Consider the following 72,089-nt stretch of genomic DNA (forward strand, 5'->3'; position numbering starts at 1 on the left):
AAAAAGAACAAAGACATTGTGCTGACCTCCCCTACTGAAATTAGCTCACTGGCAGCAGTTAGCTAGTGCCTATGGAATTTTTATTCTCATTGAGTTTTTATGTCATCACCACATTTTAATGGTTTGCTGCTAATCCTTTGGCATGAATCATGAATCCAAATTAAAATATCCACTTCTGCATTTATTTGCATTTACTGAACTATTCTTTCTTTAATGTCATGTACATTTCACAGCTCCTGCATTCATTTCTGAAACTTTATTAGCCAAAAATCAGCTTTCATATTCTCACCCACAGCTGTATCAAATCTATGGAAGTGGGGTTTGCTAGAAAGGAATCTTTCCAAGACGTCACAACTAGAGAAAGAGAGAAAACAGAGAACAAGGCCAGCAGCTCATTTTAAAGAGCAGGCATCTTTAGAGGAATAGCTGTGCCATCCTTAAGAAAGAAAAGGGAGTACAATTTAGACCATCAACTTCAGATCGTGGACGAGAAGCCAAGTCTGGGTCGTTCTGAAGAGGAGTAATTGTATTCTCTGGCTTCCTAATATCAACATTTGAGGCTGCCTTTAGCATCCCTGGCACAATTGAGGACACTGGCTGGGTTCTGATCATTTGTCAGACCAATACAAAACATTTCCCCTTTGCAATCAAACACCATTAAAAGCACTTCTCATGTGTCACAGCTCTGAACAAACGTGCCATGGATTGGCCTCACCAAGCAACATCTGCAGTAACCTACTTGACCACCACTTTTCATCATAAGATAGCCAGCAAAATAATCCCTAGCTTGCAGTCTGAAGCTATAAAATGAATCACACAATATTTACATGCCCTGGGGTCCTTTTGGCCCAGGCATTATGGCATACCAGGGTTTAAGGATCTTAATAACCCCATATGGCTTGCTGAGCAATTAGATTTTTCCCTTTGGTTGCAGAAGGCAATTTTCAATTCTAGCAGATGGCAAAACAGTGAAGGTCTGAGAATTCAAGAACTGACTAAGAAACCTCAGATTAGTACTCAGGCCTGATGTTGCTCAGCCTAATATTGTCAGAAGTTGAATGTTTGCCCCAAATGAAAACAATCTCGATTCAGAGCATAGAATTTCAGCAAAGCAGCCCCTCAATTATGCCTGTTATTCAGAGGGCCAGGCCCAACAGAGAAATCCATAAAGCTGCTGCAGCTGCATGTGGAAAAGCAACCCCCAGTGCATCACACACTCAGCTCACCAACTGTTAAGTTTCATTTTGTTTGAAATTGGAGTATTCAGTATGTATTTTTTTCCCCTTTTCACCAAAAATCACCTGAAACACAAAGTCAGCATTAAAAGATGAAGAGATAGTTTTGCAGTTTCAGGGCTCTCCTGGCACTAGATTAGCACTCTGCATAAAGGCTACTAACCTGGAGCTGCATCAGGACAGTAAAGGGCTACTTTGGGGTAGAGTAGGAACACAGCAGAAGTGATTTCTAGTGTATAGGCTACAAAGAGCCCAGCAACATCAAACCAAACTGCCAAGAGTCAAAGGCAGCTTTCTGATGTTTGCTCAAGCTATTAGGGTGTGCTATAATACTTTTCAGTACAGAATTTATAGATGGAGAGAGGCAGTCTATCATTTTGAGACCAGAAAAAAAGGAACCAAGATGGAAAATGGAGAGCTGAGATCCAATTCTGTGAAAATCTGCCACAGTTCTATATTCATTATAAGCCTATCACAGCACATCCTGCTCAAAGGCTTACAGAAAATGTGTTGCCAACTATCAGGGAATTACTGATTTTGTTAATTTTTTCACTTAAGAGTGCTATTGCTTGGCTGTGGTAGAACTGACAACCTGGAGGGGGTCAACAAGCAAGCAAGCATTAACAAACAGAATCACTATGACTTTTGACTGCAGTTTCCAGCAGCAATTGTCTCCTCTAAAATAGCTTGCACAAGTACCAGTTGTCATCTATCTAAGGTATTGCTGTTTCAGTCCAATCATTAAATGCTGACAGCATTTGATGTTTTGGTGAGTGCTATTTTGGTCAAAATAAGTTTTGGTAGCCACCAGTATTGTCTAAGCTTCAGCTAGGAACCACACTTGGCTGAGAACTGCAGTGTTTGCCGTTGGCATTGTCTTTTCATTACTGATAAAAGTAATTCATCCTCATTAAGTACAACTCATTTTTAACACCCTGTGCTCTTTTGTACATTGTGACTTAATCCAGCACTTGGATATGCCCCTAGTCACTAAGGCCTGCACTTACTCCAGTAATGCCTTAAGATACATAATGTATCACTGGATTTTCTCCCACACCTTCTTCCCCAAGAGGGGATTCCTGCTGGGTAATACTTTCTCTCAGTACAGTTTTCTGAGCATTGTTTTAAAGTGTTGGACTGTGAAAGCATGGTTCTGATAGGTTTCCTAGTTTCTATACCACCTCAAGATGATTTGCAGCAGAACTGCATTTTTCAGAGCACAGAGCAGTTCTGCTCACACAGAGTAAAGCTTCACTGTGCCAGAACAGAAATGTCACTTCTCAAATCTACCTCAGCATTTTGGTCTGGCACAAGAGTAGGATTGTGATATGCTTTACCCATTTTCTGTGCTTCCTGCACACCAGATTACTCACAAACCTATTTCAGCACTTACAAACTAGACACATTTCAGAGAAAACTACCTGCATCTTCTGCTTGATCTCTGCACAAAACACAAGCAGCACCTAATGAAGGCACTGTGGTCGACCTTCAAGATAGCTTTGAGCAAGATGTACAGGGACATTTTGTTTGAGGAAAGAAATGAAATCCAGTCTGAAATACAAGCTCCAACCACCTACAACACAGATGTAGGGGCCTCAGCATTAGCTTTTCTGGTCTACTGATGCTCTGCTTCTATCACAGTATCACAGTATCACAGTATAACTAAGGTTGGAAATGACCTCGAGGATCATCAAGTCCAACCTATCAACACAGACCCCATGACTAGACCATGGCACCAAGTGCCACGTCCAATCCCCTCTTGAACACTTCCAGGGACTCCACCACCTCCCTGGGCAGCACATCCAATGACGAATGACTCGCTCGGTGAAGAACTTCCTCCTCACCTCCAGCCTAAACCTCCCCTGGCGCAGCTTGAGACTGTGTCCCCTTGTTCTGGTGCTGGTTGCGTGGGAGAAGAGACCAACCCCTTCCTGGCTACAATCACCTTTCAGGTAGTTGTAGAGAGCAATGAGGTCTCCCCTGAGCCTCCTCTTCTCCAGGCTAAACAATCCCAGCTCCCTCAGCCTCTCCTTGTAGGGCTTGTGTTCAAGGCCTCTCCCCAGCCTTGTTGCCCTTCTCTGGACACATTCAAGTGTCTCGATGTCCTTCTTAAATTGAGGGGCCCAGAACTGGACACAGTACTCAAGGTGTGGCCTAACCAAAGCAGAGTACAGGGGCACAATGACTTCCCTGCTCCTGCTGGCCACACTATTCCTAATGCAGGCCAGGATGCCACTGGCCCTCTTGGCCACCTGGGCACACTGCTGGCTCATATTCAGGCAGCTGTCGGTCAGTACCCCCAGGTCCCTCTCTGTTTACCTCTGTCACTTTTCCCTGAGCCTCTCAAACTTCATTGATTCCAAGAAACTCTTCGTATCTGTCCCACCAGCTCTTGCATGTTGCAGACATTTTCTGAAGGGAGTTTTTTCCCAGAACAGTCCCAGCTTCTGTCAGATGATGAAAAAGAGCTGTGGCCACTTCTACTGCAGACTTGGCTTCAGGCCTCTTAGGTGCTGAGGGGCAGTAAGTCTGCACTATGTGTACATTCATTTTTGGACTCCACTTTATCAAGGAATGGTGATACTGCAGACCACAGAACACTGAGGACATGCTTGACATATTTCATTGGCCCCATATAAAAGTGCACTGAATAAAAGTGCTGCAAGGATGAACAAGAAAAAGAAGTTCTTGAACCATGGCTGACCAATACTTAAACCACCATGTGTACCAAAATGAGTACAATTCAAGAATGGTTAAACCATCACTAGTTTTTCACCATCACTTACCCAGACACCTTTCCACAATTTTCAACAGAGGGCAGTTCTGCCACAGATTCCTGCTTTCCTGTGGTTAGGAATTACTTCCACCATGCTTCTTGTTTACCAATTCACTCGCTGCATGAATAGTGAGCATGTGCAGATCCAGTACCAGCAAGAGTAGCTTCAGAGTAATTTAATGCTTCAGCACAGAAGCGATTGCCCTATGAAACTGTGCCTTGGGAATGCACAGTTGAGTTTGCTGTACCATGTCACAGGTACTAACAATTCTGCAAAAGAAAAGGAAAAAAGGCGGGGGGGGAGCAGAAAATATCTTGAAGTAAGAAGAAGCAGGGCTTGGTCATTCCTTTTATCATGCACTGAACAGGTATATGAAATGTTGATGAATGAAATGAGAAAAACATTAAGCACAAAGAGAAAACACAGCAGTGCTGAAACAGAGAAAGTATTCTCAAGAGCTTGCCTACAAAACTGAAGTTTAAGAGCTACAAAACCAGAAAAGTATCAGGTAGTGAACACACAGCTGGGGTGACATTTTAAAATGAGCTTCAAATTCCTGCTCACACTTTTGCAAAAGCAGACTGCTAGTTATGGTTCACTGATCTGTGAAGAAGATCTTAACTTTCTGCTGAGGGTATTGCTCTAAAAAACTCAAGGAAAAGTAGCTAATAGGGGTTTGTATGAAGTTTGAGTGTGACTGTATGGGGTTTTGACTAATGCAATATAAAACCACAGACTATTAAGAAAGCTTGGTAGTTGCTGCAGAGATTAAAAAAGATAAATTAAAAGTCTTCCATGTTAAATTTAGGCAGCTAATGACATCAAATATGTGCAAATAAAGGCATCTCCACAGGAAAGGATTTTTCTTACTGGAAGACAGTTTAGCTGGTTGCTGATTCTGAATGCCACAAGTTCATTCCCTTTTAAGTGTTTCTAACAAACAGTAAGAACACAAAACACCAATATGCAAATCTCAATAGTTGTTTTCTAGACACAATACTATGGTAGAGCAAAACCACAAGAACACATAAATGAAACGAGTTTACTCTCCTCACAGCATCATTCACATATTTACTGTTACAACACTCACTCTACATTGCAGTCCATGTACTGAAACCTCAGCTGAACTTTGTCTGCAGGATTTCTCTTTCAGTTGCACTACCACGTGAAGAGTGTTACCAAACATTCAGGCTACTGAGTCAGTAAGAGAAAAGTTGAGATTTTTGTATGAACAGACAGAATGCAAAGAAAGCAACCACAGTTTGAGCTCATAGGACCTAGGGCAGTTATCAAAGTTTCATCTAAGATAACAATCCTTGTCCACCTCTTACATCCTCTGGTATGAAGTAAGGTTTGTCTGCCTACAGTCGTTGACACAAATATTGTTTCAGAGTTTACACCCCTGTTGCTACCCGCACTGGGAACTGGTGGCAAGCCTTGCTTTTAAGGGTCCTGTCTTACTTCGCAGCCTTTTTGTCACTGCCAAAACGTAAAACCTGAGTTTGCGACACGCCACCACACTCCACAGCCACACTTCTCATGCCTCAGGGGGTCAAAGTCTGTCTGTCCCACACGACCAGCCCCTTCCCTCTCGCCACACGCAGGGCTACGAGCCCACGCTCCCAGCACCCTGTGGGCAGCACGACGAGAGCGCCATCGCCTCTGGCAGCCACGCTAAGGCGCGTGCGGCAGCAGCACGGTCTCGCCTCAGCCAGAGCAAGGGACGGGTGGGGAAGAGCGGCCTGCCGCGGGGGGCTCCCCGCTACAGCCCCCGCCTAGGCCGCGCCCGCCGCCGCCGCCAGCGTCATGTACAGCCCGGAGCTCTGTGCGCGGCGGAGACCGGGCAAGGGCGGCCCGAGCCGCTGTGCCCCACGGGGCGGCTGTGCCCCACGCGGCGGCTGTGCCCCACGGGGCGGCTGTGCCCCACGGGGCGGCTGTGCCCCACGGGGCGGCTGTGCCCCACGGGGCGGCTGTGCCCCACGGGGCGGCTGTGCCCGAGGAGCCCCCCGAGGCTACCAGTCTCCGCCACGGTCTCCCAGCCCGAGCAACACTTCCTACGTGCCCGGGGCCCGGCCCGGCGCCTGAGGCACACGCCACAGCGGAAGCACTGCTAATCACTTGCAAATGGAGATGTAACCATTTAGAGCTTTAGGCCTCCTCTGTGAGCCTGGGAGAGAGTGCCTGCAGAGTTAATTTAATTCACAAGTCTACAGCATCTCAGAGAGACTTTGAGCTTTACACTTATTTTGAAAGCTCCTTCTGAAGGCCACAGACAGACAGTCACTGGGTGCTGATGCACACAGCAAAGGGAGTCACTGGGCTTCTGAAATACACTGGGGGGTTCCACAAATGTGAATTTATAGCTGAATGTCTCTATAAATATGTCATAGACTCAAGGTTATCAATAAGCTAATTATTGGGTTATGAAATCAGTTTCGTGGTGATTAGTGGACTGAAATCACAAGGGCAGGAGTTTTAACGTGAACATGAGATTCAAAACTTTCAATGAGGAAACACAAGCCAGTTTGCAAGTTTCCTCTGTAACAGAATGTAGTGTTAACCTCTCTGCTACGGTTGGAACTAGCTTTAAATACTCTATGAAACATGCCACGATAAATGTTTATATAGCATAAAATGATAAACATTAAACTCTGCATCCTAGAAGACACTAGGTGTAACTTTTCTCCAGACAATGGAAGAAGTGCTGACCAGAGATGCCTGTCACTGGCTGCAGATCTCACAAGTGGAACTAACTAGATGCAGAAGGAGCTCTCACTCTTCCCCTCCCTCTGCTCTCATCAGAAGGCTGCCCTACCCTGACTGGCACTCTAACTACTTAGCTTATGCTAGTTTTAGCCTTCCATCTTTTTCTGATATTGACTTGAAGCCTGTCATTTGTTACAGCTGGAATTGCATCTGCTGAAGTTAAGGGGCTAAGAAACATGCCAAGGTCCACCCAAGTAGAACCTATCATTTCTACAGAAAGCATTTCAAAGTCTTCCAAGTTAATGTTAGAACACATTCTAGATGCACAGTTTGTCCAGGGAGATGAGTCGGACAACTCTCACTCAGGTGTGTGGAGCTAGGGGTTAAGAAGAAGTTGTACTGCAGCATTCTTCCTTAGGTTATCTACAACATAGAATATTACCACAGGAACTATTTTCTAGAACAACACACAAATCCCTAATGAAACTGCATTTATGACATAACCTCAATAAAACAATTTACTAATGCTTGTTCACATATCACAGCTGTCAAAAGAGAGAGAGTTCATATTACATTTGAGACATGCAGTGCTGAGTTGTACAGGAGTAGTGTACACAGCATGTGCCAAACCACAGCTTGATTATTAGCAGCTTGTAGTGAAGGATGCTTATGATTAGAATATATTTCTGTATGTGTTAACCCTCCTTTGTCCCCCCCCTCCTTTCTGGAGGCAGCAGGGGGGATCCTGGCGCCACTGAGTCCAGGTAAACAGCCTACCTGGGCGTGGTCTCACCCCTGCAGTACTAGAGGCAGGCTATATGTTTGTTTCCCCAAGTATAGCATATACTCAGGCCACATTTGGTAGCTGGTAGTTCATTGGTTAATGTTTGCGTTGGCAACAGATGCTTATTGGGCCAGTATTCACTGGGGCAAATGGTAAATAGGGGTCGTTTGGCAAATGAGCCCCCCCACCTCGGTGTTGGAGCCTGTGTGTGCGTGCGTGCCAGCCAGTGCTTCGGGAAGCCTCGTGGTCCTTTTGCCACCGTCCCAGCTGTGTGCGGTGCCGTGGACAGCACTCCGTGGGATCAACCGCTGCGTGATCCATCGTAGGAGAAAACCTGGTAGACCGTGTGAACCAGCGTTGCTGACCTGCCACTACCCCCCCTCTGAGCGAGGAATTTTGTATCCTGGGAGAGAACAGCAGAGCCACGCGGTGCGGCCACGCGGCCAGCACCATTTCCTGCCTCCTTATTACGGCACATCCGTGCCACGTTGTCTGGATTATAAATATTACTGAGGAAAGACTCCACGAAGTTCTCAGCTTGTGAGTAAGCCAAGCCCTTTGTAGAGCTTCGGTTAGGATAGCATTTATATTGCTCCGGGTGGAGGGTTGCCGGTCACTGACCAACCCCTCCCCCGCCACTCTCTGACTCAGTTTAGGTTCTAAGTTCTGTGAATCATTTTGGTTTAAATGCCCATACATAACATTCTGTAAAGATAGTTCCACTAACCGAATATTGATACCTGTGAAGGGCGATTGTAAATACCCCGTTACAGAGTTTGTATATATATAAATAAACTTATTATTTTCGTTGATGGATCTGCCGTGCATTTCTGAGGGCATATCCACGACATTAATGGCGCAGTGCAAGGGTTATCCGATAAGTGACTATCTCTACAGAATGGGATACGTAATAAAACGATCCGATATGCAATGGGCTATAGAAAACCTGACAAATCCGGATCAAATCACCACGAAATTATCCGAATACGTGGTCGAGCTATGCGCTGATCCAACCGCAATAACCGAGGAGAGAGTTACTGCGATCGGGGCTTGCATAATGCGAGCACAAGACGAATTTACAGCATTAGAGGAAAAGATTAAAAAACTTGAGGGAAAAAATAACTTCCTGGAAAGAGAGTTAGGAAAGTCTGAGGCACAAAATGATAAACTTCATAACTTGTTAACGTTGCAAATTAAAGAAAGCAACGCTACTATGAAGGTATTAGCGGGATCAGACAGAGACTCTGTTTCAAGCCTTCCTGGGATCTCCCAACCGCCTAGCCCCGAGCAGCCCCGCGACCACGACGTCGCGCCCAGAGCCAGCTCTCCCGTACAGTCCTTTTACGAATTACCCCCACCGCAGTCTCGCGGAAAGGACAGAAAGGTAGCGAATCCCACCGTAGCGCAAGACTTTAGACCCACGGTCCCCTTGGACCTGCCGAGACTCCGAACACTGCAAAGCCCGAGTCCCGATTCACTCGCTCAGCCCAGCACGTCAGCAGCAGCGCGTGAATTAAATTCGCCTGACAATAGTGCTTCGAGAAGCGAAGCCCGGAAAAAATCCCGTAGCTACCGAACGGAGAGAAACCCATCTGACCGGGACGATACGGATTACAGTTCGGAAGATGAACCCATACGGAGGAAAGCCGTGCATTTACGTCCCGTTCTTAAAGAACAATACACGGACGGCCGCCGTGGCCGAGGGACAACAACTACCTCTGTTCGCCCGTACAGCGGAGCAAAGCTTCGGGACCTGCAGGAGACGTTTGCACGAGAACCGGACGAGTCGGTAACAGACTTTTTGTATCGCGTTATGGAATTGGGTGGGGATACAATTATTTTGGACCGTAATGAAGCAAAAGGCTGTTCATGGGGTCATGAAGTATTTTTGGGCATGGGTCCAGAGGGATACCACTCGTTAACTTCCCGTGTCGCTCACTGGGCTGGAAGTTTAGATCCTATAGATAGAGACGAACCCACCGAAGTGAGGGTTACAAGTTCGGCCGAACTCACTGCCGCGATTAAAAAGTTGGCGTGCGTTCAAGCAATGTACGATCGCGGGGCATATCCTTCCCCACTAGATGCCCCAATTAACCCAGTGCGACTCAAAATCCTAATCCGTGGTCTGCCGCCGGGTCTGAAAAATGTATGTGATGCCAAAAAGGAGGAAATTGAACGAGTAGTCGAAAGGAATATGGCCTCTACTAATTCCCGGGAACACCAATTAACTTGGGAAGAGCTTCTGATGGCATTATCCCACAAGGGCCGAGACTTGGGCTACTCTGATCATACGCTCATGGCCAAGACTCCCAGCGACAGACACCATACTGGTTTCAAAGGCAACCACGCGGCGACACCGCGGGGGAAAAAGCAGGAAGTGCGCCACACTAAGACATCCCCTACTGCAACTTCTTCGGGTTCAAGCAGCAGCCCGGAGTCAGATCGCCGTCACTCGGGAAGTCCCAGAGGGAGAAATTCCGACCGCTGGAGAGATAAACGGCGTACTTCTAATAGATCATTTTCACCCAGAGAGAAATGGTATCGGCTAGCACTGTCTTTGAATGTACCTGAATCCTTAATAGCGACATTACCAACGAGACTGTTAAAAGGCGTAGTGCTGAGCATACAAAATAAATCTGGCAGCTGGGAAGAGGACGACTACCGAAGTGACCGCCACGGCAAGGGGAAGAATGAAGCTGGAAGCAGCAGTCCTAAAAGTGTTTCACCCAACAAAGATGCTAACCCCTTCATACCTCGCCGCCAGAGCCCAGATAAAAAGCCAAAAAACTAGACACAGCGGTGACTGTTCCAGGCCTCACTCATCGCTTTGTTAATACTTGTCAATGGTCTGAGGATCCAGAGCCTTTCATTTTGATTCCCACTGGACCTACTCGAACTGCTGTAAAATTCCTTATTGACACTGGGGCGCAAATCAGTGTTTTGAATGTGCAACAAGCTAAACGCTTGAAGATCCTGCCATCCCGGAAAAGGATTAAGATACAGGGTGTTACAGGAATGCCTCATACGTGCCATTTAGCCAAAACAAGGTTGTGGCTTCCTGGTGACAAGCGGAGTACCCTGGTAGAAGTTGCCCTGAGTCCGTACCCCGAGAACATCCTTGGATTTGATGTTTTAGCTGGCAAACGGTGGCATCTCCCTAACGGTACCCTGTGGTGCTTTGGCTCCTATGGAGTAGGAGCAAAAGGGACTGAAACCGCTCGGGTAGGCACTCTCCAAATTGCTCCACCCTTACCCAAATCAAGTATCACATGTGTTGCACAGTATTCCCTACCAGCAGCAGCCAGACAAGGCATCACTGAGGTGATTGCAGACCTGGAAAAGAGACAAATCATTACCAGGACACACTCACCCTATAACTCACCAGTGTGGCCAGTGCGTAAACCTGATGGACGATGGAGACTCACCATTGACTACAGGAGGCTCAATAGCAACACGCCCCCTCTCACCGCTGCAGTCCCAAGCCTGACATCCATCGTGACAGCAATCCAAGCTGCGTCACATACTTGGATGGCTTCACTGGACATTAAGGACATGTACTTTATGATCCCTCTACGTGAGGAGGATAAACCACAGTTTGCTTTCACATGGCAAGGTTCCCAATACACCTTCAATCGTCTTCCCCAGGGGTACAAGCACTCAGGAACCATTGCACACAACTCCTTAGCAGCACTGTTAGACACCATTGAAGTCCCAAAAGATGTAAGTGTCTACCAGTACATAGATGACATCTTTGTTGGGGGAAACGACGAAGGTAAGGTGGGTTCAGTAGCTGCAGCGATCTGGGACCTTTTGACCAAAAATGGGTTACAGGTTCCACAAGCTAAATGTCAAGGCCCGAGCCAAGAAATTAAATTTCTTGGATCCTGGTGGGTAGCAGGAGCAATATCAGTGCCAGAGGATGCTCTTGAGGCTATTGAAAAGGGCCAACTTCCCAATAACAAAAGGGAGCTTCAGCGGCTCCTGGGTACCTTGGGTTACTGGAGAAAACATATTCCAGGTTTCTCAGTAATTGCTCGTCCCCTCTATGACCTGCTTAAAAAGAGCAGAGTCTGGGACTGGACCCCAAGGCATACTGAAAGCCTAAAGGTTTTGAAGGACGAATTAAAGGCTTACCAGAAATTGGGCCCTTTGCACCCACATGACCCCTTAAGGGCAGAATGGGGCTTCTCTGAACATGCTTCCTACTGTGGGATTTTTCAAAGGGGACCTAAAGGCCCAAACAGAGCCCTTTTATTCTCTTCAACAGCATTCAAAGATGCTGAAAGGAGATACTCTGAATGGGAGAAGGGACTCTTGTCTCTGACCCGAGCTGTCAAAGAGGCAGAGAAGCTGCGCACTACGCAGGATATCGTAGTGCAAGGTCCATTCTCTCTGCTCAAAGCAATCCTCAATGGAACCCCACCACCAGAAGGAATTGCTCAGAAGGCTACCGTAAGAAAATGGTATGCCTATCTGGAAGGGATGGCTCAGCTTATGCCTCTAAGAGAAGGGCCCACAAAGGTATCCAAATTGCAGCAGCCCATCAACCCACATACTATCCCACTGTGCCAGCCCTACAAGCCATCTCCTATTCAGGTAGCACCTGAACTGACTGCCGATGCCAATACTGAGGGTGTGTGGTTCACAGATGCATCTGCCCAAAGGGTAGAGTCACAGTGGCATTACAAGGCCGCAGCACTGGAGATTGGCACAGACAGGACTGTCATTGAAGAGGGCGAAGGCAGTGCCCAAGTGGGAGAACTGCGTGCCCTTATGCTAGCTGTGGAAAATGGTGCAGAGACCATATACACTGATTCATATGCTACTTTCAAAGGTGCCACAGAATGGATTTGCCAGTGGGAAGCAAACCAGTGGATAGTTGGCAATACCCCAGTTTGGAGGGCAACCGACTGGCAAAGACTACTAGAGATAAGTCGAGCCAGGACCATCAAAGTAGGATGGGTAAAGGGACACTGCAGGAAGCAAACCCCTGCTGCTACTTGGAATCAACAAGTAGATCACTTAGCAAAAATCAGCGTAGTTGATTGTGAGGAAAAGGAGTGGGAGCGATTGGCTGAGTGGCTACATATTAAAAGAGGTCACTCAGGTAAGTCAGATCTTTACTACGAATGCAGATCCAGGGGGTGGCCAGTTTCTTTGACCACATGCGAAACCATTGTTTCAGCCTGCCCTCAGTGCCAGATCAGATTAAAAGCTAACCATCCCGGTCTGGCTCCAGCCCAGCATATCAAGAAAGACAAAGTGCTATGGAGCACATGGCAGATTGATTATGTTGGTCCCCTCCGACCCTCACATGGGAAAAAATACATACTGGTAGGGGTAGAAGTGGTTTCAGGCTTAGTCATGGCCACTGCTACTAGCACTGCTTCAGGAGCTCAAACCATTGAAACTCTAAAGGATTGGTTCAGCATTCTGCCTATGCCTGAACATATTCAGAGTGATAATGGTTCACATTTCACCTCAACCTCAGTCCAAGACTGGGCCCGAGGGGAAGGAGTCAAATGGACATTTCATACTCCATATTATCCCCAGGCAAATGGCATAGTGGAGAGGGCAAATGGCCTCATTAAGAAACATGCAAATGTTTCAAGGAGTAATTGGGATAAACGCCTGCCTTCTGCAGTTTTCATTGTAAACAACCGATGGGGGAATTATGGCAGCCCCAAAGTCAAGGCATTTTGCCCTGCTGACCCAGTTAGGGATGTCAGCCACATGCCAGGGGAGGCAAAGGATGAACACCCACATTCCGTAACACAGATGCAGGTGGGCCAACCAGTGTTAGTGAAACTGCCTTCTATCGGGATTGTACCCATGACACTGGCTAAGCCCAGGGGTCTATACGCTTGGGAGGCTACTGACATCAATGGAAAAACTCATCGCATAAGTGCTCGGTGGGTCGTTCCAAATTACTAACTGTCAAGCCCGGCTTTAAACACCGTGGCCAGTTTTGTTTCTCCACAGAATGACAACGGTTCCAGTGGACAGATTATCCTGGAAAGGAAGACCCGTCTCGGGAGTAACAGGGATCCACCGCCGGTCAGGGGGTGGAGACTAGAAAACACTAAGGTCACCAATACTGACCTTAGACTTAAGGAGTTCTATACTGTGTTGTAGCATGCTTTGTTTAGAGTACAGTTGTACACTTCTGAGATATATATATGTATGCATGATGTTCTTGTGATGTTTCTATATAATGTTTAATTCATCCTTGGTAGAGTTTAATTATAGAGTAATATTTGCCCACATATACTTGCCCATAAGCAGGGGGTGGAATGTAGTGAAGGATGCTTATGATTAGAATATATTTCTGTATGTGTTAACCCTCCTTTGTCCCCCCCCTCCTTTCTGGAGGCAGCAGGGGGGATCCTGGCGCCACTGAGTCCAGGTAAACAGCCTACCTGGGCGTGGTCTCACCCCTGCAGTACTAGAGGCAGGCTATATGTTTGTTTCCCCAAGTATAGCATATACTCAGGCCACATTTGGTAGCTGGTAGTTCATTGGTTAATGTTTGCGTTGGCAACAGATGCTTATTGGGCCAGTATTCACTGGGGCAAATGGTAAATAGGGGTCGTTTGGCAAATGAGCCCCCCCACCTCGGTGTTGGAGCCTGTGTGTGCGTGCGTGCCAGCCAGTGCTTCGGGAAGCCTCGTGGTCCTTTTGCCACCGTCCCAGCTGCGTGCGGTGCCGTGGACAGCACTCCGTGGGATCAACCGCTGCGTGATCCATCGTAGGAGAAAACCTGGTAGACCGTGTGAACCAGCGTTGCTGACCTGCCACTACCCCCCCTCTGAGCGAGGAATTTTGTATCCTGGGAGAGAACAGCAGAGCCACGCGGTGCGGCCACGCGGCCAGCACCATTTCCTGCCTCCTTATTACGGCACATCCGTGCCACGTTGTCTGGATTATAAATATTACTGAGGAAAGACTCCACGAAGTTCTCAGCTTGTGAGTAAGCCAAGCCCTTTGTAGAGCTTCGGTTAGGATAGCATTTATATTGCTCCGGGTGGAGGGTTGCCGGTCACTGACCAACCCCTCCCCCGCCACTCTCTGACTCAGTTTAGGTTCTAAGTTCTGTGAATCATTTTGGTTTAAATGCCCATACATAACATTCTGTAAAGATAGTTCCACTAACCGAATATTGATACCTGTGAAGGGCGATTGTAAATACCCCGTTACAGAGTTTGTATATATATAAATAAACTTATTATTTTCGTTGATGGATCTGCCGTGCATTTCTGAGGGCATATCCACGACACAGCTTTTAACAATGCAAGAGAGAGAAATCTCAACTTCTCCATCTCTCTTCTCTTTTAAAGGAGCATTAGCAAGAACCCGACTCACTTCCGGAGCCACATGCGCCAAGCTGCTGCATTTTGGCGCTTAGGGAGATACTCCGAAGCTGCAAGGTATGGTGGTGCTTGTGGATTTCTAATGGTTTCTCTACATCCCTTTCATTCCAGCTCTCAGTAGTAAAGACATCATCTTATATCCAGGCTTGTCCAAAATCAGTGGGAGCTCTGCGTTGGCTTTGTGTATACGATCTCACATGCAGCAGAGCTCCAATCCTCCCAGTTGGTGTAACAGGAATCATTCCAATGATGTCCCTAGTTGCAGTTTAGGCTAATGCCTGTAGGAGCATTTACTTGTTCTTGGGCACAGGGCTGAGCCCTGATCAGGTTCCAGGGTCTCAATAATACAGGGTTTGTTTTTTTACAATACATTGATATTTCCTAAGCAGCAATACATATAAATGCCTATACTTGAGAAGACAGTATGGAGCAAGGGGATGTTCATAAATATGAATCCCCCCCAAACAAACCAAAACACCAGTGGTTGGTGTTACTGCAGATAAGCAATCAGTGCATTTACTCCAGCAGCAGGCAAGAGGGAACTGCCTCAGCCTTCTTTTCCCCACACTGAGTAGCTCTCAGGAAACTAGATGATTTTAAATGAGATTATGTATTTTGTAGAGCAGAGGAACATTCTGACAGACTGAATCCAGAGTGGTTCCAAAAGCAGTGACTCTAGCAGTATGCAGAGTTTAGCCTAGTTTAACATAGTGTTATAGCAACTGTGCAGAGCTGCTTCTGCAGAGTGTGTTAAACTGAGCTTAGCGCTACTTCTGTCAGCTCACTGGAGTCACTGCTCTTAGTCAAAGCCCACTGATGGTGCAGAATGTACTCTGCTCAGTGCAGACAGACCATGGCACACAGATGTTCAGCTGCAGTTTATGGAAATACAAACTTGTCATTTGTTTACATTTTGTTAAAATGACTTCAAGCCATCATTTATTTCTGCTTGCTTTTTGCCCAAGAACAAGGTCACTCAACTCTCTTTTTCTGCTTTCAAGTATCCTGTGCCTTTCCACTCCCTAGTCCATTCAATACATCCAGAACCCTGTACTGGATACATGAACAGGAGTGGCATGAGCAGCATGGATAATCACATTTAACTCAGCCTACTTATCAAGCTGAGATTCCCCTCAGATTTTGTCTCTGAGGGCACACCAGACTGAAGTCTTGATTCAGAGAAAGTCACAGGTTAGAGTAGGGGCAGTTGTCATTTAGGTTCCCCTCTGTGTAATTTTCACTAGTACAGCCCAGTTTCAGGAGAAGAAGCATATGAAGCAGTCTGACTACAAGGACATCTGAATTAATTGAAGGAGTCTGACATGCCCATATCTACATGACTTCTGAATTTTGTCAGCTGCATAGTGATTCCTTTGGGATAGCACTGTGATAGGATGCCACTATGCAGAGTGCAGCCTAAGGCCATGTGGCATTGTAAAGCAATCCCAGAAACACCACTGTGGGGGTCATAGCATCTGCAAATGGGGAATTCCAAAGTGCTGCAACCACTGTCACTACAATGTCAGCTAGTAAATATTTTTCTCTCCAGTTGGTATCTCTGATGTCAGAAGATTGCTCTTGACAAATGAATATTTAAACCTCAGAAGGGAGAAAACCTATTTCAGTTGAGAGACCATCTTGCCCCTTCAACAAATGGACATAAATGCATTATATGTAAATTCAGTCAGGAAGTTATCAGGATGTATTAGAAGGTATTTAGGCTTAGGATCAGCCTCCAATAGCAGGTACTGGAAATACCCTCCAAAGGACACATGGTCACTGATGATTAAAAGATCATTTAATAATCAGAATGGAAAACTGAGGAAGGGGCCTTCAGCTCCCATCTGTCCCAAAACCAAGAAAATGCCTTTGGAGAAGGCCAAGAAAAACCTCAATCTTCCTGGCAGTATAAGGACTGCTACCTTAGGGAAAGAGGAAAGAAGAGATAGGGATGTGCAAGGGTAACCACAAGCTGCAGAAGCAGCTCAGAGGACCATACTAACTCTAGGGACAGAGCAGAAAACCCACCAGCTCTTTACTTTCAAGGACACAAGTGCTATGAAGGGAACACGCACCCAAGAGTGAGCCTCAAGGTTCCTAAAAGAAGAGTTAGCAGAGCCAATGTGTCCTTGAAGTCACCAAGCCCATGGGCTGTGACCCCACAGCTGCCTGTTACACATCTGCAGGAGAAGGTCTAACCAGATGAGCAATAAGGCATGAAAGCAATTTTTCTTCGTTCCTCATGTAGTGCAGGCTCTTGTGGACACTGAACAGCCCTGAGTCAGTAAGAAGGTGACAATTTTATGTAACTTACAAAAAAATAAGGCTACCCATTTGTTTGAAAACTAGAGTTTGAAGTACAGAGGGGATTTTGCTTCTTTTACTCATTAAGCTGTATAGCTCTCATCTTCCTGCTAATCAAAATGCTGTGCTGATTTAACAGTGTCACTGTGTTCTGTGAAAAGCTTAAGATAGCTCTTTTATCACCACTTAGAACACTAGTGACTTGAAATTAGTTGTATACATGTAAGGGAAAACAGACTGTCTGTCCCTCTGCCAGAACAAACAACTCCTACTCATCTGACTGCACAGAGGAAGGGTAAGCAATCCTCACAGAGAAAGAAGTTTAAGAATCTTAATAGCTGTGGTACAGCTGACTCAGCTTTTTTACATTCTTATTTATATATATATATAAAATACTCTAAATATTCCCATCAGCTGAAAGGCAAACTAAATCTGCCAGTAAACCTTAGCCCTGTACTTGGCACGGATCAGGCCACGTCTTGAACATTAGGTTCAGTTTGGGGCCCTTCACTGCAGGAAGGACATTGAGGTGCTGGATCATGTTCAGAGATGGTGAAGGGTTCAGAGAACAAGGCTTATGAGGAGCAGCTGAGGGTATTGGGGCTGTTCAGGCTGGAGGAGGCTGAGGGGAGACCACCTACTCTCTAGAACTACATGAAAGGAGATTGCAGTGAGGTAGGGGTTGGTCTCTTCTCCCAAGTTAAGTAGCAACAGAAAGAGAAGAAATGGCCTCAGGTTGTGCCAGCAGAGGTTTAGACCAGACAGAATAAAAAACTTCTTGACTGAAAGAGTGGTCAGGCATTGGAACAGGCTGTCCAGGGAGGTGGCTGAATCCCCATGCCTGGCAATATTCCACAGCACATGTAGCCATGGCTTTTCAGGACACGGTTTATCAGGCATGTGAGTGTTGGGCTGATGGTTGGGCTCAATGATCTTAGAGGTTCTTCCCAATCTCAGTGAGTCTGTGATTCTGAGAGGTCAGCTCTGTGTTCCCTTCGAGTCACACTTGAAAATGTAGGGAGAGCTAGGCTATTGATTTGTGTTAGCACGTGTGTCCAGTTTTGTTCTACAAAGCACACAGCTGTACCAAGGTAAGAGTTATGCAGAACTGGGGTGGGAAATACAAGCTCAGGGAGCCTGCCTCTTGCACCCATTGTCATGTCTGCCACCTGCCCTGGCACCTGCTAGATCTTCTCTAGGGGGGGAAACAGAGAGAGAGAGAGCGAGAGAGAGAGAGAGATGTTTATATCAATTCTCTATTCTATTTGTTTCCGTTTTCCAAAACTGAACTAAACAAAAAAGATCAATTTCTATATCAACACGTTCAGCTCTGTTGCCGCAGCAACTGCCCTCCCACCCCCATGGACACCGAGAACGCCTCTGGAGCGCTGCGGTTCCTCGGGACGGCTATTTTGTGCCGTTCCGTCGGGAACCGCCAAGTTGAGAGCCTCGCGGCTGCCCCGCGCTGCGGCCCGCGCCAAGCCCTGCCCGGCCCCGCGCGGCTCCTCCGTGGCGGCCAGGCCCGCGCGGGCACGGGGCAGGGCCCCGCCTCCGACGGCAGACGCATTGACGGGGGCCGGCGCGCTGCCCAGGGCAAGGGAAGGAACGGGATCCATTGCGGGCCCTCACACATGCAAAGGGGCTGAGAACCTCTGCTGGTCTTGTGACCCTCTCTCTCTCTCTCTCTCCAGTGTACCACTCTGAAAGGAGTGTTTCACACATTGGATCTAGGAAACGAGCTCTGACAAGAGCTGGGATCAACCAAAGTCCCAAAGAGGGTCCACGTGGCCTGTTACTTAATTTGACATCCACACATGATGTTAGTCCATAGCTACAATGACCGGCCCTTAGTGCTGTGCCACACACATTAGTCTTTAGAGTCAAGACTGCCCCAGTGTCAAACAGGAGCTGGCTCAGACAGGGCCATGGCAGAGGCAAAAGAAAGCCTTCAGGAATGTTTTCTTCCACAGCCCCTACCAGAATTAAATCCAAACATCGACACTAGGAGGTTATCTCCCAGACTTGGGAGCATGAGGTCCAAAGAGCACAACAGGCACCAGCTAGAGCCCAGATCAAGCACAGAGCACATACCTCTGGAAGCTGCATGGCACCACTGTTGTGAGCAGTTCATTCCAGCATCCCATCTCTTGCCAGTCAGCTCAGCTGGGAAGCTAACACAGGCACTGGGGCCTCCCACACCTCCTGGGTTTTCTTATCACAGGCTTGTGTGGCTGCAGCGAATGATTTCGTTGTACCCAGGCTGTTAGTGTCAGCAGCTGTCAGGCAGCAAAAGCTACCTTGGACTCATTTCTTACAAGTCCTAAGCATGCCTGGAGATAGGCTGAGAGAGACGGTGGTGTGCTCCTGGCCTCCACGTATAGAAATCTGTCTTACTGTTCTGCACCACCAAGTGGCCAGATGGAGCAGGTACAGCAAGACATCTTTGGATCCAGGCTGACTACGTTACCCCAGATGGGTTTGGCTATCTTGTGGAAGTTTGTACTGGCCCTGACTAGCAACTAGGAAAAATAGTCTTTGAATATTAAGCCTCATGTTTTGAAAGAAGGAATTCGAATGTTCTCTGGCATCTGCTAAAGGTGTGTCCGAAGGTTATCAGAAGTACTTCATCTCTCCTGTCTGATAGAGCTCTTTGATGGGCTGCACACCTGCAACTTGGGCATGTTTTAAGTATTTTGAATTAATAACTCAGAACTGGTGGATAGCTCTGTAAATATGAGGTTGTGTCAGAGTAGGAACAGACTGCACATATCTAAGGGAAGATTTAGTTCCTGTTTGTAACAATATGTTACCCCCTGATACTGGGCCTGCTTTGGAATGTTTATTGTTAAATCCATGTATTTTTGGTTATATCTCATTAAGAGAATAATACAGCCTTGGAAAGTACATTCTGAAAGGGTATTACAACAGGATTGGGATTACTGTTTGTGAGACACTTTTAACTAGGGGGAAATTTCAAATTCAATTTACAGTAATGTCAAAGCACAATTAATATATAGGCAATGATAAGGGGAACATGCAGAAGTACACAGTGATAGCACTACATCAACAAATAAACTTTTGGTGCTAGTAATTAGGTACATGAGATTATTATATGTTTAATTGACTAAAGTGACAGTTTGGAATTCCATCTAGTCACATTTAATTGGATTTGGAACCTCTAGAGGAAAGGCAATGGAGAGCAGTGTGGAGAGGCAGCCATAAAAGCAAACTGATGTTCTAAAGTCTGTTAAAACTCTGCATTAATGTCCATTGCACAACGGTTCTTTAATATCCCTCAGTCTAGAAAGAGTAATGCAATGATTGTCACAGACAGTGGGAGTGCTAAAGCATACTCCATTATGCAGCAAGACAGCTGATTGCTTTCCATTTGGGGACTTTTTTTTTATGAGATATAGTTTAATCAAAGGTGAACTGTGTCTGAGTTTGCCACAGACAAGTGATGTTCTCAGACTGCACGCTACAGGGTGTTTACATGTTGCTGCTGTGATAGCAGAGATGTATATAAGACACTTCACTCACAAATACTGTAAAGCATAAAAAAACAAGAAAAGTTAAAGTATTCTGTTCCAGTCATTAAATATTTGCTAAGAGTGAAAGGTGATAAAGCTGTTAAAAGAAAATACAGGGCTGTGTGTTCACAGATAGTTTTGCTAACTAAAAAATGTTTACTAATGCTTGTCTTAAAGTTGGACAAAGACTGAGAGTTATGTGTAATCTTTTGACACAAACCTCGTGTTACACTCTTTTACTGTTACCTACTTTGCATTTTGCTGTAGCCATTCTTCTCTCCCCACACACTCATTTATTCTGCTTTTGTCACCAGGAGCGCCATGATTGCCGACTACATGTACTGGCTGATGGGAGGCACCAGGAAGCACACAAGCAAGTACATCAGATACTATTGGCAGGTAAAAAATTGCTAGCTCAATGAGGAAGGAGGTGCCTATCTCATTATTAAGACCAAAATGAAGGATTACTGCTTAAAAGAGTGCCGACAAAGGTAGCTCTTGGGCACATCAATCAACAGGACACCAGACAGCACTACCGTATTTATCATGAAGGAGATTTTCTTGGACTAATTTTAAGGGCAAAATTCAAGGTTGTTAACCCTTGGCTCATACTTCAATTTTATGGACTGCTATAAAATTTAATTCTGGATACTGTAGAGTCCCCTAAGCTATTTTTTGGTGAAGTCTTCCTACCTCAGTGACACTTTCCTTTTGCAATTTTCATGGTACTAATCCTCTGACACCTTTCCAAGCTCTTCAGCTGGAAGGGGAGGACAAAAATGACTGTAACAAATGGTCTCAGAGGAACCTAAAGTGTTCTGTCAAGGATGGCTAGGCAAGACCACATTGTACAAAGACTACTTAGGAGGGGACTAGACCATTGACTTCAATGAGACAGGTCTCTTGAGTGATACTTACGTGAGATGGCTGTTCAGCCACATCAGCACAAACGTAAGTTTAAGGGTACCCCCTTCTGCTGAGGAGAGCTCTTAGAAACTTGGAGGTGAATAGATGCTTGATCTTTTGCTGGGAGATGCTTATTGCTGCAGGAACTTATGGCTGCCAGTGGTGTCCCAGCCTTAACCTCCCAGTTTCAATGAGAGCAAAGTCCATTTCAGAGAGAGTGCAACATTTGGGCCAGAGGCCCAATGGAAGACCCTTCTGCCTTCCAGCATGGACCTTACTACCAGGTGCTCCTTGTCCAGATGAGGAATTAATGATACTAAGAACAGTATATGTCCCTTGTGATAAAATTTCACAGGGTGCATGCATGGCAGTCTATCCCAGTATCTGCTCAAAACAATTATAGTGTTTTGATGCTATTTCTGCACACCCCATACCAATAATCAGGATGGAAATCAACTGCTGTAAGACCCTGTCAGAGGACCTGTTGTCTAAAGCCATGAAAGAGAAGGACACAGATACATAACAAATTGGCACACTCAACCCTCCCTTCCAGGTTGGTGGGAGCAGATGTCAGCTAAACAAGCAACCCACAGAGGCACAGTGTGTCTTGGATAATTTTACATAAGTGGAGGCTAGGCTGGAGAACCAAAGTGAGGACTTGTCAATAAAACACCAAGCTAGTCCCATAATGATACCTCCTGTGAATCACTTCAGTGTATAAGGCCATCTGGAAGGTTGATACCACCCTGTTAAAAACTAGTATCTTTTCCTCCCATGCTTTTCTGACCATCTCTGGTAACTTTGTGTTGGCATTGCCACTATTAACCACGTCTACACATTTGCCAACATACAGCAATGAAGCCTTAGAGTTCCCCCAAAAGGACAGCCCTTGTCAAGGAGACAAGGCTTTGTTAGCAACAGCTGTAGCTAAAGCAGTGCTGAACGTAGTCTTACCCAGAGCCCAACACAGGAGAAAATGAGCTCCACCTCACTTACTCTGACTGATAAGAGTACCTAGCAAGACTGTTTCCAGGCTGGTAGCTCATCCTGGCAGTTCCAGCACTGGTTCATTGGGGTCCACTCAGTGTGAACTCCACCTCTCCACACAAAAGCAGCGCAATGCATCATTTGAGTCATGTTTAAGGGATGGCAAGGTTCATAAGCTTCGTGTTGCCCTCTGCACAAGAGTGAATTTTACTCTTAATGCAAATAGGGTTTAAATGCAATATTTTAAGACTAATATTCCGTATAGGCATAGTGTCTGATTCATGCCAACCCAAGGGGTAGTAGGAATGCTTAGCATTGTTTAACAAGCTCCCAAGGACCGAATAAAACCCTCCTATGAAAGATGTGACCTTCAGAGAACGTGGAATCACTTTTTTCTTTTCATCTAAAAGATAATGTATCTAATCCTTTGCTCCTCATTGAAGACATAGGCTTGCTGCACTGAAGACTGTTTACAAATGTGCTTTCTCCATTAAATGAATTTTCTGACTATAGAGAGGCAGTGTTTTCTGGAAGTAATTTAAATTCCCCTCTAATTAATATTCAAGACCAAAATATGTTATCTCTACATGACTGTGCAATTATTAAAGGGAAACTATCATCTGTGAAAGTAAGTATTCTTTTCTTAAAAACACCCTGGCCAGCAAGTGACATGAAATGTATGATCCCTTTGCCTTTTCCTTAGGCTATGATTGAAGAAGCCATCACTGCCGAGACCTCTTATACAGTCATGTACACACCACTGGAGACAGAAGAAAAGCATCAAGACATAAACAAGATCCAGCGTGCTTTTGCTAAAAGGAACCCTGAGTACTTGCAGCACCAGTATACAGGTAACAGGTTCACCTGTTCAGAAGCACTGGGGAGGTTTAGGCTGGATGTTAGGAAGAAGTTCCTCACAGAAAGGGTGATTGGCCATTGGAATGGGCTGCCCAGGGCAGTGGTGGAGTCACCATCTCTGGAGGTGTTTAGGAAGAGACTGGATGGGGTGCTTGGTGCCATGGTTTAGTTGATTAGATAGTGTTGGATGATAGGTTGGACTCGATGATCTCAAAGGTCTTTTCCAACCTGGTTAATTCTCTTCTATTCTGTATGCCCTGTGTGTCTGTGGCTGACTTACAAAGAGTTGGAGAGAGTCTGGAGCTTGAAATCCAGGCATTTCTAAACTTCTGGAGGACGGGTAGTTAACTTCTGGGATTTGCTCTCTAAGCGTACATGGTTTAGGTAATCAATTCAGTCCTTAGGAGAAGTACAGACTTCACACTATAAAGATGATTTTTGATCCAGGGAGCCTCATGTTCCCATTGTGGGATTTCATTGTTGCAACTAATCTTTTGTTCAAAGGTAGATTGGCATCGTATTGTGGTGACAGTGAGATCCAAGTTGATGCCAATCTCTGTAGACTTCCATCAGTTACCAATGGTCATCCCTGCATCACAGCCTTACTTCACAAAAATATCCTCTTTTCTACAAACATAAGGGACTGACCACCAGCTTTGAGAGCATCTCAGCTGCAAGGATGGAAATAGATAACCAGGTTCCCTTTAGCCCATTAAAGACAAGTAGGATCCTAGGATCCAGAGCAAACAAGGGTGTTGCAGAGCCTGTTGTCATCCGGTAGCATGAACTCAAACAGCATCTCCTGGAGCAGACACTGAAATTCTGGTGCCTACAGCCATGTTTCAAGAGAAATGGAAATGATATTTTGGCAAAAGAGAGGCAGGGGGATAAAAGGCATTGCTTACTACCGTTAACTTGGAACATAGTTGACCCTGGAAACACCTGGCTTTGAGTTGGTGATTGAGAAACATAAAGGGAAAAATGCATTTCTCAGGTCAAAGTCTGGCAAGCCTCTGTCTTCATCACATAAACTAGATGTGCATCTCACCCTGCCAGCAGGGTGGTCTAAAGGGTTGAGGTGCCACCCACTTCTTGCCAAGAGTTACATACTCAGGTCAGAGATGGTGGCTTAGTTGTTGCCCCTCTACTGAGCTCATTCTACAGATACATAAGACTTCCAAAAGTATACACATTGAATCCTTGGGAAGGAGAAGAAAAACTGTTTGAAAACCACAAATAGGCATTAGGGAAGCAAGCATTATAAACAAATACTTAACACAAGTAAACTTGTTTGGTTCATTTTGCTGTAGGAAACTGTCATGATTTTCAAGTTGCAGATCACCCATGTATTTAGTTTCTGGCAGTAGCTTTGGGGTTGTTTGAAGAGGGAAAATGGGGACTTGTTTGACACAGAGGTTGTAAAATCCCACTCTCCCATTTACTTGCTTAGGTGACTGTGGAGAATTTCCTGGGACAAAAGTATTGGCATTAAAAGGAGCATAAAATAAAGCTTCCCAAACCTGATTTTTAGAAAGATAAATCCATATTTCACATACAACTCTGAATTTACAACAAGGGTGAGACTTTGAGGAGCACATAAGCAGCAAAAGGGGCATGGTGTGCACTGAAACCCAGTTGGTCTTCATAAATTACTGAATGACTCTGAAAGCATCGCCAGTCACTTTCTTACTCCTCCCAATAAGGGAAAGGAAGAAGGGGGAGAAGGAGTGAGAGATAAAACAACCCAGTCCTATATTCCATTACTCAATTATAAAACAGACTAAATAGAGCAGGTTGAGGGATCACTGAATTTTCTAGGAATGAAATGGGATAGAAAGCCAAGAAAAAACACTCTGTCTATCAGGGGGTTGAGAGTACAGTGCTGTGGAGAGCCTTATGCAGTTGGGACTGCTTCCAGATGACCTCCTTTCTGTCCTGGAAACTCTCAGAGCAGATGTGGCTCTTTTTCTTAGACTTGATGCTGAGATAACTGTTGTCAGTGTTAGGTGAAGTCAACCGAAGCAGTAGGAGTTACTGATCTATTCAGACAGGACCTTAAAATCACACTGCCCCTGAACAAGCAATCCCACGTCAGGAGTTCAGCACATGGTTGGTGGGGTACCGCTGAACTTTCAACCTGCAGGTCTGCATCTCACCTAGGTGAAATTAAAAATGTAAGATAAGCCCCATTCTAGCAGTGGGTGTGAGACACCAGGCATCTCACAACCATGTGGTTTGAAATAACCTTCCTGTTCTGTAACAATTATCTGCCCAATTCTAGCCCAAGCTCTGCTGGAGTGTAAGGACTGAATCCATTTCAGAGCTTCCCTTATTGCCGAGGAAAAGGAGCAGATACACATTTAAATCCAAGTGTACAATGCAGTTTGTTGCAAAGTTGAGAATCCATCAGAGGCAGAATATGCTGCAAGGGAAATATCAGGTCCACTCTCTTTGATTTATATAGGGGTAAGTCCAGAGAGCTCTGAGCAGGGTTCTCCATTTGTCACTGGGATCACACAGCCTGGCATCTTAAAAGCAGAGCACACTGAAAACAGAGCACTCCTTTGTGAGAAGTGGCACTGACATTCAATCTAGGCTTATTTTTTGTGTGTGGGAGGGAGGAAAGGACTGGTCTGGATCCCTAAGCAAAGGTGAAGTAGACAATTGTTCTGAGCATCTGTCCTCACTGAGGTCAGGGCGGTCCGACTCAGCTGATCCACAGGTTTTTTGGCAACAGCAGTCACAGACTCTGGACAGCACAGGCTGTCAGATGCCAGCTGAGTGGGTCAGAAAAGACACCCAGGAAGCCTAGGGGGCTGTGGTGGTGATGGTAAAAGCACAAATCTGTAGGAAGTCAAACTTCACAAATTCAGGGGACAATGAACCAGCAGTTAAAAGACCAGAATGTTGTATTACTGAAGTGGTTTTAATGCTTTGGATGATCAGCATTGAAAAATTCATAAAGAGAAGAAACTCATTTTTTCTTATGGATCTGTGAAATTTAAGGCATTGATCTAAAAGGTTGCAAAGTCTGGAATTTCCAAACCCAGTTCTAGCTGGATGGGTTGGTTTAGGCATCTTTGTTGTGGCAAGCTTTCTGGATTACATCTCACTCCTCCTTAGAGTTCCTTTTTCCCTTCAAATTAAGTAACTTCTCTTACAACTGAAAAGAAATAGAACAGTGGAAATTATTGTCATTTCCCTCTTCCAGATCCTGAGGCATTTCACATCTTGCCACAGTCAGCTAAGTGGCCATCTGAACCTCCTGGGCTGCACTTACTGACACTGGGTTTCAAAAGCAAAGGCATTGGCAGATGCGTGGAAAAGTGGACACGAAGAAGACTGTCACTGCTCTCAGGTACTCCAACTTGCTTAAGAGCTGGCATAGCTCAGAGGTGTCCTCCATGAGCCTTGCTAAATGAGGGGGCTAGGGGGGTCCTCGTGTCCCATGTCTCTGTGCCAGCAGCCTTGACTGTCCAGACAGCTCTCCCCATCATCCTCTCTCCCCCTCCAGTTTACCCATCTCCTTGCTAGATCCATCATGGCAAACATATCTGAATGAACACAGTTTATGGGCTTGTGATTCTTGCCATCCTGAAGAAACTTTTGGAAAAGCTCTTTCAAGTGTAGGAAATAATAGCTGGCACTAATGCCTGACATTATGAGCTGCCCAGGGAGGTGGTGGAGTCACCATCCCTGGAAGTGGTTTTAAAAAAGACTGGATGAGACACTTGATGCCATGGCTTAGCTGAGTAGATGGTGTTAGGTAACAGATTGGACTTGATGATCTCAAAGGTCTTTTCCAACCTAGTTAATGATGTGATTCTGTGATTTCATTTCCTAGACCAGAAAGCACTTTTCAATACTCTCAAGGGCAAAGAGGCAGAGAGATATTGGAAAATGGTTGGGCAAAAGGTCATGTCATCAATGGATTTTATAAGAAGCACCAAGTTAATTGTGAGTATAAACCTCAGTTTCTGGGGTGCAGTGTGTGTGGTGGCAGAAGCCAGTGCATGTGTGAGCGATGTGTACTTTTGGGTGGGTAATTCATTCTGCACGTGTTCCTTCTCTGTCCAGAAGTGCTCAGTGAATTCATTAGGTAGAGTTCCAGTGGATTTTAGATACTTTTTAAAGTAGCTCTAATTATTTAACCGTGTACCCAGTGTGTTTGAGATCACTTTGCAAGCAATTTTCTCAAATCTTTATGGCCTCTGATATTAAATCCCTACTTCACGTAACCACCAAAGCTACTCACTAGATACAATACCTGAAGTACACTACACACACCACCAGAATCTCCTTCAAGAGTTAATAATTGCTGTTTGAAGCATTTCTAGTTATTTAGATTCTGATCCCTGTGAAGTATGTGAAATAACCTTCAAATCTGTTACAGCCATATTGAAGGTCTATTAGTTAATTCTGCTCCATACTTCCTGCAATAATGTACACAGCTTTTTAGCACCGTGGCTTTTGATTAGCACAAAAGGTCAAAACTCAAATTTGCATGTAGACTAGACTGTTTGAATGCAATTCTTGAATGATTCTCCGGAAAATAAGTGGAAGAAGCCTCTCCTCCCCAGATTGTGAATGCTAATGCTAACATTTTTTCCCTAGCAATAACAGTTCTTTGGTTTTCTGTGTGTTGAAGGCATCAGCCATTTCCTCCTCAGAGGTGTCTTAGCAAATCACAGGATTTATATTCTTAGGCTTTGATAGCAGACAGGAGGTTGACAAAAACTGCTACTTAGCAACCCCTAGCAAGGGAGAAACATTAGCTAGATATTTGGGGAAGCTCTGTCTCCTTTCCTCTCAGAGAGCAGCTGCTGAAACAACAGGAAGTGCTTGAACTCACATCCTTAGTGGGAGGTAAAGGTGTTTAGAGTGTCACTACAATGGACTCTCATCAAGCATCTGCATCAAAGTGAGGCAGGTGAAGCTGGCTGAGGGCAGACAACCCCGAGGGAACATGCAGCTCCTTCTTTCCAGTTCTTTCCTTAAAACATGTGCTGTTGGCTTTGGATGACCAAAAGCCCATTCTTGATGTTCAGGCTAATAGCAGTGGCATCTTTGGGAAGGTGAAGTATCTGGTATTGCTGTGTGCACTTTGAACATTTAAGAAGCTAGAAGTATGACCTGACAATGGGTTGGGTACAGAATAAAACCCTGGTCTTTCTAAAAGCTCTGGCAAAACTCATTTCTGGAAAAAACGAAACAAAAACAAACAACAACAAAATTTGGACCTTACTCTCTTTGGATGTAACAGAGAGTATCAAGAAGAGAAAAAGCTTTGAGATCAGGTATCTTTTGGATTCCCCATAACTACCTTGTTGTGTAAATGGATATAGAGGGATAGGACCACAGGATTCAATCTGATACATAGTGTATCTGTCATCCCCAAATAGAGAAGAGCAAACAAACTCACCATAGAAGAGATGAGAGCAGAGTAGTGTGCTAGGACCACTCAAGCCAGTCCCCACTACTTGTATGAATTTGCACTGCTCCTACACAGTCATATTTGCTACCAGCTCTAGACCTCACCTCATACATTTAACTATTCTTGCTGAAACAGAAGAGAGCTCTCAAAGATACAGGGTGAAATCCCAGCACCCTGAAGACAGCAGCAAACTCGACTCATGCTTCAGGCAAGGTTTACCCCAGTGCCACCTCCGGCAGCAGCAAGAATGGGTAAACAGGTCTTAACCACAGTCCTGTAGATGTAAAAGCAGTCACCAGAGGGTCAGTATGGGAGCTTTAATGAAGAGGAGGAAAGCCTCAAGACAGAAGAAATGATCACTGGGTTAGATCAAACAGCTGCTAATTCCACATCCATTATGTGGGGAAACATTTTCACTTTCCTGACAGTTTTCATAGCATCGAATGATCTGGGCAAGACAGAACCTCTGACCCAAAGAGCAAATGACAAAGCCAATTCTACCTGATAATACAGATAGGCACAGAGCCAGAACTGCACTGCTACTGGTGATTAAAAGCTCTTTATGGACCTAGCAGAGATTTGGCCACTTGTGCCTCCTTGAAAGTATTCCAACATTTTCCCCAGGCTAGAAATATTCCACCATATTGCCCTCAGACACACACTGAATGAAAAACTTCTGCTGAGACAAACCTCAGACACAAACTCTAGCTTTACAGCTTGAAGATGATAATAGACTATGTTTGGGATTTAACAGAACAAACATTCCTTTCTGCCCTTTTCTTCATCTGCAGATGCAAACACACAATCAAAAGTGCTTCTCCTAAGCAGATTTCTTTTTCCTTTACAAACCAACACAAACAAATCTCAGTGCTAAAGCAGAGTTTGTTAAGCCATAGCAACTCTTGGTAGTAGTCAATTCTGCCACCTCAGGTTTGCAGCTACACAGCCTAGTGTTCATAATATGATTTATACCACTGTGGGTAAGATGTGAAGCTAAAGATTAAAAAGGCAGATGAAAAAAGCATTTTCTGTTGCCCCCCACCCCTTGGTAAGATGTGAAGTGAAAGATTAAAAAAGCAGCTTAAAAAAGCATTTTCTGTTGCCCCCCACCCCCTTCTTTGTGAAGAACAGCCAGTCCCATTTAAACCAAGGGGACACTTGTGTATTGGGACACAGGAAGCATTTGAGGGAGAATGTCCCAGTCTGGTCCCTGCACAGTATCATCTGCTGCGGGTGGGGAAATGCCATAGACCTCATCTACCCAGAAACACTAACCAGAAATACAGATATACATGGCACAAAGATTATTTGCCTTATATATATACATAAATATTATACATCTATATAATCTCAGGCAAACCTTCAGCTACTCATATTCCAGTGAAGCTTACCCACACTAATAAGTGATTATTCTATCAAGACATTTCACTGGGGTCATTTCTACTGCTTTGTACACACCAAGCTTGCTGTTCTCCTGCTGCAGTCCCATATCAAGGGCACATGATGCTACATAACAGGAGAAACAGTGGCCAGGAGGCTGTATTAGACTGCTCAGATTGTAAAGGTGAACAAGCCCCACCATATGATTCACAGCATGATGTGCACATTTACAGACCTCAATGGTTTGCTGTCTGTTTTTTAAGTAGAGGGAAAGTGTTTACTGCACACAGATTTCAGCACACACGCTTTCTGAAGGACACCAAGGGCATTAAAGAAACATTATGGTGGATTTTTTTCTGCTTGTTATTGCAATACATCACAGTGCTGCTTGCAAGGCAGAACTTCATTCAGACTTAGAGCTAAACAATAGTCGTAAAGCCTCGACAACAGAAAAGCAGAACTACTGGGGGGCATTCCAGACATGCAAAGTGGTGCTCTTAAAGCTGAGAGTTAAACTTACCACACATATTGGGTATGGCAGACTCTGCTTTGCATTCAGGCTGACCAGCCACTTTGCTTTACTTTTTCTTTAGTACTATGCCAGGTTACAGCCATCCCTGGAGGGGGTTGAAAAAAATCCCAGCCCCCAGGCAGACAAAAGAACCTGAGCCAGGTGGGCAGAGAGAGAGAGCTTTAGTTTTCCCCCTCCCAGGAGGAGGGGTCCCCTGAGTCAAAGGTCTATTCCACTCCTCCTTCGTGTCCAGCAAGCCTATTTAAAGGGGGCCATTGCCTTACTTCCCCCTGTTTTTCCTGCACGTTGCCTGCTGGACAGGCTATCTTTGCTGCCTTCCTGCAGCCACCCCGTGGTGAGGGCGATCCCCATGTTGCTTCCAGACCACTTCTAAGGACTGCATCCAAACAATCCATTTGCATCCAGGGAATCCAGTGCCAGCTGAGCCTGGTTTGATTTATTTTTGTATCTACCCTTTTCCTTACACCCTTGTAACTTTCCCTCTCACTCAGATGCTAAATATATTTTGTTTAAACTTCCCTTTTTACTTCCAAGCCAATTCCAGACCATTTCTTTTGTGATTTTTACTTCACCTTTCTCCTGCTTTTACCCTACCAGGAGAAAGGGGGAAGGGGAGGAAATCTAAATCTTTACTCTGGGTAAAGTTTAAACTATAAGAAGTACTCATCAGTTAAACTTCATTTATAAATAGGAGTGGCATAAGGGATAACTGCTTTCTTGAGTACAGAGCAAAGCAAAAAATGGGGGTATCACCCCAAAATTCTTGAGGAAAGGACACATGAGTCACTCTTCTCACATGCTCTCCAGCTCCTTTTTGCAGTGAAAGCCCATCCTATCTTTGCTCTGGTTGTTAGTGCTAGGTATTTAGCAGTAGCAGGTGAGCTTCATCCACAACAGGCTGACCTGCTTTTTGTAGCTGCTTTTTCATCCCAAGGTCAGAGGAGGGACAAGGTCACAGGGCTGAACCTTGGACATCAGGACCTTATTTCTCTCCTAGAAGGAAGGTCTTCAAAGATGCCTGAGGATAAGCATTCCCTTTATTTTTTAGTTTAAAGATAATTCATGTAGCAAATAGTTTTCTGGTGAAAGCTCTTTCTTAGGAGGACCTCCACTTCAGGTGAGACTCGCCAGTAAGTATCTAGGCCTCAAGAGAACACCCAATTACTCACTTTTTAACAAAAATTCTCTTTGCAATACCAGACCACAGGAGTGAAGCCTGTCCAGAAAGTGACAGTATCAAAATGTAATCATTTATTGTCTTAAGAGGCAATCAGAAGAGCCAGAGTAGACAAGTAGACAGAGATCAGGTCAAGAAAGCTAAAGCCCAGCTCGATTTAAATCTGGGTATGAACATCAATGGCAACAAGAAAAGCATGTCGATGATAAAAGAAAGACTAGGGAAGATGTGAGCCCACTCCAGAAGGAAAGAGGGGACCTGTTCCCCGGGGGTAAGGAGAATGCTGAGGTACTCAACAACTCTTGCTGTAGTTTGCACCAAAAAAGGCTCTAACCACAGTTACAAAAGGTAAAAGCAGGAAGTGAGGAAATTCAAAACCACCCACTGTAAGTGAAGATCAGGTTTGAGACCACCCTAAGAATCTGAAGGTGTGTAAGACCTGACAAGATCTCTATGCAGTTCCTGAGGGAACTGGCAGATGAAGTTGCTAAGCCACTTTCCATCATATTTGAAAAGTCAGTGAAGTACCCAGGGACTGAAAAAGGAAAAAACATAACCCCCATTTTCAAAAAGGTTAAAAGAAAAGAACAGGCAGGGAGCCACAGGCCAGTCAGTCTCACCTCTGTGCCTGGCCAGGTCATGGAGCAAATCCTTCTGGATACTCTGCTAGTCATATGAAAAATGAGGAGGTGATTTGTGTTAACCAATGTGGCTCCACCATGGGCAAATGATGACTGACAAATTTGGTGGTCTTCTAGGGTGGAGTAGCAGTGTTGACAGATAAGGGAAGAGCAATTGACATCATCTGCCTGGACTGGTGCAAAGCTGTGCAGAGTGGCGAGGCACTGGAACAGGTTGTCTGGAGTAGTTGTGGAGGCTCCAAGCTGGGTCAAAGCCAGGTTGAAGGGGCCTTGAGCAACCTAGTCTAGTAGGAGCTATCTGTGCTCATGGCATAGGGTTGGAACTAGATGATCTTTAGGGTCTCTTCCAGCCCAAACCATTCTATGATTCTATGGTTAATATGTTACTACATATCTAACCAGGATGCAGCTATGCCTCCACATCCTGAATTTGTTGATTCCTTTGCTACCAACTCATTGACAATGAAGTCTCCATTTAAATTTGCTCTTTACTTAACCTTCACTCTGCCTACACGAGTTTGTTTCATCTTCATATGATTGCTTGGCCCCTTTATTATGGTTTGGTTTGTTGACTGCAGCTTAGTAGCCTCTTGAATTCTGCTGTAGTTCATGTAATTCTCACCATGTGCTTCAGCTCCCTGCAGAATTTTTCTCCTGCCAGCAGCAGTTCTTTACTTTCTCTTTCTGCATTTTCCATTGTCACTGAAACGCCACCTCCGACAATGTTCAGCCTCCTCTAATCCCTTCCAAAAAAGTCTGCTGTGGGTTATTGATTTATTGACTTTCACCCTACTATAAACTTAACTAGCATTGCTCTGTCCACAGAGTGCACGTTGGCACAGATGCCCAATTTGTTTCCCATAGCTACGTAGCATGGCCTCATATTTTTCTGGGCAGTCAAGCAGAGAAACAATTGTTTTCTTTTGGCCTTTACTTTCTTCATGGTTGGAGAAGCCCCCAACAGACACAGGGTGATGAGAGAGGATTTTTCCCTGCTTTCTTAGCTGATAACTCAATATACTCATTTCTTAGTGCTTGCACTAAAAGGTTTGGGGCTGATTTCAAGAATAGCGAAGAAAAACCTTTTGCTGCATCTAAAATGTTGTGAGCCTATTTCATGTTGATCAGAGCTCTCTTTCTCTTTCAGTAACTGATTGCTTCTTCTTTTAATGCACACAGCTCTACCTGGGGACACAGCTCTCTGGCTTTCAAACACTGATGATCAGGTGGAGATGGGGCTCCATTTTGTTCCTTGCTTTAGTGCCATGCTAACTAGACTGTGTCAGACATACAATTTCACGTGTCAGAGATCACAGAAATCCTTTTTTCTTGCTGATGTCTCCTACTAATACTAAGTCAGGTCCTCAGAAAAGGACTCTTCAAGTGATAAAACTAGTTTGTAAGAAGGTTGTCCCAGTCTCCCTTCTTAGAGGTGGCTCAACAGTAATTCCTGAGAAGGGAGGCTTGGCAGGCCTCTCCTGGCTCCTCAAGTCAAGTAACATGTTATTATCCACCTTTGTGTCACCCAATATCCTAGTCATAAATGGAGTAAAATCCATCTAAGAACTAGTTGGGCTTTCTGCCTGCTCTCAGTTTGGTGAAACACACTGTAGACCTTCAGCCTGAATTGTCAGAAGCTTAATTGCCAGCCTACTCTTATTCGTACCTATTTGTACACAATGGCCCTTCTGTTAGCATTGTCTTTTATCTCTTTTTCCCTTTTCAGTTGCTTGCTCTCTTTGGACTTGAGCCCTGCATTATGTTTATTGAGAGGAATAATATGCTCTTGGCATTTTCATTAATAGACAAATCAAACAACACTTCTCTCCAAAGAGGTATCTCCTACCGTGCTGGCTTCTCTGCTCCATGGTGCTTGGGTTTAAATTAACCTCTCCAAACACAGCTGACTGGAGCTATCAGCAATACTCCAGAGAACTGCTGACCAGAGGTCTTTTTCCTGTGCAGTGCCTGATTCTCTCCTTTAGCTGATGGAAACACCAGTTCAGCTCTTTCTTTTCTGGTTATTTTCATGTCTGGAACTCCCAGATTCTAGCTTCATTTCTGCCATCAGTCTCTAGTGCATGGTCTTTCCTTTCACACTATTTTACAATTCTAATAGATATTATATTCATTAACTGTACCATGAGTATTTGTAGTTTCTCTAGAGTTTAGTTTTCTTCTATTATATATATATATAGATATAAGAGGAACAGCATTGTTATTGAATCCTTAGACTTGATACAAGAGCTATGTTGATAGTCATTTTGGTAACACTTGATCCTTGCCTAGTACAAATTTCTGCACAATCAAGTGCCAGTGGCATCCTGGCCTGCATCAGAAATAGTGTGGCCAGCAGGGGCAGGGAAGTCAATCTGCACCTGTACTCAGCACGGGTTAGGCCACACCTTGAGTCCTGTGTCCAGTTCTGGCCTCCTCAATTTAAGAAGGACACTGAGACACTTGAAGGTGTCCAGAGAAGGGCAACGAGGCTGGGAAGAGGCCTTGAACACAAGCCCTGTGAGGAGAGGCTGAGGGAGCTGGGGTTGTTTAGCCTGGAGAAGAGGAGGCTCAGGGGTGACCTTCTTGTTCTCTACAACTACCTGAAGGGAGGTTGTAGCCAGCAGGGGGTTGATCTCTTCTCCCAGGCAGTCAGCACCAGAATTAAGAGGACACAGTCTCAAGCTGTGCCAGGGGAAGTTTAAGCTCGAGGTGAGGAGAAAGTTCTTGACAGAAAGAGTAATTGGCCATGGGAATGTGCCTGCATAAAATGGAATGGAATGGAATGGAATGGAATGGAATGGAATGGAATGGAATGGAATGGAATTAACCAGGTTGGAAGAGACCTTTGAGATCATCAAGTCCAACCTACCATCCAACACCATCTAATCAACTAAACCATGGCACCAAGCACCACATCAAGTCTCTTCCTAAACACCTCCAGTGATGCTGACTCCACCACCTAAAGCAAATAAAAGGTAAGGATTTAACAAAAGAGATGGAGCAGAGCAGCCTTTTTCAAAGCCTGACATTTTGCTCAGCTGTTCTGTTCAAGTAACAACTGGAAAAAAATCCCATGGCTTCCCTCCCACCCTTTCCCCCTTTTAGATCAACCTTAGTTAACAATTAATTCAATATAATAGTAAAGAGTTCAATAGGAAAACCAAATTAGCAGCTTCCCAAAATTAATTGCTGATTTGGCTGCGGTCCTATTCCTTTTATGGCTGTTCTTCAGTAGATCACTGATTAAAGATAAATAAGTATCAGTGAAAATAATAGTTATCTGCCTGAACACAGTTTACATCTGCAGAGAGGCAAATCTAGCAGGTTCCTGATCTGTTAACTTCCTAGACATAACCACAATTTCTATGTCTAGATCACTACAGCAATAGTATGTAAATGGATTCAAATGCTCTCATGCTTATCTGTGCTAATAGTGAAGGCATGGCTTTGCATATATATTTTAGTATGATGTATCAAATAATCAATTGGCTGAAGACAAGAGAAACTGGGACAGTAGTAAAGAGGAATCATGTAAGGTCCAGCAAAGCAAGGTAGCCAAATGCTGTCAGTGTGAGTGTTGGCACCGCAGTGGTAGGTAGATGAAGAGGAGAAATATTCTAGAAGAAAGGAGAGGCAGGGGGAAGGGGAGGTACACTCTGGCAGTTAGAAGATGCACAGAGAAGCAAGTTGCTTCTACAATCATGTCTGCAGGCACTTGGCTGAGTCTCTCTGTTCACATGCTTCAAATTTGCCATGTGCCTAGCTGCCTGGAGGATCAGAGACCACCTCTGCAGATTTTAGTCCCCTGAGGTTATGTATTGGAACACTATGGATTTGCCTAGTCTGCAAACAAACCATGAGCTGACACACTGCACTGTCTCCTCAGCCTCTTGGCTGAAACTTTCAAAGCAATCCATAAAAGTCAGGTAATATTGAACAGAGGGGATTATGGAAAAGCCATCTCCAACTGAAACAATTGCATTCATGTTTGTTCTCTCCTGTCTCCCCTTCACATCTATTATGACTATGTATTTATTTTTCTGGTGCTGCTAGAGAGATTGTGGCGAGAAAGTATTTTTGTTTCCCCCCTCTAGAAATTGTCAGCAGCTTTATCTTAAAGGTGCTGAATGCCATATTGTGTGTAGTATTACCAGCACAAATATATGTGTGATGATAAGCCTCAAGGCATTAGGGACTCCAGGGATGATTGTGTTTTCCATGACTCTCTTCTAACTGACTTGCGTTTGTGACCAAACAGGACAAGCGCTGCCCATGCTCACGAGCAGTAGAGAAGCTGCAGCAGGCCAGCCTCTTTGGCCGCATGCAGCACCTCGAGGAACAGGCCCAGCTGCTTGAGCAAGTGATGGCTGAGGCAGCCACCATCCCCTACCTGCAGGACCTCAGTCAGGAGGATACCCAACTGGTAAGTATTGATTTCTTCACACTGGTTTTGGCTTTCGGAGGCAGGGAGCCAGGGAAGGGATGGGGCAGAACACTCTGCTGCAGTTTGCTCTGGAAGTCATTTTTCCAATGTGCAGACCTGAAGTAGTTTTAAAATCCTGCTGCAGTGCCTTGTCAGAGGAGGTGCTAATCACCTGCAAGGATGATTTGTATAGAACCAGCATGACTCATCTGTAGGCACATTTTTAAAACCTCTTCTTTTCCCCCAAACGTCCCCAAATCAGTCTGTAAGAATGATTGCAATTATTCAGATCATGCTACTTTAGGATAGCTAACATCAGAAGCCACCTGCAGCAAACAGGCCAAATCTAGACAAAGCTGAGGAGAGGAGGGGAAGGAGAGGAAAGCTTTTCTTTCCTGGCTCTGTCTACAACATACTCCCTGTCTCTGAATAAACCCATCTACCTGCTATGCCTTTGTTTTCCCTTTGTAAAATGGCAAATCACTCTTTCTATGAAGAACTTCTTCCTAACATCCAGCCAATAAGATTCAGTTTACTGGCTGCACAAGCACAGAAAGCAGGCTGGCACCAACCACAGCAGATTGATTTAGAGATTCCAAAGAAGACTCCTGCATCCTTTATCTAGTGCTGGGACACATAGAATTTGAGCTTCAAAAACCTAAATGCAAAGGTAAACTCAAGGAAATACAGATCTGCTCCGTGAAGCTCAGGGCAGTGGTTTTGCATCTTGCACAGATGAGTGCATTTGTCACTTTAGGGACTCATCTTAGACTGCTGCCCATCTAGGGACAGCAAGAAGAGACAATTTCTCTATGAATGCTTTTGCTTATACTGTCCAATTACTTGTAATGAGTAACAAATTCGGGAAGTGATTCCAAAACTATCATCTGGGTTCACTGTAACCAGCTAAATGTTTTGGAATAGACCTTCTAGAGCACAGCTACAGGCATTAAAGACAAGTTTCTCCTAGTTAGTTCTTAAAACCCTGAGACTGATGGCTGCTTGCAGGAGGATATGCTGGACCTGACCCTTGGCTTTCTGATAGTGAATTAAGAGCAACTGAAACATTTTCAAGTGTTTGGGAAGGGTGCAGGGTGAGGCAATGCTATGACTGACCTGGAAGGGTACTGGAGTGAGGAAATGGTACAGATGACCTGAATTTTAGCCTTCCTTCTAACACTGAGGACTGATTAGCAAGGATTTTCCTACAGCTTCTTTTTGCAGTATACACTAGAAACAGGCAGCCTTGTTTTTATGCTCTGTTATGCTGCATTATGGGGAAAAGAGATGGTTTGCCAAAGAAAAGGGATAGTAAAAGCAGGCAAAATGAGCTAGATACTTCCAGCTACAGCCAAAGCATCTCAGCTTTAGTGTTGTCCTCTTGTGAGGTTTTACATGCTGCTTTAAATTATGATACATTAGCCTTGGGAGAAAATACTAAAAAGCATTCCTGTACAACACAGAATATCCCAGACAGCTAAAGAATGAAATATGGACCCTTTGTTCTTTACAAGCCAAGCCTTCCTTTCCAAAGTATAAATATTTAAAAACATATAGGCTTCAATACAGAATTTCCAGAGGATTTCTTCCCCCCATTGTTAAGTATTTTCTATCCACAATAACACAGAGTCATGGCTGAAGCAAAGATGAGGTGGCAGTGCTCATTGTGTAACAGATGAGTAATAAAATCATCAGTGTACAAATGATTTTTTAATGAGGTTTTAATCTGTGTATTTAGAGAAGTTATTTGGGTGTGAATTCCACAGTGATCATTTTTATCTTGGTACCGCAGCTGGAGTTGCTGATGGCAGAGGCCACGGACACCCTCAGAGGAAACACTGATACCCAACGTGTGTGGAATGAAATTCAGAAGGTAACAACCTGCAGCAAAGGGTAGAAGAGTATATTGTTCCTTGGGGAGTAAATGTCCCCCTGAGTCCTATCTGTTCAAAGGCAGAAAAGAAAGCAGGTGCCATTTGAAAGCTGACTGTGTGCCTTCAACTCTGTTAGAGCTCAGGCACTAGCCACAGATAGATACTTACTATTTGCTTTAGCATCTAGGGTTGATCTTTGTTCATATTAATAGTCTCCTGTGGTTATCTAATACAACAAATATCCCCAACCTCAAAGGCTGAATTTGTGGTTGATAATCATATTTCTCTTCCATCTTTATCAGATGGGGTAGTGTGCTAATTGCAGGGAGAGGGGGAGTTGTTAGGGAATAAAATTCAATCCAACAAGTGAAGTCTCTTAGTAGAGCTCAGCTGAGGCTTTGGTGATGAGAGAGGTAAAAGACATGCAAATGCCTTTCTGGAGTCTCTGCACAGCAGCTGGGCAATTGACTTCTTAAAGGATTTGTGAAGCACAGGGCATCTTGTTTTGGTTCTCTCTGCTGATGAATCTGGCTCGACCTAATGAAGAGTGGGGCAGGCTGGGATGCAATAGCAGTGTTAGGTTTGGACAAAGTCTTCCAAACCAGAATGAGTCACAGCTCTGGGCACTCACACCACCGACATTCAGCTACTGGAGAGGAAAGGGGTAGCAACACATCCCCAGGAAGGGATAATGGTACTAATGGTCCAAGGCCTTGGCCTTACCCTGTGTCTTATGGCTCCATCAGATCCAGAATGACACACACTCACTCTGAGTTGTGGCTGCAGTGGGAGGCTGGAGAATAGAAAGGGCTTGAGTTCTTGCACTGGTGGGACTTGAAATTGTCCCTCTTTGGGATTTCGGTTTGACAGAGAGATACTGAAAACCCAAATCCCAGCTGCACTAAGTCAGTGTAACTAGGATGGGTATGTCTGAAAGAAGTCACAGAGGTTGAGGGTCAAGGTGCTTTCAGAGTCCCTGTTTCCAAGTTATTTGAATGAAATTTCCAGAAGGCATCTCCTCTGAGAGAAAGTCTGAGCAGGTGTATTGCCTCAGCTAGCTGTGAGATCAGTGGCTCTTAATAAAGTTTGCCAAGTACAGGATGTACAGAAAGTAACCAAAACCTAAGTGCACAAAATTATAGACAAAAGAGCATTTCAGCTCTTTCAAATGCTCATGAGGGAAGGGCAGGATAAATATTCACACCTCTTTTACATTGCCCAGGATAGTCTCTAAATCTCTCACACCTGCCTACAGATCGTATGAGAATCTTTTGCAACACAAACACTACATATGATATGAATGATAGATATTTATACAATTACCTAAATATTTCCTGCCAGATAGAGCAAACATTGATAACCAGATACATGCAAAAAGCTCCCCCCAGTTTCAACAGTGGCTAATATTTCATTGTAAATTCAGTAGAACAAAGTATTTTCTTTTGGTGTATTTGCATGGATTAATTTCTCTAGATGCTTTCAATGTAGTCTTGATAGATATCAAGACTAATAGCATTTAAAAATGGACAGAATCTCTGCAGAATTAAACAGTTGGGACTAAAAGTTACTGAAATGCATTGAAATCTACACTCTTCTGTTGCACAATTTGGGGCTTCAAAATTTGTTGGCATTCTGAACATAGTTTTGCCTTTCAGACAACCATTTGAGCTGAGGCATCCTGTTCCCAACAGCACTCCCTTTTGTTTCATAATAGAATTGTAGTCTTATTATTATTGTATTAGAACAAAGGAATGAAAACCATCATCAAATATTTCTGTTGTACTTTACTTTTTTTCCCCAACATTTAATGTCAGCACAGTCAGCATGTTCTTAGGAACAAAGGCTTTTTAAATAGAGAAGACAGGAAAACACTCAGGGAGTTCTGGGGTTTCTCTGTTGGATTTCTTGTTGGTTTGCATTGTGGGTTTTGGTGGTTTTTAATCAGCTGTAATTAAGAATGTTACACTGGGTTCAAGAGCTCTAACACAGTACTAAAGAGGACTAAATCTGATGATTCAAAACTGATGTGGTGTGGATTACCACATGTCCCTTGTGCTAGAACCATGTGGGTAAGTTCAGGATTTCACAGTTCGCTCGGCACAGAATGCTGATTGTAGGAGCCCTCAAAGAACCATCACCCAGGCCTAGCTACAAGGTGGTTCTTTGTAATTTTGCTATTGAATTAATTTACATGTATTGGAAAGCAAAAAACAAAAGACCATAAAGGAGTTTATACAAGCAGCTGTAAATGAAGAACTCCAGAAAGCTGACAGCTACACTACCACCAATGGAGTTTGGCTTTTGCAATCAAAACAGCTGTTGCACCTCATGAAAGCACTCAAGTTTGAACTGGAATGCAGTGGAATTACAGCAGTGCCTGTTCTCCACATGGTTAAAGGCTCTGTCAGAATTGGCAGTGCAAGCCACTGTTGGCAGAGTTGTATTTTCTGGAGACAGACAGAAAAAAATTCATTCAGGCTGAACTCTGCCACAGAAAGGCACAAGGCCTGACGCACAAACACTTCCTTGTGTTGCAGTGGATGGCTTATCAAATTAGTTTTAAGTGAATCTGGGCCGTTGTGCATTTCCAGCAGTGACAAAGCAGTAATATGTGTGTAGTTTCAATGGGTTTGGGTGCTGTGCTGCTCATCCAATTCACTGACAAATGTATGTTTTGAAGCAAAGTAGTTCATCAGAGGGGCTAATTATTTCTGGAAGCTTTAAATACAAAGAGATGAAAAATGACCTTGTCATTAGCTGGAGCAATGAGAACATCAGTGCACAGAAGATGTCTTTCTCAATATTACCTGACCAAGGAGAGCCTAGATTACCTTGGGAGATTAAGAAATACCCTTCTATAGAGGTTGTACCCAAAGGAGATCTAGGATACTAGAAATCCTTGAAGAATACCTCAGGGGCAGGAAAAAAGCACCAGGTTAGTCTCTCAAAATCCTTCTTCTGCAGGATTTTACTGACACTTTTGCTTGCAGTACCCTGGATAAAATGTGAGCTTGGCATTAGCAAGTTGAGGAAACATGTCTGGGTACAAGACCTATGAAGCAGGTAACAGAAGGACTGAGTCCCAGTCTGCTTAAGAAACATGGACATTCCTACAAACAGGCTTGTAATTGTCCCTAATTCCCAAGCTGAACTTGCTGGTGGCCAGGCTGCTTGGCTCACAGAGGATTCAAGGCACCATACTAGGGCTTAGGAACAGTATTTTTAGCTACTGGCTCTGTCCAAGTTGTGTTACTTGTTGAGCCACAAGGGTACTTAAATATCACACAGGCAGCATTAAATGAGAATGGACTTTTCTGAACCTACCCTTATGAATGGGAAACCCTCCTGAATTAGTCAGAAGATAATGTTATGGGAAAGTACATCAGAGCCTTTCTTTTAGAAAGGCTTAAGTCTTCACACCAGTGAATTACTTAGCGAGACTGATTTAGCCCAGTGGTTTGAGCAGTGACCTCTGGTGCACAGAACTCAGCAGCAATGAACAGGAAACTTGCAAGAGAGGTTCAGAAGAGCTCATCTGGTCACTCTTCTTGACCCCACAAAACTCAGTCCAGCCCCTGGGTCTTAAGCAGATGGGGACACTACCATAACAGCTAGCCCTGGCCATATTGACTAGCTGGTTTATTGATAGAGTTGTAGATGATGGTGATGACATCTGGCATGAACATGACTGCTGGAACTGGCAATAAAGCTTGACCCTGAATAACTCATGGAGCCAGGTCTCTGCATGGCCACTGCAGGACTGTATAGCAGCTGCAGAGAGGCAAAGGGGTTTAGAGTACCTCAGACACATAACAGGGCAGGAAAGCTTCCCTTTTGCTCCACAGGGCCTTTACTTCTCTACAAGCTTGTAAGAGAAGAAAATAAAACAGTAAAAGAAAAAAAAGAGACTGCTTTCCTATCTCCTAAGAATCAATTAATTAATAAAGCTTCACAATGTTACAGTGAGAGGCATTTCATTAACTAAATAGTCTAGAGCCTATCAACCAGAAATGTTTGACATCCATAGAGAGAGCTCTGTAAGTGCAAGTGCCAGTATGGCTCTGCTGCCCCTATGCAGACAATAATGTGGTTCTACTTCTGTCCTCCGCTTAGCCCCTAAGGCTTCCATGGCAGTTTCACAGGATCCTCTTAACATCATCTGAACAGCCAAAGGAAAGACAGGAGCTGGCAAATAAACACTTCCCTACACTTCCACATGTGAAACACTTCATAAAGCCTTCACATTGGAGTTTACCTCAAGGGCATCACATACTTTGCCATGTAGATAAGTTATTATGCCCATCCTTTGCTGAGCTCAGTGGAATGCCTGTTTCATCAATCTGAAAGCAGAGCAAACATGGATGAGTGAATCAAAGAACAGATGTAACTCACATAAGGATAAGGATGTAACAAAAGCTGCAGTAATATATGTGAATATGAAATGAAGTAAAATTAGCCTGACCTATTCTATAATCTTTTAGCCAGGCACATAGATTTCCGGCAGTTCACCTCTGCTTACTACATCTCTGCCTTCTGCAGTGACAGGGGAACACTCTCTGATGAACTGTGCTCTTCCACTGACATTATCTCTTCATTGAAAACCAAGCCATGGAAAAGGGCCATAGACTTGCTAGGCTTTGGGTCAGCCAGAGGAGCAAGGAGGGAGATTCATAGGATGTCGCTGGAAAGTGGATGTGTTGCTGAGTAGTATTGTGCTGGCTGCTACAACAGTTACTTGATGTAAATGACTTTGTAATGTCTTGTAAAGTCATCCAAGCCCATGCCACAGCCACTGGGAACTGCTCTTGTTCTCAGAGCATGCAGGCTTCAAAAGTTGCTGTGTTTTGGTGTGCTCTCTTGTATCGATCTTGGCTATTCCTGAATTACTAGAAGGACACTGGTTCCTAATTTGTTCTCTTTCTGGGGCTGTGATGCAGATGCAGTGCTTCATGAATGCCTGGAGCCGTTGTGAAAAAGGAAAGCAAAGGATGGGAAAGAAACAGGAATTTTCTGGAACAGGGGTGGAAGTCTCATGTGTAACATCTAAGGTGTAATGAAGTCAGAAAAGTGCAGGTGCAAAAGGAAAATAGTATTAGTGGCCCTGATGCAGGCAAACTGAGAGTGAAGGAAACAAGAGCAGCCAGATAGAAATGCAATTGTCCACCCAGGACAGCTTATTTTTAGTCACAGTTAGTTTGGAAAGAAATTAATTGCCAAAATGTTTGAAGCTTCACTAGAGAGAAGGGACGAGCTTCTGACACCACTTCTTTCTAACTGCAGATTGGAGTCCTTGAAGGCTACTTACATGAAGTGGAAGACAATTACATCAAGAACAAAGCCAGGACAGAAAGAAGAAAGAAGATTCAAAGTTCACACAAACTCAGAGACCTGGAAATGTTATGAAAAACCCTTCCCACTTTAGGTTCCCCTGCCCCCCCATAGGATATAGTTAGGAAGTTATTAGAGAGTTATTAAGAGGATTCCCACCATAGGTATTAGGTAGATAGGTTAAGAAGAAGCCCCTTCCCACTTTAGGTTCCCCCCCCTCCCCATAGGATATAGTTAGGAAGTTAGTATAGAGTTATTAAGAGGATTCCCACCATAGGTATTAGGGAGATAGGTTAAGAAGAAACCCCTTCCCACTTTAGGTTCCCCTCCCCTCCCCCCCTTAGGATATATTTAGGAAGTTACTTTGCTTGTCATTAGTTTTAACTGGTTGGAATAAATGTTTTGGTAAGGTTTATTTGTCTTGTTTCTTTAACTAGGAACACCCTGGCAGGAAGGGTCTTTATTTTCTGCTCTGAGAATATTCTGCATCCAAACTCTACAAAATCCCCTTGGCTTGATTATTGCCCAAGAACAGGGATCCATCCATCCTCTGTAAGGAGGAATTCAGCCTCATTGTGCCTTCTGTCCAGCTTCATGCCTTACACTTCGGCTACTGGTGCAACCTAGAGGTACAAAGTGGCGTCCTGCACCTTATGGCTGTGGTAACGACAAGTCTGAGAAACATGATGCTATGACAAAAGAGAGAGAAAGGAGAAAGGAGCCCAACTGTTGCTCCATGGTTAAGATTTTGAAGTCCTCCACTCTCATCTGCTCCCTATGATTTTTTCCCTCTACTAGCTAGTCATGGGTTGTTTTTTTCTAAAGATGCACAAACACTGCAGGGAGGAAAAGATTTGCACCTGCCTTCTCCTGGGCAGACCTGGAAGCCCACCACAAAGCACACCAGGAAGAGCACCAGGAAGCACACCACAAAGCACATCAGGAAACCCACCTGTTAAGGATGAACAACTCATCTTCCACTCCCACAGCAGCAGTCTGTCATCTAGGCACATCTTACACTGCTTTGGTCTTCCAGGAAGCACAGGTGCTCAGATCCCCTGAGACCCTTCATCAATGAGCAAAGCAGCACCAACTTTTCAACAGAGATCACCTCAGCAGAGGCAGGCATCCCCAGCTGATACCCATGGTCTCTTCCAAGACTGCCATTTCCTTTTTGCACTGGGTTTATGTGGTGGTTTAGGCTGGGTGCTGGCCCGGATGCCACTGCATAGACCACACCTGGGAGGTCCCAAGGGGTGGGCCCAGCCCAGGGGGTGGTCACAGGAGACCAGGTATTCCATTTCCCATAATGCCCTGCTCCACTATAAAATGTCCATGCGGGGTCTTCACTTCCTCTTTCGTCTCCAGCTGCAGCCTAGGTAAAATGACATGAGCCGCCACCCTTGGGCCTGCCCAGGCCCGAGGCTGGGTTGGGGGGGGGGAGGAAAGAGCCCTAGGGGGGTTTGGGTGTACCCCCAGGTGGGGATGGGATGTTCTTGGGCATGTTCTGGGATTTCTCTCTTTGTCATGGTGCTTGTGGTTCTCTGTAAAGCTTTCATTGGTGTTTGTTTTTAAATTGTTTTTCTATTTAAACCTTCCATCACTTTTGCAATCTCTTTGTCTGAGTCGTTGTTTCTGCCCTGTGGTGGGGAGGGGGTTTGCCCCAACCCATTACAGTTTACTTTGCAGGAAGATAACTTCACCCCATAAAACCAGCATTTAGCTCATTACCTTTCCTCACTCAAGGGTGACTTTAAAACAAAAAAGGGAAAGGAAAAATTCATCCCCCAGACCTAAGATTTCATTCAACAAATCCAAGACCCCAAAGGTATTTAGCCCCTTAATTCCCATTAGTTATCATAGATAGGAGTCTAAATCCTACAGATTTTATGCAGTTAGAGACCATTTTCCTAGGCTCTCACAAAAGACTTTTGACAACTAAGAGCGAGCTGGCAAAAGCTTTGATGGTCCTTTGTTCATTGTTAACAGAAGAAGTATAGAGAAATCTTTCCCAGAATACCTGAGCTGCTCTGAGCTCCTTAAACATATGGGACAAGAAAGCAAAGAATTATTGCCCTTTGGAGACAGCATTATTTTGCTATGGAGTTGGTTTTGTCAGGTGAAGTTTCATGACACATAGTGGCAATCATCCATCTTTGATGAACAGACACACACTAAATCAGACAGACTGCTCCCCACGGATCATCGAGTCACAGTCAACACACAGCTTGGTAAATCATCAAGCTCTTAAGCAAATACACTGAATTTGATGCAAGCTGGCTTACAATTCTGCAACACTGAATGCAAACCAAAGTATTTTTGACCTAGAATGATGAAAAAAGAATGGAGTGCACTGGGAAGAGGTGATGTTTAGGAACATCACCTGCCCCCTCCCTGGCAGCATTCAAGGCCAGGTTGAACAGGGTCTTGAGCAACCTGCTCTAGTGGAAGGTGTCCATGCCCATGGCAGGGGGGATGGAACTAGATAATCCTCAAGGTCCCTTCCAATCCAAACCATTCTATGAATGGAACAAAAAAGCAGCACTGCCATTGAAAACCTCTTGGCTGTGTAACATGAACAAGGTGATCCAAGCACACCGAGGAAGATGAACTGTTCTTGTTGTGGAGCTTGGCGAGAGCCCCAGATCTGAGACAAGATGTGACATTTCACTTTGCAGATAACAGGGAGGGCAGGAAACCTGCCTTATGCTGCAGATCAATACATCACTGAAAGAGAGAGAGGCCAGAGCCCAAATCCATCTGGAAGGTGTTGAAAACATCTAGGCCAGCACCTGGCTACAGTGTCCTTTAGCCTCCAGAAAGCCACAGACTAAAGCAGGTGTCAGGAGATGAAACCAGCTGCAGAACACAAAGCAAACATGAAAGGAGCCTCTGCCACGGGAAGGGGTGTTGCTGTTTTACAAACATACCCTTCTGGAATGCATAGATTCCCAGGCCCATGGAGCAGACTCAGTCCTGCATTCAGTTCTCTCTGAGAGTCAGCTTTAATCCCTGAATAATTTGGCTGGCTAAACATGGAAGAGATGGGAGGAGGATTGGGATTTCTGATGCTTCCTCCATGCAGCAGTTTCTAAACCACAAGCTTTACAGAAATTATCCCACCACCTGCCTTTGGAAGGAATTTCTGACTAATGCATGTCTGGCCCCTCAGCCAGCCTTTTTCTTGGTGATGACATACACCACGGGCTCCCTTATTTAGGGAACATTACTAGAAGTTGTACTTCACTCCTCATCCTCTTACTTGTTAAGGGCACATTAAAAACAGTCTGGCTCTTGGTGGCTGTGTCTATTTTAGACCCCCACACAAGGACGTATCTGAGCCCACTCCCCAGGAGTACCACTTCTAGGTCATTTCTCTTTTAAAGACTAGTTTCCAAATGGCTGATGGGGGATTGTTTCTCTCCAGCAAAGATTTATTTTGTTAGGGGTTTTTGGTCACAGAAATGATTTATCTGTTGTTATAGATGACTCCAGGTAAAAGTTTTTGGTAACACATTTATTGGCACTACAAGATCGTAAAAAGGCAATAAAAGCAATAAAAGCAAGCAAAGCAACCGGTTGGGCATGTGAGGGTACAAAACTTCACCCAAAAAGCAACCTTACAATAGTTTTCTTCATCTTATATAGTTACATCATCTACATAAGCAAACTTATGCTAAATAGAAGGCAGGCATATGATAATGAGTCTTAGAATAGGTGGTCAAATCCCTTCTCCCTAAATTCAGTGTGGTAAGGGTCAGAGCATCCACTTTCACGCATGCCCAATTGTGCAGGCTTCTTATCTGAAGAAAACAAATTCCTAGTTCTGAATGTTTATCTTTAAGACAGCTCCTTCTCAGCCATGATGTCTCCAATTAACCAGACAGCATTCTTGCAAGTCTGCAAGATAGGTTTCTTTCCCTTTACCCTCTAAACAGGCCTCACAAGATCCTGACCCTTAATGCCAGTGCACTCTAAGTCTTATAATTTTAACACAAATCACCAGTATATTCATCACAATCCCCCATTTTCTTTTTGTCACCATTGATTTGTGTTAAAATTTCCAGATATTTCAGAACCTTCTTAATTGAATCATAATTAAGTTCCTCTATTTCGATCACATTCAGATCATAACCATCTGCTTGTAACTTATTGGCATAAACAATTTTACCTAAAGGTCTTACCATTTTAAAGCAACAATTACAATGAATTACACAGATCAGTATTACAATTATTCCAACAGGTATTACAAACAATTGTTTAAAGCAACTCATATTCGATATGCAAGAGTTAACTTATCCCATATTTCTTTAAATCCACAAGAAGTATCATCCAAAGAAATTGGATGTAATATTTGATTGTGATCTACAATCACTTAACAGAACTACAGATTAACATAACTACAACAGCTTACATTTATGACTACACATACAACGTGTAAGAAATCCAAAACCAACCTATTTTCAGTAGCTCCTTTTGAGAGACTATTGACTTCAAGCTGTTGAGCTTTTGTTGCGTCTCTGCTTGCATTCATCACAATTTCAGCTGTAGCAGAAAAATTTACCATCGCTTTTTCAAGTTCACTAACCCCAAGCCAAGGTAGAAACCTCCTAGCAAAACTATGACACTTGCTATGTCTGGTTGGTAGTGGATTTGCTCCCCTCTTGGTTCTTCTTGCAAAGCTCCTGAGTAATTCCTGTGGCTGATTTACTATAAAGATATGAGGACAGGCCAGTCCTATAGCACATCTTCCTTACCCGCCTAAGGGTAATACCTTATAAGCATTTTTACCACATATCCAATACCATCCTGACCCAATAGGTATCAGTCCTTAAGGTATGTGTTCTTTCTTTCTGGTCTGATCATGGCTCCCCATATTTCCTTCTTCCTAACTAATAAATTGTGATCACTTTGATTACTGTCCTATAAAAATTACATTCCCCCAAGGGGTTCAGGAGGGTTGGACCTACTTCAAACAGCAGCTCTTGAAGGCACAGGAACTGGCGGTTCCCACGTGCCGGAAGGCAAGGCGGCGGGGAAGGCGACCGGCCTGGATGAGCAAGCAGCTCCTGGAGGATTTAAGGGGGAAGAAGAGGCTGTATCACCTTTGGAAGGAGGGGAAGGCTTCTCGAGGTATGTTCAAGGAAGCTGTTAGATTATGTAGGAATAAAATTAGGGAGGCAAAGGCCCAGCTGGAACTGAAGCTGGCCACCACAGTCAAAGACAATAAAAAGCATTTTTATTAATATATTAACAATAAGAAGAAGGGCAGGAAGAACCTGCACTCCCTAGTGGACCTGGAGGGGAACACGGTGACTGAAGACGAGGAGAAGGCTGAGGTCCTGAACACCTTCTTTGCCTCAATGTTTAACAGCAAGGCAGGAGTTCAGGACGAGTGGCCTCCGGAGCTGGGCGATGGGGTCGGGGAGCAGTGTAATGCCCCGGAAATCCATGAGGAATTGGTTTGGGACCTGCTGAGCCACTTGGATATTCACAAGTCCATGGGACCGGATGAGATCCATCCTAGGGTGCTGAGAGAGCTGGCGGATGTGCTAGCTAGGCCACTCTCCATCATTTTCCTCCAGTCCCGGCTCACAGGTGAGGTCCCAGATGACTGGAAACTGGCCAACGTGGTCCCCATCCACAAGAAGGGTCAGATGGAGGAACCTGGAAACTACAGGCCGGTCAGCCTGACCTCAGTGCCAGGGAAAGTGATGGAGCAGATTATCCTGGCGGCAATAACTGCGCACCTGAAGGATGGCCAAGGGCTCAGGTCCAGCCAACATGGATTCAGGAAGGGCAGATCCTGCCTCTCCAACCTGATCTCTTTCTATGATCAGGTGACCCGTCTGGTGGATGTGGGGAGGCCTGTGGATGTGGTCTACCTGGACTTCAGCAAGGTCTTTGACACTGTCCCCCACAACAAACTGCTGGCCAAGCTGTCAGCCCGTGGATTGGACCATTACACTCTGTGCTGGGTTAGGAACTGGCTGGAGGGCCGGGCCCAGAGAGTGGTAGTGAGTGGTGCCACATCCAGCTGGCGGCCAGTCACTAGTGGTGTCCCCCAGGGATCCGTGCTGGGCCCTGTCCTCTTCAACATATTCATCGATGATCTGGATGAAGGGGTAGAGTCAGTCATCAGCAAGTTTGCAGATGACACCAAGTTAGGGGCAGATGTTAGTCAGTTAGAGGGTAGAAAGGCTCTGCAGAGGGACCTCGACCGACTGGTGAGATGGGCAGAGTCCAATGGGATGGCATTCAACAAGTCCAAGTGCCGAGTGCTGCACTTTGGCTACGGCAATCCCATGCAGAGCTATAGGCTGGGGTCGGAGTGGCTGGAGAGCTCCCAAACAGAGAGGGACCTGGGTGTGCTGATCGACAGCCACCTGAATATGAGCCAACAGTGTGCCCAGGTGGCCAGGAGGGCCAATAGCATCCTGGCCTGCATTAGGAATAGTGTGGCCAGCAGGAGCAGGGAGGTCATTGTGCCCCTGTACTCTGCTTTGGTTAGGCCACATCTTGAGTACTGTGTCCAGTTCTGGCCTCCTCAATTTAAGAAGGACACTGAGACACTTGAAGGTGTCCAGAGAAGGGCAACAAGGCTGGTGAGAGGCCTTGAACACAAGCCCTATGAGGAGAGGCTGAGGGAGCTGGGATTGTTTAGCCTGGAGAAGAGGAGGCTCAGGGGTGACCTGATTGCCCTCTACAACTACCTGAGGGGTGGTTGTAGCCAGGAAGGGGTTGGCCTCTTCTCCCAGGCAACCAGCACCAGAGCAAGGGGACACAGTCTCAAGCTGTGCCAGGGGAGGTTTAGACTCGAGGTGAGGAGGAAGTTCTTCACTGAGCGAGTCATTCATCATTGGAATGTGCTGCCCAGGGAGGTGGTTGAGTCATCGACCCTGGAGGTGTTCAAGGGGAGATTGGACGTGGCACTTGGTGCCATGGTCTAGTCATGCGGTCTGTGTTGATAGGTTGGACTCGATGATCCTCGAGGTCCTTTCCAACCTAAGCGATACTGTGATACTGTGATACTGTGAATGCTTCCCCAGAACCACTACAGGAAAACAGAAAATGCACATGAAGAACACGTTGCAGAGCTTTACCCAACATTAAAATTATTCAAAGAGTACATGTATGACAGTAAGGTAGTTTGCATGCTAAATGCAAGCATTTGGCTTATCCCAAAATGTATCTCACATACCAAGCACTACATATCAAGATTCTCTCAAGAATTGCTTAGCACTCGCCTCTTGCTTCACAACAGAGAGGTTTTTTTTGAAGGTTCAAACGGAAGATCTTTCTCTGTATTTTCTTCAACCACTAAGTGCGGACATCTTTCATCACCAACTGGTAAATAATGTCCTCCTAGATTAAAAATAGGCCAAATTAGTAAGACTGAAGAATATCATTAGAAAACAATAGCTCACGTGACAGTTCTGTAGCACCTATCTCCAAGAGTAGAGCCAAACAAGAGATGAACTCCTTCCGTGAGCTGACCAGATGCTGGGCTAACAATTCCAAGTCTTTTACCTATGATGGTTTGTATCAAAGTTGCAAACATAGTACAATGTGAATTATGTAAAGATAAAACACAGAAAACTGATTATGAAAACTGAAGGAGAACATATATACTATGTAGCAACTTCGCCAGGATGTCTTCAAGCATCTTATTTTATTTAATTGCCTGGTTTCAAACAGCCTAGGAAGTGTGAAGTCTTCAAGAGCTACCAGAAGTTGTGCTTACACTGGTATCTGAAAATCAATTTATAGCTCTAAATTGAAGAGTCTGCATCAATACTTCAGGATTCATGGTCCAGCATTTCAGCTTCAGCTATAAATTTATCAGCCATAAACCCCCTTCTCTCTGTAAGTCAGGTTTCATAAACAATAACCTTGCATTTCTGTCATTTCTACCATGTTAGCTTTCTCATCATCAGAGAATACAAGGAAACTTAACATGCAATCCTGGAAGGGAGGAATCTTGAACTGGTCCAGAGAAGGGCCACAAGGATGATCAGAGGGCTGAAGCACCTCTCCTGTGAGGACAGACTGAAGGAGTTGGGGCTGTTCAGTCTGCAGAAGAGAAGGCTCCCAGGTGACCTAATTGTGGCCTTCCCGTATCTGAAGGGGGCCTACAGGAAGGCTGGGAAAGGACTTCTCAGGATCTCAGGTAGTGATAGGACTAGGGGGAATGGAATGAAGCTGGAGGTGGGGAGATTCAGGCTAGATGTGAGGAGGAGGTTCTTCACCATGAGAGTGGTGAAACCTTGGAATGGGTTGTCCAGGGAGGTGGTTGGGGCCCCATCCCTGGAGGTGTTTAAGCCCAGGCTGGATGAGGCTCTGGGCAGCCTGATCTAGTGTGGGGTGTCCCTGCCCATGACAGGGGGGTTGGAACCAGATGATCCTTGTGGTCCCTTCCAACCCTGAATGATACTCTGATACTGTGATACTATTCCTGAAGTCAACATCAGCTGCACAGAAATCACTGCAAGAAAACAAACAAAAGAAAAACAATTCCCAGCAATGTCACTATCAGGACTATTTAAACATCTTCCCACACTGCAAGTGAACAGGGTGCAAGGTTAAGGCTGAAAGAAAATAAATACCTGCATTTTATTCCTTTTCTCCCAAGCCTTATAAATCCATTCAGGTATCACAATAGGCTTACCAAGACTTCCAGCAACCTACAAAAGACAAAAAGCACAAAGTTCTACCAAGAAAGTATTTCCATTTGTCTTTCCCACACCAAGAAAAATTTCTATCTTTGCTTTCGCTTTTAGACACTACAAAAAGTTAACGTATTAATTCTTCACTGACTAGTAGAGCTGATCAATAGCTCAATAGCTATTTTAACACCTGCTCAAAAGTGCACCATCTTCTTAGTCTCATCACTCAGAAAAACAACGTAGAAGCAAAGCTCTGTTTCAGTGGCATACAGAATCCTCCTCCTGCTTTTGAAACTTAAGACGACAAACATTCCAGCCTGAGGTTACCAAAGAGAAATCAACTGTTCCAAAGGTAACTTCTACGATAAAGTTTTCCCACTTTTTCCCCTTTGGGTAGGCAGAAAAGTGTTTGAACAGAGTTAGAAAGTAGGTCTTCTCTTCCAAATGGAAGGTTAGAAAGACAGACTAAGAAAAAAGCAAGAGCCAGCTAACAATTCAAACAGGGGGGAGTCAAGGCACAGAGGCATTTCTATGTCAAGTTCCACTGTACAAAAACCTGTAAAACTCCTACTTGTGTCAACTGGACATACATGTCCTGAAAGATTCCTTTTTGGTGTGGTCAAAAAACTCCCACCCCTAACAAATATTTACACATAAAGGAAGATTTGAAAGTTCACACAAGACAAGCTAAAAATCATTTGTAAAAAAGAAGATGCAGGCAAATTGAGTACTAAAGCTTTTTCAAGTTACCTTGAAGTTTGTTTGGACAGACAATTCCAACTAGGTGTGTTGATACATAAACACTTGTTCATGGCTGAACCAATGTTTATCAATAGCTTAAGTACTTCAACATTTTGGTTCTTGCCGTTTACTCTACTTGTCCGTTTCACAGTCTCTGCATTCAGGCAATTTGTATTATTTAGATCTTTTAACAGAGACAAAAACATGTCAAACCTCAACACCAGATGGAGGTGAACTCACCATTACAAGTCACTTTTGTTAGTACAGGAATAAACCCCTGCAACTGACAAGCTGATGTATAATTTACACACTTGGTCTACAAAAAACCAAATTCTGTAAGTTTCCATGAAGCACCAGCTCCAGCTTACATACTCTGAATCTGTCTCCATGTGTTGAGATAGCCACCAGATAGGTAACTTTTGAGCAAAAGTCCTTTCCAATAGTCCCACCCATATGATGAACCAGGGTCACCAGCTTCACCTGAATAAGAAAGGTGAAATCAGTTTTTAGAATCTTGTGAAGCTTACAGTGCAGAGTGAGAGCAGTACAAAAACAGTTTACAAAGCAAAGCTACAAAAGGTTACATTCAGTGCCTAGGAATAGAAATGTTCCAATTTGTTCTTAAAACAACTTGTTCACACATCTACAGGAGAAGAAATAGTTCCTACAGGGGAAGAACTATTAACTTTACTATTTGTGTTTGGGTTTTTGTTTGTTTTTAAACATTTAATCCAGCCTGACTATGTAGCTTGAGGAAGACTACCCAAGCCACCAGTACTCTTGTGAACACCATACATATGCCTCCACTTTTTCCACACACCATAGATTTGAAGCACATTTCTCCCCATTGATGTAGTCAATTTTATCTGAAGGGGAAATTGCCAGAACTGACATAGGATTGTGATTTGTCCAAGCCAAAACTGGCAGATCAAACTTAACTATCCCTAACACTAGGCAAAGGCTTCAGGTTTGAGATTTTTTTTTCCCAGATAAAGATGTGGATTGTTGATTCCCAAGTGTCCAAGAGTGAAACTGCATGTCAGCTGCATCACTGACATGGAAAAGAGAATTGCTAGAGGATCAAACCACATCAGACCTACACATGTGAAGAATGAAGTCCCAATAGCACAACAGCAGGATAGCATGGCAGCAAGATAATATCTGCAAGTGCTCTGAACAGGACTACAATGCTTTGCATGATTTCACTACCACCTGTGCAAGAAAGAGGACACTATTGGGTAAACACCATCTTATCTGAAGCCTCAATCTGCAAATCTTTAAGTCCTACTGAATTAAAGATGTTTGATGTCACTCAACAGATAAAAAAAGTGACCAAAAGTGGCATCATCCACAAAATGACTTGACCAGGGAAACAGTTTTACTCCCATCCTCAAATATTGCTGCCTCTGAACTGCAACAAAACAGAACAATAATTCATTCTCCTCATACAAGTTCAGTCATGGTTAAACTCTATGGGTGACAGAAGAATATATTGAAATCCAAAGGGCAAAGGTCTTACCAACTCCTCTTTCTTTCTGAATCCAGTAAAGCACAGTACCAAGTTCAACATACTTGTACAGTACAGTGGACGACAAGAGAAAGGTAAAGGCTGAAAGTAAGAAGTAAGGTGATTAGTGAAAAATACTGCTTCCACTCAATTTGTAACCTTAACTGTAATGGTGCTATTGTTACTAGTTTAAAAACACACCAGGCACTAGTGCAAGTCTATGTACTCAGTTATACCTCAGTTCCTAACCTGCCAGTGTTCTGCTAAAGCAACTGAAGCACCCCATTCACAAGTAGGATTCCATCTTTTTTTCCCTCCCCAATCCCTCCCCATCTAGAAGTCAACCCAGGAAATATTGAGTGTCTGCTGGGGCATCATTTATGTGCTGCCTTTCCTAACGGCACCATCCCAGCTAGCAGGTCAACAACTGTCACAATTACTGCAGTAGCTGCATCCATATTCCTGTTTGCCTGTGCTTTCTTACTACATGCAACATTCTAAAATGCTATTAGAAGTTTGCCTCTCTTGAAATTCTCTTGCTGAGAGTATTTATGATTGACCAAAGGAACATGGATTCTATTTTGAATGCTTAATATTTACAACTCAATGCACCAGAGAACTACTCTGGTGCTTTCAGAGGGCACATACCTCTCCCTTTTGTGCACAGTGCAGCACTACTGGAGGTCCAATGACTCGGCAGTCTGCTTTGCAGAGGTTGTTAAAGAGAGGATCCTGGAATTATGACACAACAAAGACAGTCTCAAACTCCAGGGAATCAAACTCTCCAAGCTCTTCTACTGTGTCTGTCTTTAGGTAGGGCACTTTAATTTCCTTTGACACCGTCCCCCACAGCAAACTGCTGACTAAGCTGTCAGCCTGTGGATTGGACCACTACACTCTGTGCTGGGTTAGGAACTGGCTGGAGGGCCGGGCCCAGAGAGTGGTCGTGAACGGTGCCGCATCCAGCTGGAGGCCAGTCACCAGTGGTGTCCCCCAGGGATCAGTGCTGGGCCCTGTCCTCTTCAACATATTTGTTGATGATCTAGATGAAGGGGTAGAGTCAGTCATCAGCAAGTTTGCAGATGACACAAAGTTAGGGGCAGATGTTAGTCAATTAGAGGGTAGAAAGGCTCTGCAGAGGGACCTCGACCGACTGGAAAGATGGGCAGAGTCCAATGGGATGGCTTTCAACAAGTCCAAGTGCCGAGTGCTGCACTTTGGCTATGGCAATCCCATGCAGAGCTATAGGCTGGGGTCGGAGTGGCTGGAGAGCTCCCAGACAGAGAGGGACCTGGGTGTGCTGATCGACAGCCACCTGAATATGAGCCAGCAGTGTGCTCAGGTGGCCAGGAGGGCCAATAGCATTCTGGCCTGCATTAGGAATAGTGTGGCCAGCAGGAGCAGGGAGGTCATAGTGCCCCTGTACTCTGCTCTGGTTAGGCCGCACCTTGAGTACTGTGTCCAGTTCTGGGCTCCTCAGTTTAAGAAGGACATTGAGACACTTGAGCGTGTCCAGAGAAGGGCAACAAGGCTGGTGAGAGGCCTTGAACACAAGCCCTATGAGGAGAGGCTGAGGGAGCTGGGATTGTTTAGCCTGGAGAAGAGGAGGCTCAGGGGTGACCTTATTGCCCTCTACAACTACCTGAAGGGTGGTTGTAGCCAGGAGGGAGTTGGCCTCTTCTCCCAGGCAACCAGCACCAGAACAAGGGGACACAGTCTCAAGCTGCGCCAGGGGAGGTTCAGACTCGAGGTGAGGAGGAAGTTCTTCACCGAGCGAGTCATTCGTCATTGGAACGGGTTGCCCAGGGAGGTGGTTGAGTCATCGACCCTGGAGGCGTTCAAGGGGAGATTGGACGTGGCACTTGGTGCCATGGTCTAGTCATGGGGTCTGCGGTGTCAGGTTGGACTCGATGATCCTCGAGGTCCTTTCCAACCTAAGTGATACTGTGATACTGTGATACTGTGATGGAGATGAATGAGAAAGCATTATCCAGGCAACAGACTTATCCGGATTTTTATTCTGGACCTTTGGAACAAAATGTATGATTCAGATTTCAGAGATAGACAGACTCTTAGGATTTGGGAAAGCTGAAAGAGATGCACTGCTCTCTAGCATAAGAATAGCTATGAACTGCACCTACCAAAAAAGTCTGTTTCTGATGAATAAGAATTCTAGAGACTTCAGCAGTTTACAGAGCAGTTCACAGTGATAATATAGTATTGGAAATATCTGGGTAGGAGAAAACCCCAAACTAAGCACAAAAAAAGAAATGAGATTTCAGACTGTCAGAATGGCTTAAGGTACTTCTGGATGCTACTAGAAAGTAGTATCCAGCTTGCAGCAGTGTTGCATAAGCTGTAAAGAACAGGAGTGGCTTCTGTCCATTGCTTGATATCTGTAAGGGTTCTAAAATATTGGTCTGTTCCAATTTCAATGATTGGGTCCAAATTTTATTTCCTATGTTCATCACATGAAGAAACAGAAAGCCACTTCTTACATTTCATTTTCAATGCAACTTTTAATTGAAAGGGAAGTCAATTAACCAATCAGGGTTGGTTCCTAGCAAAACCGTGTGTGCTGACTGAACACAAGCATGCAGTCGAATGTCTGCATTGCTATTTCCACTCCTCTGTTAGAAAACACCACGAATTAGGAGCTGCAGATATTACTTCCATAGAGGAGAAAGTGTTTGAAAAGAAAAAGTAAGTGCCAGTTTTCACAAGCTTTAGGTGACACCATAAGAACCATTAGCACATGTTGTGACTGTTATGCCCAATTAATAGATATTAAAGCGTGTGCACATCTCAGTCCCAGCGCTGCACGCAACCACCTGTGCTTAATTGCATGACACACCAGATGAATAATACTTGTCATTAGTTTTTCTTCTGATTTATCAGGACTAGTTGTCTTTATCTTTATAACTGGTACTTCCATTATCTTAAGGGTCTGTGGAAGAGGAGAGCTTTAGTGTAGAACCAAACTGGTTATTGGAAATTTAAAAACACACCATCTCATTTCTTTTACCCGAGACTCACACACCTCCAAGGTCTTCAAAAGCTCCTCACATCTCCCTGCTTCCTGAACCAAAACCACTCTGGTTTCTATTTGAGGCATTGCTTCTGTTTATAGAGAAGGAGAATACTCATATTTTAAGAGCAAAATCCATGCTGGGTCTAAATCAAGCAGTAGTGCATAGAACAATACAAGCAGACTGCATCCTTTCAAGACAACTTATTTATCAGCAGCAAACATGAAAATAAATGTTACTTCCAGAGGCCTGTCCTTTAGTTAAGACATATGCAAATGACCACAGAGCCTGAACTTCCTAGTGTATGGTGAAACAAGATCCTGCAACTCATGACCTTAGAGTCAGAGCAAAATGTGAGCGTTTGAGGTTGTGCCTTTAACAAAGGGACACCATGGCCGAATGTTTTAGAAACAAGACAGGTCTAAACAAATTTCATTGGTGGAGAAGCAGAAGCACTGCCTTCAGTTTTGATTCCCAGTGAGACTGGTCTCACTCAGTCTCACACTTTCTCCCCCTCCTTCTGCAGCTCACAGCTTCTGGGCTTTCGGCCAGACTGACCTTGAAAAAGATAAGGCCTCTGCTAACACATCTGCTCTAACCATATTCTGCTTTTCATTAACAATTATTCCTTTTTCTCTCTTTCTAACCCTCTTTGGGGAAAAAGGGAAGAGAAGGGGGTACAGGGGGAAACCCTTCCTCCTGGTGGGGGAGGGGAATCTCATTCCTGTGTTACTTTGTTGTATATTTCTGTGTATATATTGTAAATGCTGTAAATTGTGTACACATATATATATCCTGCAGCCCTGCTTGCAAATATAGCACATCCCCTTGCTAATCCAGCTGTGGGTTTTTTTCCCTTTCTTTCAATTTTCTTCCCTTTACGTACAGGGGGGGAAGAAGGCTTGAGGCCTTCCCCTCAACCCTCGACATTTTGTTTTCATGGCTTCCCAACATGCAGCCGATAATTAGCTTAATTTATTGCTTTACTGCTTTATTGCTTTAGTGTTTTACAGCCAGATGAGCAAACATGGAGGTGCTGGGGATAGTGGAGCATTTATTGTTTTCAAGTTTTGGGGCTCTGGTCTGCAGATATTGTTTGGGTTTGATTCTGGATTCCCTGGGTAAATATTTGGTGTGGACAATTTATCTGTGGTTTCTGTACAGGGTCAGACTATGGTATGGAAAAGGTGTGGATTCCTTGTGGCCAGCCAGATACAGGAACGTGACCTCTAGCACTCTCCCCATTGAGATACAAGGGTTTAAGATCCCAGTGGAGGAAAGAGTAACTTTAAGTGATGGCTGGGATGCAAAGGTGATTTACCTGATGTGTATAATCCTGCTCTGGGTGATAATTAACGTGTATTTGCTCATTTCTCTGCGTCGGGAGAGGAAGGGATCCAGACCGTGGTTTGTTATTAAAACTAGATCACTGGCCCTGCTGGCCACACTTCTCTTGCTGCAGCCCAGGCTCTGCTTGGCTCTCTGGGCTGCAAGTGCTCCCTGCTGGCTCCTGGTTGAGCTTCTCCTCCCCCAGCACCCCCAAGGCCTTTTCTCCAGGGCTGCTCTCCAGCCAGTCCCTGCCCAGCCTGTATCAGTGCCTGGCATTGCCCTGCCCCAGCTGCAGGACCTTGCCCTTGGCCTTGCTGAACCTCATGAGGTTGGCTTGGGCCCAGCTCTGCCATGCAGTTGGCTGACCCTTGAGGTCCCTTCCAACCCTGACAGTTCTGTGATTCTGTTCTGTGATCCAACCTCATTTCCAGCAGCTGCAGGAGTGTCTGGAGGCAGCAGCCCTGGGACTTCCCAGGGCTGTGTCATAGGATGCAAACATGAAACCATTTTCCCTTGCAAAGCCTTCTCCCTGGAATTCCTTGAGGTTTGGAGATTAACCTGGTTGAAAGGAAGATTCTTCTCCCTTTTTGGTTGTTGCTTTAAACAAGCTCCTCAGAGACAGGACCCCCAGCCACTGCAGAAATAGAAACACCCCATTTCCAAAGGCTGCCTTTCAGCTCACAGCCAGTGCTGAGGCAACTGGGGGATCCCCCAAGGAGAGGCAGGGAAGAGAATGCCCCTGCTTGCCAGATAATAGCTGTCTGCCATCAGAAGAAGAGCCACTGCTGGCATTTTAGCATGCAGGAGGACTAACAGGGCTATTAAAAGCAGAGGGGTGGTGGGGAATAAAAGAGTGAGCCCTGGGTCTCTCATCAGGGACTCATTTCAATGTGCTTTGGTTCAATTAGCTGCTGGAAGGAGCCAGTGGAGGGAGGCTTAGCTCTGAAGCCAGATATAAAAAGAGTCTTTCTGTGGTCACAGAGATTGCTGTGAAAGGACTCTGGGGGGGTAAGGAGGCATTAAGAGGTAAACAGCTTCTCTCATCCACTAGATCCTAACAGCAGCCCAGAATTCAGCACCTCCCCTTGGTGTCTGCTGAACTGAGCTTCCACAGAAGAACTCCAAGAGCAGCATCTCCACCTGAGCCTTGAAAGGAAAGAGACTGGGGGTTGTCAGGGGGTGAGACTCCAAAAAGGGATTTAAAAGGCAAGAACAGGTAGGGAAATGGGGTAGAAAGCAGGGAATCACAGAACCAACCAGGCTGGAAAAGACCTCAGAGGTCATCAAGTCCAACCTATGAGCTAATCCTTAACACCTCCTGGCAACTAAACCATGGCTCCAAGTGCCACATCCAAGCCTTTTGTGAACACCTCCAGGGATGGGGACTCCACCAACTCCCTGGGCAGCTCATCCCAGTGGCCAATCTCTCTTTCTGGGAAGAATTTCTTCCTCACCTTCTAGCAAGTCAACCTCCTTCCTAAGCTGAGGGGCCCAGAACTGGACACAGTACTCAAGGTGTGGCCTAAGCAGTGCTGAGCAAAGGGCACAATGACTTCCCTGCTCCTGCTGGCCACACTCTTCCTGATGCAGGCCAGGATGCCCTTGGCCTTCTTGGCCACCTGGACACACTGCTGGCTCATGTTCAGGCGGCTGTCAATCAGCACCTCCAGGTCCCTCTCTGTTTGGCAGCTCTCAGCCACTCTGACCCCAGCCTGTAGCTCTGCCTGGGGTTACTGTGGCCAAAGTGCAGCCCCTGGCACTTGGACTTGTTGAATGCCATCCTGTTGGCCTCTGCCCATCTGTCCAGTTGGTCGAGGTCCCTCTGCAGAGCCCTTCTGTCCTCTAACTGACCAACATCTGCTCCCAGCTTGGTGTCATCTGCAAATGTGCTGATGCCTGACTCAATCCCCTCCTCCAGATCATCAATGAAGATGTTAAAGAGCACAGGGCCCAGCACTGATCCCTGGGGCACACCACTGGTGCCTGGCTGCCAGCTGGATGTGACACCATTCACCACCACCCTCTGGGCTCAGCCTCCAGCCAGATCCTAACCCAGCTCAGATGTTGAGGATTGTTTTGAACAAGAGGGGCCTTGGGTCCCAGGAATGCCTGTGCAATTCAGGCCTTGAAGAATTCTCTGTTGATAATATAGTGGCGGAGTAGGAGATGTGAGAAAGTGCTGATTGCTTGGTATGCTAAAGTCCAGCTGCCCCTGAGAAGGGAGGCAAGCAAGATAAGGAGGAGGCGAGATCTGGGAAAGAGAGCAATTAGACCGGATAGAAGAATTCCACAGAGTTGTGAAAACAATGATGTAACCTTTTAGAGAGCAACCAATAGTATGTTGCCAAGTGGGCATAATTATAGCAAACTGTATATAAGATGTGTCTGATGCTCAATAAAGTTGGATTCCGCTGATCACATTGGTTGTTAAAGCGGCCCCTTCTTGCAGTAAGTGGCGCTCGAACATGGGACCCTAATGAAGACAAAGGTTAGGGTCTAAGAAGTTCTTCGGGACTTGGGAGATTCGCAGTAAGCCGGGAGGCAAGAAGAAGGCCGGCCCGGGATAGCAGTACCGGAGGCTGCAAGAAAAGGGAAGACAGCCTTGAAGCCGAAGACGCTGTAGAGCCAGAAACTGCTTAAACGAGGTCTGTGCGCACAGGTATTAACGTTTAAATACGGACATGGATAGGCAGGCAGCGTATGATTTATTTATATGCTTTTTAGAAAAGCGACAGTGTAAGTTAAATTTTACAAAGGAGTTGGTGCCGCTGTTAAGCTATGCAGGAGAGTTAGGATATTTTAAGGACCCAAATGAGGTGTTTGAAAGATTGCAGTGGAAAAAGTCTGGACAAGACTTGTGGCTGCATGGCTTAGGTGATGAAAAACGAGCAAAGGAGTGTGGAAAATGGTGGAAGATGGTTATGACAGCATTGGATCAGCATCGTGCTGAGCAAATGGCAGCTTATCAAGCCAGGGTACGATTAGATTATACGGACCCAAATGGAGCAAGTGTTACACATGCTGGGTTGCCTTTGTCAGAAGAAGTTCAGGATTATTTAAGAAAGGAGAAGGCTGCGTGTGTAAAAGGACTAGGTGGCAGAGTTGAATTACAATCTGTAACACAGGACTCTGCTGAGGAGCCTTCCCCGTCTCTTTTAGCTGAGCAAATTGTACAGGAGAAGAAAGTAGGTGAGGGAGAGGAGACAAACAGGGCGGTAGATCCTGGAGGTGGTGTTAAAGATCATGCAAGAAAGCACACAGAGTATTGGCGAAAGGTTGCAGAACACTTAAACGCCGAAGGAGATCAGGAAGGGTTTAGCCGGCTGGCTGCTTCACATCAAGTTTTTCCAGTGATGTACACACAGGTCCCTGGGGAGCAGAATGTTGTTCAGGCTGTTGTAACCCAATTGCCATGGAAATTGTTATCTCAATTAAGACAGACTGCGAGTCAGTTTGGGGTTCAATCTGAACCAGCTAGACAGATGATTGATTTTATTTACATGAACTATAATATGTTGCCTAGAGATTCTTATAATGTTATGAAGCTGATCCTAACAGCATCTCAATTTATGACATTTTTGAATGAATGGGAACACCTAGCTAGACAAGCAGCTGGAGTACAAAGACAGCAAAACGATCCACTATTTGATGTAACAGTAGATCAGTTGTGTGGAACGGGACAGTATGAGAGACCAGAGTTACAGGCACTTTTACAGCCGCCTGTTTTGCAAGCATCAGCCCAGATAGTGAGGATGGCTTTTGACAAGCAGAAGGATGGAAATGCAAATCCTCACTATATGGGAATTAAGCAAGGTAGACAGGAACCTCTTGGTGAATTTGTAGATAAGTTGCTTGCCGCACTTAGAGCAGCAAGCGTAGGAGAAGGTATCCGAGAGGCAATTTTAAGGCAGTGTTTAATGCAGAATGGGAACCAGCAGACGCAGCAGCTTATTACATCAGCAGATCCTAGATGGACGGTAGCTGAATTGTTGCAGAGGGCTCAGGACTTGCCAAGCAATCCGATGGCCATGTTGACGAAGGTGATTGATAAGGGATTACAAAAACAGGCTGAGGTGTTGTCAATGACAATGACAAAACAGCTTGAGCATAGTCAGCAGGTTATGGCAGCCTTAGTACCTTTGCGCACAAACTCGAAAGGGCAAGGCCGACCCTATAAGCAGTCATCAGACGAAATACAGTGTCATCGAAAAGCGTAAGGCGGAGATATCGTCTAAAGTAATGCCTGGACCTTTGGCCCATAGATCCGCTTTAGGGCATTTCCCTAGTGGAGATAGTTATTTTAATGAAGCTTGTTGGAGAGAATACAGGAACAAGTTGTGGGACTTGGTTATAGATGGTGATAAAACTGCTATAAAGCTGCAAGAGTCGTGGCGAGAATGCATGAACTGTGTTAAAATTTATGAACTGGAACAGCGAATGGCTTCTTCAGTTTCAGCGAATTTGTCAGAACGGGATGCAGCGCCAGTTGTATCTGAATTGTGACCGAAGGAGGTGTTTGAAAAATATCGCCCGGGGCCGCCTCCGGCACAGAGCACAATACCACTACCGTGCCCTGCAAGACTGAATTTCCACCTCCACCCCCACCGATGGAATTCAGTGAGGCGCCTAATGACCTAGCCCCAGGTGCAGCCTGCCTGGCTAAGGGAGTGGGGGCTTCGGCTGAACTGAACGACAGCGTAGAATCACAAACTGAGACAGTAAATCAGAGGGAGACACCGTTATCTGTTTCTCCGGCTCAGTTAGAAAAGTTGGTGGAGCACATGTGTCAAAAACTGATTTTAGAAAGTTCCCAGGAAAAGAAATGCTCTTAGAAAATAAAATGGAGAAGAAACCTAGCTCGGGAGCGGTTGTGCGAATTAACTGGAAAGCGATTGCTCAGGAGGCTATGAAAAATGGATGTTACGATGTGGCTGCTGAGTTGTCTAAGGTACTGTGTTTTCCTGTAACGTATGATATTGATCATAATCAAGGACACTATCAGGTTTCAGACTGGACAGAGGACATTAAGAGACTGATGAGAATGATTTTGACTCCTTCTCAAATGATCATGTTTGATGAGTTTTGGGGTCAGTTTTGTCAGCTCTCAGAGAATACACAACAGCAGCAGGGGGATCCCCTGGCTGGAGTCACAGCACAACAATTAATGGGAACAGGACAATGGTTTGGTGTTGAACGACAAGTTCGAAGTGGTCCTGCGGTCTTTCAGGAATCAATGGAATGTGCCCAAAAGGCATTAAAAAGAGTACAAGCAGACCCTAAAAGGCCCCACTATATGTCTTTAAGACAAAAGCCAGAAGAGTCGTTTGCAGAATTTGTAGATCGTGTATGTGAGGCAATGAGTAATTCGGATGTTCCTGACTATTTAAAGGGTTATATGTTAAAAAATGTAGCTTTTGAAGGAGCTAATACAAAAACAAAATCAGTATTGGTAAATTTACCACACGGGACTACAATTGAGGAGATGCTGGAAAGAGCAGCTAACATACCTTCTGGTCCACAGGCTTTTCTCATAGATACTATGCACAAATTGGCGGAACGATCACTGAAATTGGAAGAGGCTGCGGAGTCACAAACCCAAATATTGGCAGCCTTAGCTCCTTTAAAGGCTAATACGAGGGGGCAACAAGGGGATGTTTTTCAAAGGAAGATACGATGTTATAAGTGTGGTAAAGAAGGGCATATCCGATCACAATGTAGAGTGAAATTTGTATGGTGTGATAATTGTAAAAGTAATTCTCATCCCACCAATGCATGTCAAAGTTCGGGAAACGGCCAGAGCAGTGCGAAGAGCCGCCGCGCCGGGACACAAGTGGCAGCTCCAGTCTATTACCAGCAGGACGCAGAAATGAAAACGACACCTCAGCCTTACAACCGGCAACCAGAGGGAGCATCGGCTTGGACGTGGCAACAGCAGTAGATGCTACCTTAATAGATAATCAGCCCATTAAAGTGGAAACAAATGTAAAGGGACCTATATACATCAATGGTCAGCCTGTAGGAGCATTGTTAATGGGTCGATCATCTATGGGTGTTAAAGGGGTAATGGTATTGCCAGGGGTAATTGATGCGGATTACAGTGGTGTTATTTGTGTTGTGATGTGGAAATGGCATGCGATCTGCCTGTACGAGGTGACAAAGGCTTTGGATCCACAGGGGGACTGGCTCTCTTAACTATACCAATGGGAAGACGACCAGTCGCTGGTGTTGAATTTTGGTATGGGTCTCAGCACGTGAAATTAATTTGCCTGCTAGATACTGGTGCTGACATCACAATCATGAGTAATGCACACTGGCCGAGACACTGGCCTTTAGAGCCAGCAATAGGAGAAGTAGAAGGTGTTGGAGGAGCTCAAGCAGTAATGCAGAGTAGTCACAAAATTGTAGTGAAGATTGAAGGAAAACAGGCCTTAATTACAGTTACAGTTATGCCATTGCCTAATGGAATCAATGCTTTGGTGGGCCGGGATGTGATGCAGCAATTGGGTGTGGTCTTAACCTCAGCACCACCACCACCCCCACCCCCCGCCAGCGGTTTCTGGTACGGCTACTGTCGACCATGGCTCTGTTCTGATTTAAAGCAACAGTACTCATTTTGTCATTTCTGATTGTAATGTCTTTCAGAGATTTGTTATTTAGAGTTTTGTTAAGTTTTTCTAATAAGCATAATGAATAAGTAAGCATTTGGTATTTATAAGTCCTTGGTACATAGTAATTGCAGTAAGGTGTAAGTACTTTGTAATGAGTTCACATTGTATGATTTTCTTTTGGTTCAAACCTTTTTTAATTGTATGCCTATAGGCATTTCAAAGGAGCTCCATGTAATATAGTTAAGGAATGTATAAACAGCTTTTAATTTTGGAAAGTGTTTTTTAGTTAATGTAACAATTTTATTTCTTTTTAGACACTGATTTGATGGATTAATTTTAACATAGTCTTTTAAGGTTTTAAGGATTTTTGGTATTAGCATAAGTTAAGGTTTGTAGTAAATAGGTATTAATTTTAACAACTATTCCTTCACTAATGTGCAGAAGAATCAAGACTAAGAGGGAACAGCATTTCCCATGAAGTCGAACATCGATCACAATAACTGTTATGATAATCTGGGGTCAAAAGCATCAATCAAAAAATATTTTGTCCTGAATGCTGAATTTGAAAATAGGCAGTTTGGGCTGGTAAATACAGAAAACCTATTTTGTGGTGAGGAAAAGGATTTAAATCCCCATGGAAAATTATTGAAAGGGATTGGCATAAGTGGGAAATAAAGACTAGAGAAATTTTAGTTGGGAAATCTCAGGGATAATTAAAAGGATTAGTAAAAAGAAAAGTAAGAGACATAAGATTTTGAAGGAAGAGGAATTGAAATAACAAAAGCACAATGGGAAATGGTAAACAAACTAACCAAGGAAGTAGAGAAGAGACTCCAAATGGAATTTTGAAGTGGGTTAAGGAGTTAAAAAATCTGTAGGGCTCCTGAAGAATGTAACTGCTGCCGAGAAGAAAATACACCCGGCTGCTGGTTGCACCCCAGCAGGCCGAGGAGGCAGAGTTCACATATACTGGTGGAGCCTAATTTTGATCCTAACCCTATTTGTACATAAGTAGTCCAATCGAAATCAAAAACCATGTTCCCATGTGTGGAATCTTGATCAGACCGGAGAGAAAAGACTTGAACTTGAAAAAGCAATGGTAAATTTTTCTGCTACAGTTGAAATCATAGTAAATGCAAGCACAGATGCAATAAAAGTGCAGCAAATTGAAGTCAATAGTCTCTCGAAAATATCTACTCAGAATAGATTAGCTTTGGATTTTTTATATGTTAAGGAAGGGGGTGTATGTGTAGTCATAAATGTAAGTTGTTGTAGTTATGTTAATCTAGATGAACGAGTGGAAACAGATTTACAGGCGATTGTAAACCACAATCAGATATTACATCAGATTTCTTTAGATGATACTTCTTGTGGATTTAAAGAAATATGGGATAAATTAACTTTCTGGTTACCAAATCTAAATTGGCTTAAACATTTGTTTGTAATATTGTTGGAATAATTGTAATATTGCTATGCATAATACTCTGCAATTGTTGTTACAAAATACTAAGACCTTTAAGTAAGATTGCTCATGTCAACGAGTTACAAGTAGAGAATTATGATCAGAATGTGATCAGAACAGATGAACTTAATTATGATCCAATTAAGAAGGTTCTGAAATATCTGGAAATTTTAACACAAATCAATGGTGACAAAAAAAAAAAAAGAAAGGGGGGAATTGTGATGAATATACTGGTGATTTGTGTTAAAATTGTAAGACTTAGAGTGCACTGGGATTAAGGGTCAGGATCTTGTGAGGCCTGTTTAGAGGGTAAAGAGAAAGAAACCTATCATGCAGACTTGCAAGGACACTGTCCGGTTAATTGGAGACATCACGGCTGAGAAGGAGCTGTCTTAAAGATAAACATTCAGAACTGGGAATTTGTTTTCTTCAGATAAGAAGCCTGCACAATTGAGCATGTGTGAAAGTGGATGCTCTGACCCTTACCACACTGAATGTAGGGAGAAGGGATTTATAGGGATTTATATGTTATCTCACCAGTTTGCTATAATTTTACACACCTAGAGGGAAAATCAAAATTCATAACAACACAACATGCATTTTCATTTTCGATTGAAAACATCAACAAATGGTACCAATAAGAGATCAGTATTACTAGGATGAGCAAAAACACATTATTATGGGTAATTTTATATTGGGCAAAGCAATGAAGCTCTTTTGCTCTTGCTGATTGCCTGCAAGTTTTCTGTCTGTGAAGCTAGAGCCTGGCCAGATCTACCTTTACAGATTAAAGAAATCTTGCTACCATTAAGCAAATTATGATTTTTGACCATCCTAGAGAAAATAAAGGTGCAACATAACAGGTAATAATGAATTGATTGAACTTTTTCAGACGTGTCTGATAGGGATACCCAGACTTAATGTTAATATGTTTGTTAATTATAGTAGTAAGTTTTAAGGTTCTTAGGTATCATTGTACTCATTTTGATTATTGTTAAACTTGTTTATAATTGTATTATGCAAAGTGTTCAAAGAATAACTTCCAAGGCCTTACTTGCACAAAAGAAAAACGGGGGAATTGTTGTCGGGCAAGAGGGGACATGGGTCCCGGGAACACCTGTGCAATTCAGGCCTTGAAGAATTCTCTGTTGATAATATAGTGGCGGAGTGGGAGATGTGAGAAAGTGCTGATTGCTTGGTATGCTGAAGTCCAGCTGCCCCTGAGATGGGAGGCAAGCAAGATAAGGAGGAGGCGAGATCTGGGAAAGAGAGCAATTAGGCCGGATAGAAGAATTCCACAGAGTTGTGAAAACAATGATGTAACCTGTTAGAGAGCAACCAATAGTATGTTGCCAAGTGGGCATAATTATAGCAAACTGTATATAAGATGTGTCTGATGCTCAATAAAGTTGGATTCCGCTGATCACATTGATCGTATAGCGGCCCCTTCTTGCAACAGGGCTGGGGCTGGGCCGGGGCAGGGCTGGGCTGGGGCAGGGCTGGGGCCGTGAGTGGGGCTTGGCTGGGGCTGGGGAGGGGCTGGGGCTGGGTTCGGTGCAGGGCTGGGGCTGGGGCAGGGCGGGGGCTGGGGTAGGGCTGGTCTGGGGCAGGGGATGGGGCCGTGAGTGGGGCATGGCAGGGGCCGGGGCTGGGGCCAGGGGTGGGGCTGGGGCAGGGGCGGGGACTGGGTGAGGGCTGGGGCTGGGGCTGGGTCCAGGGTGGGGCTGGGGCTGGGCTGGGGCTGGGCTGGGGCTGGGACTGGGTCCAGGGCAGAGGCTGGACTGGGGCTGGGGCTGGGGCTGGGCTGGGGCTGGCTGGGGCTGGGCTGGGCTGGGGCTGGGTCCAGGGTAGGGCTGGGGCCTTGGCTGGGGCATGACTGGGGATGGGGCTGGGCTGGGGCTGGGTCCAGGGCTGTGGCTGGGCAGTGGCTGGAGCTGGGCTGGGGCTGGGCTAGGGCTGGGCTGGGGCCGGGGCTGGGCTGGGGCTGGGTCCAGGGCTGTGGCTGGGCAGTGGCTGGAGCTGGGCTGGGGCTTGGCTAGGGCTGGGCTGGGGCCGGGGCTGCGACTGGGGCTGGGTCCAGGGCTGGGGCTGGGCTGCGGCTGGGGCTGGGCTGGGGCAGGGGTGGGGCTGAGGCTGGGTCCAGGGTGGTGCTGGGGCTGGCCTGGGGCTGGGCTGGGGCTGGGACTGAGTCCAGGGAAAGGGCTGGACTGGGGCTGGGGCTAGGCTGGGGCAGGGCTGGGGCAGGTGTGGGGCTGAGGCTGGGTCCAGGGTGAGGCTGGGGCTGGCCTGGGGCTGGGCTGGGGCTGGGACTGGGTCCAGGGCATGGGCTGGACTGGGGCTGGGGCTGGGCTGGGGCAGGGCTGGGCTGGGGCTGGGACTGGGTCCAGGGCATGGGCTGGACTGGGGCTGGGGCTGGGCCGGGGCAGGGCTGGGCCTGGGCTGGGGATGAGGCTGGGGTGGGGCTGGGGCTGGGTCCAGGGCAGGGGCTGGGCTGGGGCTGGGGCTGGGCTGGGTCTAGGGCTGGGGCTGTGCTGATGCTCTGCTGGGGGTGGGCTGGGGACAAGGGCTGGGGCAGGGCTGACGCAGGTCTGGGGCTGGGCTGGGGGCAGGGGCTGGGGTCTGAGGTAGGGCTGGGGCTGAGGTTGGGGCCAGGGCTGGGGCTGGAGTAGGCTGGAGGCTAGGCCTTGGGCTGGGGGCAGGTCTGGGCTGGGGTCATGGCTGGGGCTGGGTTGGGGGCAGGGCTGGGGCTGGGGCTGGGGCTGGGGCTGGGGCTGGGGCAGGACTGAGGCTGGGGCAGGGCAGGGGCTGGGGCTGGGGGCAGGTCTGGGCTGGGGTCATGGCTGGGGCTGGGTTGGGGGCAGGGCTGGGGCTGGGGCTGGGGCCGGGGCTGGGGCAGGACTGAGGCTGGGGCAGGGCAGGGGCTGGGGCTGGGGCTGGGGCTGGGGCTGGGGCAGGGCTGGGGCTGGGGCTGGAACCAAGTCTTGGGCAGGGCTGGGTCTCGGGCAGGGCTGGGTCTGGGGCAGGGCTGGGGCTGGGCATGGACCGTGACTGGGCAGGTGTAGGGCTGGGGCAGGGGCTGGGCTGGGGACGAGGGTGGGGCTGGGGCTGGGGCTGGGGCTGGGGCTGCGGGCAGGGCTGTGGCTGAGCTAGGGCTGGGCTGAGGGCAGGGCTGGGCTAGGGCTGGGGCTGGGGCAGGGCTGGGGCCGGGGCTGAGCCTGGGGCAGGGACTATTGCAGGGCTGGGGCTGGGGCAGGGGCTGGGGCCGGGCTAGGTCTGGGCTGGGGGCAAGGATGGGGCTGGGGCAGGGCTGGGGCTAGGGCTGAGGTAGGGGTAGGGCTGGGGCTGGATTGGGGGCAGGGCTGGGGCAGGACTAGGCTTGAGGCTGGGCCTTGGGCTGGGGCTGGGTTGGCGCAGGGCTGGGGCTGGGGCTGGGGCTGGGGCTGGAGACAGGGTTGGGGCAGGAGCCAGGGCTGGGGCAGGGCTGAGGTCAGGCCTGGGTCTGCGGCTGGGGCAGGGCTGGGGCTGGGGCTGGGGCTGGGGACAGGGCTGGGGCCAGGCTGGGTCTGGGGCTGGGCTGAGAGTAGGGCTGGGGCTGGGGGCTGGGATGGGGCAGTACTGGGACTGGGGCTGGGGCACGGGCCGAGGCTGGGGACAGGGCTAGGGCTGGAGTACTGCAAGAAGGGGGCCGCTTTAACGACCAATTTGATCAGCGGATTCCAACTTTATTGAGCATCAGACACATCTTATATACAGTTTGCTATAATTATGCCCACTTGGCAACATACTATTGGTTGCTCTCTAACAGGTTACATCATTGTTTTCACAACTCTGTGGAATTCTTCTATCCGGTCTAATTGCTCTCTTTCCCAGATCTCGCCTCCTCCTTATCTTGCTTGCCTCCCATCTCAGGGGCAGCTGGACTTCAGCATACCAAGCAATCAGCACTTTCTCACATCTCCTACTCCGCCACTATATTATCAACAGAGAATTCTTCAAGGCCTGAATTGCACAGGTGTTCCCGGGACCCATGTCCCCTCTTGCCCGACAACAATTCCCCCGTTTTTCTTTTGTGCAAGTAAGGCCTTGGAAGTTATTCTTTGAACACTTTGCATAATACAATTATAAACAAGTTTAACAATAATCAAAATGAGTACAATGATACCTAAGAACCTTAAAACTTAATACTATAATTAACAAACATATTAACATTAAGTCTGGGTATCCCTATCAGACATGTCTGAAAAAGTTCAATCAATTCATTATTACCTGTTATGTTGCACCTTTATTTTCTCTAGGATGGTCAAAAATCATAATTTGTTTAATGGTAGCAAGATTTCTTTAATCTGTAAAGGTAGATCTGGCCAGGCTCTAGCTTCACAGACAGAAAACTTGCAGGCAATCAGCAAGAGCAAAAGAGCTTCATTGCTTTGCCCAATATAAAATTACCCATAATAATGTGTTTTTGGTCATCCTAGTAATACTAATCTCTTATTGGTACCAA

The 72,089-nt window shown here is 45.4% G+C and overlaps 1 protein-coding gene across 1 annotated transcript; it reads left to right on the top strand.

Annotated features, from left to right (window-relative positions):
• The first annotated feature begins 23,305 nt into the window (after positions 1-23,305).
• On the top strand, positions 23,306-44,810 carry LOC137458468 (spermatogenesis-associated protein 16-like). The gene is made up of 6 exons (XM_068169941.1): positions 23,306-23,450; positions 26,669-26,815; positions 27,302-27,414; positions 36,880-37,044; positions 38,837-38,917; positions 44,199-44,810. The coding sequence occupies exons 1-6, from the start codon at positions 23,306-23,308 to the stop codon at positions 44,319-44,321; spliced, it is 774 nt and encodes a 257-aa protein (XP_068026042.1). The 3' UTR covers positions 44,322-44,810.
• Positions 44,811-72,089: the final 27,279 nt, after the last annotated feature.

This window comes from Melanerpes formicivorus, unplaced genomic scaffold (genome assembly GCF_026170545.1).
Source record: "Melanerpes formicivorus ecotype bairdi unplaced genomic scaffold, bMelFor1.0.p_v2 SCAF_246, whole genome shotgun sequence".
NCBI lineage: Eukaryota > Metazoa > Chordata > Aves > Piciformes > Picidae > Melanerpes > Melanerpes formicivorus.

Excerpts from the sequence above, each read along its gene's own strand:
- LOC137458468 (XM_068169941.1), top strand. The coding sequence starts at position 23,306 with ATGATTGAAGAAGCCATCACTGCCGAGACCTCTTATACAGTCATGTAC. Across the intron at positions 26,816-27,301 it reads AAGACTGTCACTGCTCTCAG|ACCAGAAAGCACTTTTCAAT; the intron begins GTACTCCAACTT and ends TTCATTTCCTAG. Across the intron at positions 37,045-38,836 it reads GTCAGGAGGATACCCAACTG|CTGGAGTTGCTGATGGCAGA; the intron begins GTAAGTATTGAT and ends TTGGTACCGCAG.